This window comes from Oncorhynchus clarkii, chromosome 14, assembly GCF_045791955.1.
Source record: "Oncorhynchus clarkii lewisi isolate Uvic-CL-2024 chromosome 14, UVic_Ocla_1.0, whole genome shotgun sequence".
In the NCBI taxonomy this organism is placed as follows: Eukaryota; Metazoa; Chordata; class Actinopteri; order Salmoniformes; family Salmonidae; genus Oncorhynchus; species Oncorhynchus clarkii.
This window is the reverse complement of record NC_092160.1, coordinates 33300143-33361090: the sequence shown is the minus strand read 5'-3', so window position 1 is coordinate 33361090 and position 60948 is coordinate 33300143. Positions and strand designations below refer to the sequence as shown.

The 60948-nt window shown below is 45.4% G+C and overlaps 1 protein-coding gene across 1 annotated transcript; it reads left to right on the top strand.

Annotated features, from left to right (window-relative positions):
* The first annotated feature begins 218 nt into the window (after positions 1–218).
* Positions 219–39316, top strand: LOC139366083 (BTB/POZ domain-containing protein KCTD16-like). The gene is made up of 3 exons (XM_071103174.1): positions 219–1394; positions 38730–38948; positions 39072–39316. Exons 1-3 carry the CDS (start codon positions 548–550, stop codon positions 39314–39316), a joined length of 1311 nt encoding a protein of 436 aa, XP_070959275.1. The 5' UTR covers positions 219–547.
* The last annotated feature ends 21632 nt before the right edge of the window (positions 39317–60948 follow it).

Below are 60948 nucleotides of genomic sequence, written 5' to 3'. Positions count from 1 at the left end.
ATGTTTTTCCACGCACCGCTGGAAAAACATCATCGTAACCGTTTTCACTTCGGTGCCAGCCTGGCCGTTATTTCTGCTCTCTTCTCTGCACAGCAGTTTGGAGACGTAGAGATGGGAGCGCGCTGCACCGGCGTCCGGATTCCATCTTCACTTTCAGAAAAGAACAGCACGCGCACGGCAATTTCAGCACAGTGGACAGCGAACGTGCCATTGATTCAGGCAGATAAAGTTACACTGGACTGTTAATAAAAAACAAGGACTGGAGCTTGCCTTGCAGAATCAAAGAAGTTGGACATTTTTATCCAGAACGGACTGAAGTGCAGAGGTGATCAATTATATTTTCGATCGATTATGGAATAATGGTGATTTCACGATGATTTCACTGTAGGATTATATTAATGGACTCACAGCAATGGATGTGTGTAAAAATATGCGTGCACTGCATGTGGGGACCGATTTAATTCAACAGAAGACATGCACATTCCATTCCATGTAGAAAACTTTTTGGGAACATCTGCGCGCCACACCTTGACCGGGATTTGGTTTTATGCATGAACTAAAAATGGCACTGAGTGAGAATTGTAAAACCCAGCCGGCTAAAGAAACAGGGTCGGTGCAAAACCCGCCGTCTGATGTTATTGAATTAAACGTGGGAGGTCAGGTATACTATACTCGTCTCCATACTTTAACAAGCATCCCCAATTCCTTACTGGGACGGTTATTCTCCACCAAGAAGGTGTCCTCATCGAACGATTTGGCTCGGGACCTCAGGGGACGTTATTTTATCGACAGAGATGGTTTTCTGTTCAGATATGTCTTGGATTATTTGAGAGATAAACAGGTCGTCCTACCGGATCACTTCCCGGAGAAAGGGAGGTTAAAACGGGAAGCAGAATACTTTGAACTGCCCAAACTGGTCAAAATGTTGGCGTCCGAGGAATCTAACATTTTTCAGGACGACCCGTTTCATAGTGATTTCGACAACGCGTCGCTAAGCAGCGACCCGCGGATATATTCCTCATACTCTCTGGACGGGAGATATGGATACTTAACCGTCGGTTTCAAAGGCACGTGCGCGGCACCGGGGGGCAAAGACAGTCAGATTAACCCCAAATCCAAAAAAGTAGTACCCAGAATCTTCATCAGCGGAAGGATCGGCCTCGCCAAAGAGGTGTTTGGAAACACCCTGAATGAGAGCCTAGACGCAGACAGGGCTGCGGACAGGTACACCTCCCGGTTCTTCCTCCGGTTCTGTCACCTGGAGCGGGCCTTTGACATGCTGTCGGAGAGCGGGTTCCACATCGTTGCCTGTAACTCGTTGCTCACCGCCTCTTCCATCAGCCATTACGCACCTGAGAAAGTATGGTCCAATTTCACGCAGTACGTCTTCTACCGTAAGTCATTTATTTCCCCCACATAAAACACTCAACGCCTTATTTAATAGTGTCGTTTAGGTTAGGCCACCTGGTTGACTCCATGTCATAATAGATTGTGTAAGTGGATTATTTAGGTTAGGCCACCTGGTTGACTCCATGTCACAATAGATTGTGTAAGTGGATTATTTAGGTTAGGCCACCTGGTTGACTCCATGTCACAATAGATTGTGTAAATGGATTATTTAGGTTAGGCCACCTGGTTGACTCCATAGAACAAATTCTTATTTTCAATGACAGCCTAGGAACAGTGGGTTAACTGCCTGTTCAGGGGCAGAACGACAGATTGGTACCTTGTCAGCTTGGGGATTTGAACTTGCAACCTTCCGGTTACTAGTCCAACGCTCTAACAACTAGGCAACCCTGCCACCCCATGGCAGATGCATGTACTCCTGTGTTTTGTATTCATCAGAACAGGAAATGTTTCTCAAATTCTAAAATGTTTGTTCCTTAGCCCACTGTAAGATCATTTTCTTAAATTTTGCTGAAAGAAGTGTAGCTCTGTGAGGTCGTCGGCTGCCAAACCCCATTCATGTCAGTGTACGACGAGTTGTGCATTCTTTTATGGGTCTTTGTGCACCAATGTTGTACTGGACTGTCAGTTGACTAATTGTAGACAGTCTGCTGCTCTGCACAATTCGTGCCACCCTCCTAAGTCCTCTTTCATCAATTAACCATTTTCGACCACTGTTGGCTGGATGTCCTTTGGGTGGTGGAACATTCTGGATACACACGGGAATCTTTTGAGCGTGAAAAACCCAGCAGCGTTGCAGTTCTTGACACAAACCGGTTCGCCTGACACCGACTACCATACCAAAGGCTCGTAAATCTTTCTCCCTCTTAAATGGTACACATACCCAATCCATGTCTCAATTGTCTCAAGGCTTAAAAATCCTTCTTTAACCCGTCTCCTCCCCTTCATCTACACGGATTTAACAAGTGACATCAATAAGGATCATAGCTTTCAGCTGAATTCACCGGGTCAGCCTGTCATGTAAAGAGCAGGTGTTCTTAATGTTTTGTATACTCAGTGTACGTGCACTATGTTATACTGGGATGTAACCAATCAGAGATCAATCCCCAGCCGCCTGCATGAGGGAAGAAGACTTAGTAGCACACTGATTTAAAGCACCAGGCATCACTTCAAGTCTCAGGCAAGGTACAGACCACCCAAGCCTATTCTACAAACCTCCTCTGCCACACACACACACACACACACACACACACACACACACACACACACACACACACACACACACACACACACACACACACACACACACACACACACACACACACACACACACACACACACACACACACACACACACAATAGTAACAATAGTAACTCATCTGGCTCATCCCTCGCTTTCTCTCTCCTCATCCCTCGCTTTCTCTCTCCTCATCCCTCGCTTTCTCTCTCCTCATCCCTCGCTTTCTCTCTCCTCATCCCTCGCTTTCTCTGTGCAGAGAGAGGAGGGAGATGTTGCACCATATGGCCAATTAAAATACACCTTGTTCATAATTCCAAATGGTTCCCCTCAGATTCCTGAATGAGATTCAGTTTGCAGGTCAGGCTTGGGGGTTGGGGTGGTGGAGGGTTTGAAGGAGGTGGAGTAACAAAGGATAACACATGGTTGGCTAATGATTTCCCTATGGAGTCGTTGATATCATTTTAATATAATAGGTGGGTGGAGATTGGGCATACGGTGTGGGTGATCACTGATGTCCTCTATCCTCATTGACAGACGCTTCTCCTGGACAGAGGGAAAAGGAGAGAGAGGGAGAGAAAGAGGGAGGAAGAGAGAGAGGTAGACCGGGTCAGAAAGAGACTGGGAAGAGGGAAAGGAGACCGGCAGAGGGAGTGGGAGAGAGAGAGAGGAGGGAGAGAGAGAGGGCAGGGAGGGAGAGTACAGAGGGAGAGAAGGGAGAGAGGGAGGGAGCGCCAGAGGAAAAGGAGACTGAGAAGGAGATGGAAGAGGCAGAATGATGAAGACTAGGTCAAAAGAAGAGGAGACAGACAGGCAGAGAGAGAAAGAGAGGGTGATGGAGAGAGTGAGAAAAAACAAAGAGTCAGGGAGAGAGGCAGAGGTCAAGAGAGAGGGAGGGAGAGAGAGAGTGACTAAGTCAGACAGAGAAAGAGAGACATCGATCGAGAGGGAGAGGGGAACACTAGCGAGGGAGTGAGATGTTTCAGTCTTTGTTATAAGTCTTTCTTATAAGTACTCTGGTGAACATGATTTATAGATGAATAGGACCAGTTACTACTGAAGTTAATATAACAAAATGTGTAAACAGGCAGAACACAGCACACTGATTGGAGCTCCCAGAGTGTTCTAACTGAACACAGCACACTGATTGGAGCTCCCAGAGTGTTCTAACTGAACACAGCACACTCATTGGAGCTCCCAGAGTGTTCTAACTGAACACAGCACACTGATTGGAGCTCCCAGAGTGTTCTAACAGAACACAGCACACTGATTGGAGCTGTAAACAGGCAGAACACAGCACACTGATTGGAGCTCCCAGAGTGTTCTAACAGAACACAGCACACTGATTGGAGCTGTAAACAGGCAGAACACAGCACACTGATTGGAGCTCCCAGAGTGTTCTAACAGAACACAGCACACTGATTGGAGCAGTAAACAGGCAGAACACAGCACACTGATTGGAGCTCCCAGAGTGTTCTGACAGAACACAGCACACTGATTGGAGCTCCCAGAGTGTTCTGACAGAACACAGCACACTGATTGGAGCTCCCAGAGTGTTCTAACTGAACACAGCACACGGATTGGAGCTCCCAGAGTGTTCTAACTGAACACAGCACACTGATTGGAGCTCCCAGAGTGTCTTAACTGAACACAGCACACTAATTGGAGCACTCAGAGTGTTCTAACAGAACACAGCACACTGATTGGAGCTGTAAACAGGCAGAACACAGCACACTGATTGGAGCTCCCAGAGTGTTCTAACAGAACACAGCACACTGATTGGAGCTGTAAACAGGCAGAACACAGCACACTGATTGGAGCTCCCAGAGTGTTCTAACAGAACACAGCACACTGATTGGAGCTGTAAACAGGCAGAACACAGCACACTGATTGGAGCTCCCAGAGTGTTCTAACAGAACACAGCACACTGATTGGAGCTGTAAACAGGCAGAACACAGCACACTGATTGGAGCTCCAAGAGTGTTCTAACAGAACACAGCACACTGATTGGAGCTCCCAGAGTGTTCTGACAGAACACAGCACACTGATTGGAGCTCCCAGAGTGTTCTGATTCATGCTGTTTGTTAGTGAGACTATATTCTGAAGGTGTGTTCCACATTCACAACAGCCCTCTCTCTCTGTCTGTCTTTCTCTCTCGCTATCTCTCTCTGTCTCTTTCTCTTTGCCTCAAACTTCTCTCTCTGTTTATCTTTCCCCTGAGTCCCCTCTCCTCTTCCTCGTTTCCTCTCCTCTCCTCTCTCTGTTTATCTTTCCCCCGAGTCCCCTCTCCTCTTCCTCGTTTCCTCTCTTCTCTCTCTCTTTCAGTCTCATCTCTCTCTCCTCTCTGTTTACTTTCCTCTCTTTCTCTCCTCTCTCTGTTTATCTTTCCCCTGAGTCCCCTCTCCTCTTCCTCATTTCCTCTCTTCTCTCTCTCTTTCAGTCTCATCTCTCTCTCCTCTCTCTGTTTCCTCTCCTCTCCTTCTCTCCTCTCTCTGTTTACTTTCCTCTCCTTCTCTCCTCTCTCTGTTTACTTTCCTCTCCTTCTCTCATCTCTCTGTTTCCTTCTCTCCTTCTCTCCTCTCTCTGTTTACTTTCCTCTCCTTCTCTCCTCTCTCTGTTTCCTCTCCTCTCCTTCTCTCCTCTCTCTGTTTACTTTCCTCTCCTTCTCTCCTCTCTCTGTTTATCTTTCCCCTGAGTCCCCTCTCCTCTTCCTCGTTTCCTCTCTTCTCTCTCTCTTTCAGTCTCATCTCTCTCTCCTCTCTCTGTTTCCTCTCCTCTCCTTCTCTCCTCTCTGTTTACTTTCCTCTCCTTCTCTCCTCTCTCTGTTTATCTTTCCCCTGAGTCCCCTCTCCTCTTCCTCGTTTCCTCTCCTTCTCTCCTCTCTCTGTTTATCTTTCCCCTGAGTCCCCTCTCCTCTTCCTCGTTTCCTCTCTTCTCTCTCTCTTTCAGTCTCATCTCTCTCTCCTCTCTGTTTACTTTCCTCTCTTTCTCTCCTCTCTCTGTTTATCTTTCCCCTGAGTCCCCTCTCCTCTTCCTCTCCTTCTCTCCTCTCTCGTTTCCTCTCCTCTCCTCTCTCTGTTTCCTCTCCTCTCCTTCTCTCCTCTCTCTGTTTCCTCTCCTTCTCTCCTCTCTCTGTTTACTTTCCTCTCATTCTCTCCTCTCTCTGTTTACTTTCCTCTCCTTCTCTCCTCTCTCTGTTTACTTTCCTCTCCTTCTCTCCTTCTCTCCTCTCTCTGTTTACTTTCCTCTCCTTCTCTCCTCTCTGTTTACTTTCCTCTCCTTCTCTCCTCTCTCTGTTTACTTTCCTTTCCTTCTCTCCTTCTCTCCTCTCTCTGTTTACTTTCCTCTCCTTCTCTCCTCTCTATGTTTCCTCTCCTCTCCTTCTCTCCTCTCTCTGTTTCCTCTCCTCTCCTTCTCTCCTCTCTCTCTGTTTCCTCTCCTCTCCTTATCTCCTCTCTCTGTTTACTTTCCTCTCCTTCTCTCCTCTCTCTGTTTACTTTCCTCTCCTTCTCTCCTTCTCTCCTCTCTCTGTTTACTTTCCTCTCCTTCTCTCCTCTCTCTGTTTACTTTCCTCTCCTTCTCTCCTCTCTGTTTACTTTCCTCTCCTTCTCTCCTCTCTCTGTTTCCTCTCCTCTCTCTGGCCCTCTAACCCATGTTTTTCTCCCTCTCCCTGGCTCCAGAGTAGTTGGTTTCATTCGAGAAGGAAAATAAAGTAAGAGACAAAGACAGTGCATTGTGCAGTCCTGTGCTGCCGGTCCCTATAGTTATTTTACAGAATCCAGTGAGTCTTTGTGAGTCCTCTTAGCATCTGTGTTGGACTACAACGCCCAACAGACACCAGAGCCTACATTAGCATATGGATGGATTGACTTCATTTTCCAGCAGGCACCAGAACAGCTGTTTTACCAATTTCCTTTACTTCCTTGCCTGAGTGATTGATAATGACTCATCTGTGGTGAGTCTGACAGTCAGTAAGATTCAGTCCCTTGTTAACCCTAACCCCTTGTAACGAAAAGGCATTGTTGTTCTGTCAATGATTATCATCATGTTGTCCCAAATGGCACCCTGTTCCCTTTATAGTGCACTACTTTTGACCATGGCCCATAGGGTAGTGCACTACTTTTGACCAGGACCCATAGGGTAGTGCACTACTTTTGACCATGGCCCATAGGTTAGTGCACTACTTTTGACCATGGCCCATAGGGTAGTGCACTACTTTTGACCATGGCCCATAGGGTAGTGCACTACTTTTGACCATGGCTGATAGGGCTCTAGTGCCATTAGGCTGCAATTTGGGATGCAGGCTCAGTTTATCTTCTGTTCAGAAGATACACTGAGACATTCGGTATGGATGAGGTCTCACACTGAGACATTCGGTATGGATGAGGTCTCACACTGAGACATCCGGTATGGATGAGGTCTCACACTGAGACATTCGGAATGGATGAGGTCTCACACTGAGACATCCGGTATGGATGAGGTCTCACACTGAGACATTCGGTATGGATGAGGTCTCACACTGAGACATTCGGTATGGATGAGGTCTCACACTGAGACATCCGGTATGGATGAGGTCTCAGTCAGAGACATCCAATATGGATGAGGTCTCACACTGAGACATTCGGTATGGATGAGGTCTCACACTGAGACATTCGGTATGGATGAGGTCTCACACTGAGACATTCGGTATGGATGAGGTCTCACACTGAGGCATTCAATATGGATGAGGTCCCACACTGAGGCATTCAGTATGGATGATGTCTCACGCTGAGACATTCAGTATGGATGAGGTCTCACACTGAGACATTCAGTATGGATGAGGTCACACACACTGAGACATTCGGTATGGATGAGGTCACACAATGAGACATTCTGTATGGATGAGGTCTCACAGATATTCAGTATGGATGAGGTCACACACTGAGACATTCAGTATGGATGAGGTCTCACACAGACATTCGGTATGGATGAGGTCTCACACTGAGACATTCGGTATGGATGAGGTCTCACAAGGAGACATTCGGTATGGATGAGGTCTCACACTGAGACATTCGGTATGGATGAGGTCTCACACTGAGGCATTCAATATGGATGAGGTCCCACACTGAGGCATTCAGTATGGATGATGTCTCACGCTGAGACATTCAGTATGGATGAGGTCTCACACTGAGACATTCAGTATGGATGAGGTCACACACACTGAGACATTCGGTATGGATGAGGTCACACAATGAGACATTCTGTATGGATGAGGTCTCACAGATATTCAGTATGGATGAGGTCACACACTGAGACATTCAGTATGGATGAGGTCTCACACAGACATTCGGTATGGATGAGGTCTCACACTGAGACATTCGGTATGGATGAGGTCTCACAAGGAGACATTCGGTATGGATGAGGTCTCACACTGAGACATTCGGTATGGATGAGGTCTCACACTGAGGCATTCAATATGGATGAGGTCCCACACTGAGGCATTCAGTATGGATGATGTCTCACGCTGAGACATTCAGTATGGATGAGGTCTCACACTGAGACATTCAGTATGGATGAGGTCACACACACTGAGACATTCGGTATGGATGAGGTCACACAATGAGACATTCTGTATGGATGAGGTCACACAGATATTCAGTATGGATGAGGTCACACACTGAGAAATTCAGTATGGATGAGATCTCACAAGGAGACATTCGGTATGGATGAGGTCTCACACTGAGACATTCGGTATGGATGAGGTCACACAATGAGATTCAGTATGGTCGAGTGTCCTTGAACCTGATGATGGTTATGATTCAGTGGATGAGTTTTTATAACGGACCTGAATATGATGGAGTGGAGTTTGCACTGAGCAAACTATTGCTCTGAATGATTCAATATTCTATATACCACATTGGTGTGTGTGTGTGTAAATATGGATAGAAAAAGCTGACCTCAAGGGCTTCACTATAAAACTGCCACTTCATTGTAAGAGACATGATCTTATATACAGTACACTATGTGGACACCTGCTCGTCAAACATCTCATTCCAAAATGATGGGCATTAATATGGAGTTGGTCCACCCCTTTGCTGCTATAACAGCCTCCACTCTTCTGGGAAGGATTTCCTGTAGATGTTGGAACATTGTGGCAGTGACTTGCTTCCATTCAGTCAGAAGAGCATTAGTGAGGTTGGGCACAGATGTTGGGCAATTAGGCCTGGCTCGCAGTCAGCATTCCAATTCATCACAAATGTGTTAGATGGGGTTGAGATCAGGGCTCTGTGCAGGCCAGTCAAGTTCTTCCACACCGATCTCGACAAACCATTCACACTACCTTTCAAAAGTTTGGGGTCACTTAGAATTGTCCTTGTTTTCCATGAAAACATACATGAAATGAGTTGCAAAATGAATAGGAACTATAGTCAAGACGTTGGCAAGGTTAGAAATAATGATTTTTAATTTAAATAATAATTGTGTCCTTCAAAACTTTGCTTTCGTCAAATAATCCTCCATTTACAGCATTGCAGACCTTTGCATTCTAGTTGTCAATTTGTTGAGGTAATCTGAAGAGATTTCACCCCATGCTTCCTGAAGCACCTCCCACAAGTTGGATTGGCTTGATGGGTACTTCTTACGTACCATAAGTTCAAGCTGCTCCCACAACAGCTCAATAGGGTTGAGATCCGGTGACTGTGCTGGCCACTCCATTATAGACAGAATACCAGCTGGCTGCTTCTTCCCTAAATATTTTTTGCATAGTTTGGAGCTGTGTTTTGGGTCATTGTCCTGTTGTAGGTGGAAATTGGCTCCAAAAAAGCGCCGTCCACAGGGTATGGCATGACGTTGCAAAATGGAGTGATATTATTCCTTCTTTAAGATCCCTTTTACCCTGTACAAATCTCCCACTTTACCTCTACCAAAGCCCCCCCAGACCAACACATTGCCTCCACCATGCTTGACAGATGGTTCACTCCTCCAGCATATTTCCATTTTTATTAGTCTCACGAATGTTCTTCTTTGTGATCCGAACACCTCAAACTTAGATTCTCCTGTCCAGAACACTTTTTTCCCCCAATCTTCCTCTGTCCACTGTCTGTGTTTTTTTTCCCCCCATCTTAATCTTTTCCTTTTATTGGCCAGTCTGAGATATGTCTTTTTCTTTGCAATTCTGCCTAGAAGGCCAGCATCACGGATTCACCTATCCACTGTTGACGTTGAGACTGGTGTTTTGTGGGTACTATTTAATGAAGCTGTCATTTGAGGACTTGTGAGACGTCTGTTTCTCAAACTAGACACTCTAATGTACTTGTCCTCTTGCTCTGTTGTGCACCGGGGCCTCCCACTCCTCTTTCTATTCTGGTTAGAGCCAGTTTGCACTGTTCTGTGACGGGAGTAGTACACAGCGTTGTGATATCTTCAGATTATTGGCAATTTCTCCCATGGAATAGCCTTTATTTCTCAGAACAAGAATAGACTGACGAGTTTCAGAAGAAAGTTATTTGTTTCTGGCCATTTTGAGCCTGTAATCAAACCCACAAATGCTGATGCTCCAGATACTCAACGAGTCTAAAGAATGCCAGTTTTATTGCTTCTTTAAATCAGGACAATAGTTTTCAGCTGTGCTAACAATTGCAAATGGGTTTTCTAATGATCAATTAGCCTTTTAAAATGATGAACTTGGATTAGCTAGCACAACGTGCCATTGGAACACAGGAGTGATGGTTGCTGATAATGGGCCTCTGTACGCCTATGTAGATATTTCATAAAAAATCAGCCGTTTCCAGCTACAATAGTCATTTACAACATTAACAATGTCTACACTGTATTTCTGATCAATTTGATGTTATTTTAATGGACAAAAAATGTGGAAAAACAAGGACATTTCTAAGTGACCCCAAATTTTTGAACGGTAGTGTATGTAAGGACCTCGCTTTGTGCACTGGGGCATTGTCATGCTGAAACAGGAAATGGCCTTCCCAAGCTGTTGCCACAAATTTGGAAGCACAGAATCATCTAGAATGTCATTGTATGCTGTAGCGTTAAGATTTCCCTTCACTGGAACTACGGAGCCTAGCCCGAACCATGACAAACAGCACCCAGACCGTTATTCCTCCTCCACCACACTTTACAGTTGTCTCTATGGTAGTGTTCTCCTGGCATCCGCCAAACCCAGATTCGTTCGTCGGACTGCCAGATGGTGAAGCTTGATTCATCACTCCAGAGAACGCGTTTCCACTGCTCCAGAGTCCAATGGCGAGGAGCTTTACACCACTCCAGCCGAAGCTTGGCATTGCGCATCGTGATCTTAGGTTTGTGCGTGGCTGCTCGCCATGGAAATCCATTTCAGGAAGCTTCCGACAAACTGTTCTTGTGCTGACGTTGCTTCCGGAGACAGTTTGGAAATCAGTAGTGAGTGTTGCAACCGAGGACAGACGATTTTTTACACGCTACCTGCTTCAGGACTCAGCGGTCCCGTTCTGTGAGCTTGTGTGGCCTACCACTTCACGGCTGAGCCGTTGTTGCTCCTAGACGTGTCCACATCATAATAACAGCACTTCCAGTTGACTTGTTAGAAAGGTGGCATCCTATGACGGTGCCACAGTCCCTGAGCTCTTCAGTACAGGCCATTCTACTGCCAATGTGTCTCTATGGAGATTACATGGCTATGCGCTCGATTTTATACAGCTGTCTGCAACAGGTGTGGCTGAGATAGCCGAATCCACACATTCCAAGGGGTGTCCACATGCTTTTGCCCATGTAGTGAATGAGCATATTTGTTGAAAGTAGAGATGTAGGTTGTTAATTTTAATGGGGACTTTAGGCCTTAGATTAAGCAGACAGAGTATGTCTAATTATCTCAGGCGAAGGCTAGAATGTTTTCCAAAAGCAGAACAAAATATTACCCTGCAAATCTCGTAATGATACACTGGAAGACTTCCACATCATTATCAAGGCTTCCACATCATTATCAAGACTTCCACATCATTATCAAGGCTTCCCCATAATTATCAAGGCTTCCGCATCATTATCAAGGCTTCCGCATCATTATCAAGGCTTCCGCATCATTATCAAGGCTTCAACATCTTTATCAAGGCTTCCACATCATTATCAACGCTATTCCCTATATGGTGCACTACTTTTGACCAAAGGCCTATGGACCCTGTTCCTCCCTCCCTCCCTCCCTCCCTCCCTCCCTCCCTCCCTCACTCCCTCACTCCCTCACTCCCTCACTCCCTCTGTCCCTCCCTTGCTCCCTGTCCCTCCCTCCCTCCCTCCCTGTCCCTCCCTCGCTCCCTCCCTCCCTGTCCCTCCCTCCCTCCCCCCTCCCTCCCTCCCTGCATGTCTGTAAGTGAAGAAAAGTGTGTTAAAGCAGAAATCCATCGACCCTGAATCTCATCACCACCAATTAGCAGCTGCAGAACAGCTGACATCTTGCTCCTGGCCGTTCCCTACACTCCCAGTAATCCCTCCATCTCTCCCTCTATCCTCCCTCCATCTCTCCCTCCATCCACCCCCCCTCACTCTCTCCATCTCTCCCTCTGCCTCCCTCCATCATCACTCACTCCATCTCTCCCTCCATCCTCACCCCCTCCCTCCCCCCTCACTCTCTCCATCTCTTCCTCTGCCTGCCTCCATCCTCACTCACTCTATCTCTCCCTCCATCCTCACCCCCTCCACCCCCCCCTTACTCTCTCCATCTCTCCCTCTGCCTCCCTCCATCATCACTCACTCCATCTCTCCCTCCATCCTCACCCCCTCCACCCCCCTCACTCTCTCCATCTCTCCCTCTGCCTCCCTCCATCCTCACTCACTCCATCTCTCCCTCCATCCTCACCCCCTCCATCCCCCCTCACCCCCTCCATCCCCCCTCACTCTCTCCCTCCATCCTCACTCCCTCCATCCCCCCCTCACTCTCTCCATTGCATCATTGATCTCATCCAGGTCCCTGGTCTGAATGATGTCTTTGTTAGACAGTGATAGTAATCAGTGTGTTCTCACCTAGAGGTGGACACCTGTCCGTGTTTCTGGGGATAAATGACCAGTGAAGGTTTAAGTTTAGACCAGCGGTGTAGCGTAGTTCTGAGGATTTTATAACGCCCGTGGCTCAGGCTATATGCATTATTTAGTTGTTGTGTTTGTAGAATGGATGCATTTTGTATCTTGTTGGTAGTTAGCTATATACAGTGTGGGTTTGGTTCAAACAAAAGGACAATTTTGTAATTGAGGCCCTACAGTTTCTTTCCTTCTTTACAGTGACACTCTTGTCTTCTCCTTCTCATCTCGGTCTCGGTCTCTGTCAAGACATATACCTTGTCACAGGCCGGCTCATAGCCTGTGGCAAAAATGAGGGGACACGAACAACAGGTATAGACCAATCAAAAAGGTTGTTTATTATAAACCAAACTATGAGGGGACATGAACAACAGGTATCGGCCAATCAAAAAGGTTGTTTATTATAAACCAAACTATGAGGGGACATGAACAACAGGTATCGGCCAATCAAAAAGGTTCTTTATTATAAACCAAACTATGAGGGGACATGAACAACAGGTATCGGCCAATCAAAAAGGTTCTTTATTATAAACCAAACTATGAGGGGACATGAACAACAGGTATAGGCCAATCAAAAAGGTTCTTTATTATAAACCAAACTATGAGGGGACATGAACAACAGGTATGGACCAATCAAAAAGGTTCTTTATTATAAACCAAACTATGAGGGGACATGAACAACAGGTATCGGCCAATCAAAAAGGTTCTTTATTGTAAACCAAACTATGAGGGGACATGAACAACAGGTATAGGCCAATCAAAAAGGTTCTTTATTATAAACCAAACTATGAGGGGACATGAACAACAGGTATGGACCAATCAAAAAGGTTCTTTATTATAAACCAAACTATGAGGGGACACGAACAACAGGTATAGGCCAATCAAAAAGGTTCTTTATTATAAACCAAACTATTAACTTTAAACAAAGAAAAAGGAATGAGGTGTGAAAGTATCATCATGTGAGGTGTATGTAAAGTGCAGGGATGCGTGAATCTGTGTGTGTGAATGACTGAGTGAAAACTAAGTAAAACTACAAAGGAACAAACAAAACAGGATCATACCTGGAGGAGCAGAGAGAGAGAGAGAGACAAGAGTCAATCACTAACGACCCTCCTCTGCCTGCAGGAGGAACCGCCCCTGCACTGCAGAGGAGGGGCCGTGACAACATGATGACAAGAGCTCTTAAAACTCTCCAGACACTATCCTTCTCTCCCTGTCTCATCCCTCTCTCCCTGCCTCATCCCTCTCTTCCTGTCTCATCTCTCTCTCCCTGCCTCATCCCTCACCCTGTCTCATCCCTCTCTCCCTGTCTTATTGTCTCATCTCTCTCCCTGCCTCATCCCTCTCCCTGTCTCATCCCTCTCTCCCTGTCTGTGTCTCATCCCTCTCTCCCCTCTCCTTGTCTCATTACTCTCTCCTTGTCTCATCCCTCTCTCCGTCTCATCCCAATCTCTGTGCCTTATTCCTCTCTCCGTGTCTCATCCCTCTCTCCCTGTCTATGTCTCATCCCTCTCTCCCCTCTCCTTGTCTCATTCCTCTCTCCGTGTCTCATCCCTCTCTCCGTGTCTATTCCCTCTCTCCCTCTCTCCATGTCTCATCCCTCTCTCCGGCTCATCCCTATCTTCGTCTCATCCCTATCTCCATGTCTCATCCCTCTCTCCATGTCTCATCCCTCTCTCCCTGTCTCATCCCTCTCTCCCTGTCTCATCCCTCTCTCCCTGTCTCATCCCTCTCTCCCCGTCTCATCCCTCTCTCCCTGTCTCATCCCTCTCTCCCTGTCTCATCCCTCTCTCCCTGTCTTATCCCTCTCTACCTGTCTCATCCCTCTCATCCCTCTCTCCCTGTCTCATCCCTGCCTCATCTCACTCTATCAGCGAGGAGCTATGCTTATGGAGGAATGGAGAGATGAGGGGACGGGGGAGCTAGGACTGGGGAAGGGACATCGCCTTGCCTGTATCTTCCCGCCAGTAAGACACACAGCCAGTCATGTGTGTGCCTTCCAACTTCCGCTTGTCATTGTCAATCAGAAAGATGTAATTGTCACTTTGCCAGTGGACAGCAAGGCTGGTGATGAGTCAGACCAGCACGACTCTGCTATATAGACTGGTGGGCTTCTAACTCTGATGTATAGACTGGTGGGCTTCTAACTCTGCTATATAGACTGGTGGGCTTCTAACCATCTAACTCTGCTATATAGACTGGTGGGCTTCTAACCATCTAAATCTGTTATATAGACTGGTGGGCTTCTAACTCTGCTATATAGACTGGTGGGCTTCTAACCATCTAACTCTGTTATATAGACTGGTGGTCTTCTAACTCTGCTGTATAGACTGGTGGGCTTCTAACCATCTAACTCTGTTATATAGACTGGTGGTCTTCTAACTCTGCTATATAGACTGGTGGGCTTCTAACTCTGCTGTATAGACTGGTGGGCTTCTAACCATCTAACTCTGTTATATAGACTGGTGGGCTTCTAACTCTGCTATATAGACTGGTGGTCTTCTAACTCTGCTGTATAGACTGGTGGGCTTCTAACCATCTAACTCTGTTATATAGACTGGTGGTCTTCTAACTCTGCTATATAGACTGGTGGGCTTCTAACTCTGCTGTATAGACTGGTGGTCTTCTAACCATCTAACTCTGCTATATAGACTGGTGGGCTTCTAACTCTGCTATATAGACTGGTGGGCTTCTAACCATCTAACTCTGCTATATAGACTGGTGGGCTTCTAACCATCTAACTCTGTTATATAGACTGGTGGGCTTCTAACTCTGCTATATAGACTGGTGGGCTTCTAACCATCTAACTCTGCTATATAGACTGGTGGGCTTCTAACTCTGTTATATAGACTGGTGGGCTTCTAACTCTGTTATATAGACTGGTGGGCTTCTAACTCTGCTATATAGACTGGTGGTCTTCTAACCATCTAACTCTGTTATATAGACTGGTGGGCTTCTAACTCTGCTGTATAGACTGGTGGTCTTCTAACTCTGCTATATAGACTGGTGGTCTTCTAACTCTGCTATATAGACTGGTGGGCTTCTAACTCTGCCATATAGACTGGTGGGCTTCTAACCATCTAACTCTGTTATATACACTGGTGGGCTTCTAACTCTGCTATATAGACTGGTGGGCTTCTAACTCTGCTATATAGACTGGTGGGCTTCTAACCATCTAACTCTGCTATATAGACTGGTGGGCTTCTAACTCTGCTATATAGACTGGTGGGCTTCTAACCATCTAACTCTGTTATATAGACTGGTGGGCTTCTAACTCTGTTATATAGACTGGTGGGCTTCTAACCATCTAACTCTGTTATATAGACTGGTGGGCTTCTAACCATCTAACTCTGCTATATAGACTGGTGGGCTTCTAACTCTGCTATATAGACTGGTGGGCTTCTAACCATCTAACTCTGTTATATAGACTGGTGGGCTTCTAACTCTGTTATATAGACTGGTGGGCTTCTAACCATCTAACTCTGTTATATAGACTGGTGGGCTTCTAACCATCTAACTCTGCTATATAGACTGGTGGGCTTCTAACCATCTAAATCTGTTATATAGACTGGTGGGCTTCTAACTCTGCTATATAGACTGGTGCGCTTCTAACCATCTAACTCTGTTATATAGACTGGTGGGCTTCTAACTCTGCTATATAGACTGGTGGGCTTCTAACCATCTAACTCTGCTATATAGACTGGTGGGCTTCGAACTCTGCTGTATAGACTGGTGGTCTTCTAACTCTGCTGTATAGACTGGTGGGCTTCTAACCATCTAACTCTGTTATATAGACTGGTGGTCTTCTAACTCTGCTATATAGACTGGTGGGCTTCTAACTCTGCTGTATAGACTGGTGGTCTTCTAACCATCTAACTCTGTTATATAGACTGGTGGGCTTCTAACTCTGCTATATAGACTGGTGGGCTTCTAACCATCTAACTCTGCTATATAGACTGGTGGGCTTCTAACTCTGTTATATAGACTGGTGGGCTTCTAACTCTGTTATATAGACTGGTGGGCTTCTAACTCTGCTATATAGACTGGTGGTCTTCTAACCATCTAACTCTGCTATATAGACTGGTGGGCTTCTAACTCTGCTATATAGACTGGTGGTCTTCTAACTCTGCTATATAGACTGGTGGGCTTCTAACTCTGCCATATAGACTGGTGGGCTTCTAACCATCTAACTATGTTATATAGACTGGTGGGCTTCTAACTCTGCTATATAGACTGGTGGGCTTCTAACTCTGCTGTATAGACTGGTGGGCTTCTAACCATCTAACTCTGTTATATACACTGGTGGGCTTCTAACTCTGCTATATAGACTGGTGGGCTTCTAACTCTGCTATATAGACTGGTGGGCTTCTAACCATCTAACTCTGCTATATAGACTGGTGGGCTTCTAACTCTGCTATATAGACTGGTGGGCTTCTAACCATCTAACTCTGTTATATAGACTGGTGGGCTTCTAACTCTGTTATATAGACTGGTGGGCTTCTAACCATCTAACTCTGTTATATAGACTGCTGGGCTTCTAACTCTGCTATATAGACTGGTGGGCTTCTAACCATCTAATTCTGCTATATAGACTGGTGGGCTTCTAACTCTGCTATATAGACTGGTGGGCTTCTAACTCTGCTATATAGACTGGTGGGCTTCTAACCATCTAACTCTGCTATATAGACTGGTGGGCTTCTAACTCTGCTGTATAGACTGGTGGGCTTCTAACCATCTAACTCTGTTATATAGACTGGTGGGCTTCTAACTCTGTTATATAGACTGGTGGGCTTCTAACCATCTAACTCTGTTATATAGACTGGTGGGCTTCTAACTCTGTTATATAGACTGGTGGGCTTCTAACTCTGCTATATAGACTGGTGGGCTTCTAACTCTGTTATATAGACTGGTGGGCTTCTAACTCTGCTATATAGACTGGTGGGCTTCTAACCATCTAACTCTGCTATATAGACTGGTGGGCTTCTAACCATCTAACTCTGCTATATAGACTGGTGGGCTTCTTACTCTGCTATATAGACTGGTGGGCTTTTAACTCTGCTATATAGACTGGTGGGCTTCTAACCATCTAACTCTGCTATATAGACTGGTGGGCTTCTAACTCTGCTATATAGACTGGTGGGCTTCTAACTCTGTTATATAGACTGGTGGGCTTCTAACTCTGCTATATAGACTGGTGGGCTTCTAACCATCTAACTCTGCTATATAGACTGGTGGGCTTCTAACTCTGTTATATAGACTGGTGGGCTTCTAACTCTGTTATATAGACTGGTGGGCTTCTAACTCTGCTATATAGACTGGTGGTCTTCTAACCATCTAACTCTGTTATATAGACTGGTGGGCTTCTAACTCTGCTGTATAGACTGGTGGTCTTCTAACTCTGCTATATAGACTGGTGGTCTTCTAACTCTGCTATATAGACTGGTGGGCTTCTAACTCTGCCATATAGACTGGTGGGCTTCTAACCATCTAACTCTGTTATATACACTGGTGGGCTTCTAACTCTGCTATATAGACTGGTGGGCTTCTAACTCTGCTATATAGACTGGTGGGCTTCTAACCATCTAACTCTGCTATATAGACTGGTGGGCTTCTAACTCTGCTATATAGACTGGTGGGCTTCTAACCATCTAACTCTGTTATATAGACTGGTGGGCTTCTAACTCTGTTATATAGACTGGTGGGCTTCTAACCATCTAACTCTGTTATATAGACTGGTGGGCTTCTAACCATCTAACTCTGCTATATAGACTGGTGGGCTTCTAACTCTGCTATATAGACTGGTGGGCTTCTAACCATCTAACTCTGTTATATAGACTGGTGGGCTTCTAACTCTGTTATATAGACTGGTGGGCTTCTAACCATCTAACTCTGTTATATAGACTGGTGGGCTTCTAACCATCTAACTCTGCTATATAGACTGGTGGGCTTCTAACCATCTAAATCTGTTATATAGACTGGTGGGCTTCTAACTCTGCTATATAGACTGGTGCGCTTCTAACCATCTAACTCTGTTATATAGACTGGTGGGCTTCTAACTCTGCTATATAGACTGGTGGGCTTCTAACCATCTAACTCTGCTATATAGACTGGTGGGCTTCGAACTCTGCTGTATAGACTGGTGGTCTTCTAACTCTGCTGTATAGACTGGTGGGCTTCTAACCATCTAACTCTGTTATATAGACTGGTGGTCTTCTAACTCTGCTATATAGACTGGTGGGCTTCTAACTCTGCTGTATAGACTGGTGGTCTTCTAACCATCTAACTCTGTTATATAGACTGGTGGGCTTCTAACTCTGCTATATAGACTGGTGGGCTTCTAACCATCTAACTCTGCTATATAGACTGGTGGGCTTCTAACTCTGTTATATAGACTGGTGGGCTTCTAACTCTGTTATATAGACTGGTGGGCTTCTAACTCTGCTATATAGACTGGTGGTCTTCTAACCATCTAACTCTGCTATATAGACTGGTGGGCTTCTAACTCTGCTATATAGACTGGTGGTCTTCTAACTCTGCTATATAGACTGGTGGGCTTCTAACTCTGCCATATAGACTGGTGGGCTTCTAACCATCTAACTATGTTATATAGACTGGTGGGCTTCTAACTCTGCTATATAGACTGGTGGGCTTCTAACTCTGCTGTATAGACTGGTGGGCTTCTAACCATCTAACTCTGTTATATACACTGGTGGGCTTCTAACTCTGCTATATAGACTGGTGGGCTTCTAACTCTGCTATATAGACTGGTGGGCTTCTAACCATCTAACTCTGCTATATAGACTGGTGGGCTTCTAACTCTGCTATATAGACTGGTGGGCTTCTAACCATCTAACTCTGTTATATAGACTGGTGGGCTTCTAACTCTGTTATATAGACTGGTGGGCTTCTAACCATCTAACTCTGTTATATAGACTGCTGGGCTTCTAACTCTGCTATATAGACTGGTGGGCTTCTAACCATCTAATTCTGCTATATAGACTGGTGGGCTTCTAACTCTGCTATATAGACTGGTGGGCTTCTAACTCTGCTATATAGACTGGTGGGCTTCTAACCATCTAACTCTGCTATATAGACTGGTGGGCTTCTAACTCTGCTGTATAGACTGGTGGGCTTCTAACCATCTAACTCTGTTATATAGACTGGTGGGCTTCTAACTCTGTTATATAGACTGGTGGGCTTCTAACCATCTAACTCTGTTATATAGACTGGTGGGCTTCTAACTCTGTTATATAGACTGGTGGGCTTCTAACTCTGCTATATAGACTGGTGGGCTTCTAACTCTGTTATATAGACTGGTGGGCTTCTAACTCTGCTATATAGACTGGTGGGCTTCTAACCATCTAACTCTGCTATATAGACTGGTGGGCTTCTAACCATCTAACTCTGCTATATAGACTGGTGGGCTTCTTACTCTGCTATATAGACTGGTGGGCTTTTAACTCTGCTATATAGACTGGTGGGCTTCTAACCATCTAACTCTGCTATATAGACTGGTGGGCTTCTAACTCTGCTATATAGACTGGTGGGCTTCTAACTCTGCTATATAGACTGGTGGGCATCTAACCATCTAACTCTAAGTTATATAGACTGGTGGGCTTCTAACTCTGATATATAGACTGGTGAGCTTCGAACTCTGATATATAGACTGGTGGGCTTCTAACTCTGCTATATAGACTGGTGGGCATCTAACCATCTAACTATGTTATATAGACTGGTGGGCTTCTAACTCTGCTATATAGACTGGTGGTCTTCTAACTCTGCTATATAGACTGGTGGGCTTCTAACCATCTAACTCTGTTATATAGACTGGTGGGCTTCTAACCATCTAACTCTGTTATATAGACTGGTGGGCTTCTAACTCTGCTATATAGACTGGTGGGCTTCTAACCATCTAACTCTGCTATATAGACTGGTGGGCTTCTAACTCTGCTATATAGACTGGTGGGCTTCTAACCATCTAACTCTGTTATATAGACTGGTGGGCTTCTAACTCTGTTATATAGACTGGTGGGCTTCTAACTCTGCTATGTAGACTGGTGGGCTTCTAACCATCTAACTCTGTTATATAGACTGGTGGGCTTCTAAACTCTGCTATATAGACTGGTGGGCTTCTAACTCTGCTATATAGACTGGTGGGCTTCTAAACTCTGCTATATAGACTGGTGGTCTTCTAACTCTGATATATAGACTGGTGGGCTTCTAACCATCTAACTCTGCTATATAGACTGGTGGGCTTCTAACCATCTAACTCTGTTATATAGACTGGTGGGCTTCTAACTCTGCTATATAGACTGGTGGGCTTCTAACCATCTAACTCTGCTATATAGACTGGTGGGCTTCTAACTCTGCTATATAGACTGGTAGGCTTCTAACCATCTAACTCTGTTATATAGACTGGTGGGCTTCTAACTCTGTTATATAGACTGGTGGGCTTCTAACTCTGCTATGTAGACTGGTGGGCTTCTAACCATCTAACTCTGTTATATAGACTGGTGGGCTTCTAAACTCTGCTATATAGACTGGTGGGCTTCTAACTCTGCTATATAGACTGGTGGGCTTCTAAACTCTGCTATATAGACTGGTGGGCTTCTAACTCTGCTATATAGACTGGTGGGCTTCTAACCATCTAACTCTGTTATATAGACTGGTGGGCTTCTAACCATCTAACTTGTCCTTGGATTAGTTCAATGAGCTCCTTATTAAATGAAATCAACCTCTGGCGGTTCCCACCCCCGATCATTCCGGAACCATCTCAGTGTACCGTCAGCTCTTTCTCTCATTACTACGCATCCTGATGAGTGTGTGAGTGTTTCTCTCTCTGTGTGTGTGTGTGTGATTAAGGGTAGCTCTAGAGTGGGTGGGCTGGTCATTTAGGATTCAGTTATTTTAATCTATGCACATATTATTTCAGGCATCATTAAACCCAGTGATATAGACATAATGATGTACTCTAGCCACAGGTCTGGGAGAGGGCGGGGTGACCTCCTCAAATGAACCTTGCTCTTCCTGTGTTAGATTAATGCTGATCTAGGATGCATTTTGCCTTTAGATTATAATGACTGAGAATTACATGGACAGATGGGGACTGATCCTAGATCAGCCCTAATACACTGAGACACTATGAATACTACCCCTACTTTTTGTGGCTAGCTGTCTGAGTATTATGGGTTTCTCTCTCTCTTTCTCTCTCTCTCTGTCCCCCCCCTCTCTCTTTCTCTCTCTCTCTCTCTTCCTCCCTCTGTCTCTCTCTCTCTCTCTCCCCCTCTCTCTCCCTCTCTCTCTCTCTCCCCCCCCCTCTCTCACTCTTTGTCTCACACCACCTCCCCTTCACTTTGTCTCTCATCCCTCCCCTATCTCAATTTTGGTCTCTCTCTCTGTCTCTCACCCCCATCCCTCTCTCTCTTTCTCTCTGTCTGTCTCATTCTCCATCCTCTCTGTTTCTGTCTCTGTCTATACAAGGACATTAATCCCTGCTGTCTCTGCCAGGCTAGATAGCTTATCCCCATGCAAGGACACTCTGGCCTAATTTGTGATTTAATAAGCACGTAAACAAGGCTTGGCCTGAGGCAGTGGCAGGAACGCAGGACTGGAGTCAGATGGAGGAACTCACTGGAGACAGAGGGAGTCAGACGGAGGAACTCACTGGAGTCAGATGGAGGAACTCACTGGAGACAGGGAGTCAATCGGAGGAACTCACTGGAGACAGAGGGAGTCAATCGGAGGAACTCACTGGAGACAGAGGGAGTCAATCGGAGGAACTCACTGGAGACAGAGGGAGTCAATCGGAGGAACTCACTGGAGACAGAGGGAGTCAATCAGAGGAACTCACTGGAGACAGAGGGAGTCAGACGGAGGAACTCACTGGAGACAGAGGGAGTCAGACGGAAGAACTCACTGAAGACAGATGGAGGAACTCACTGGAGACAGGGAGTCAATCGGAGGAACTCACTGGAGACAGAGGGAGTCAATCGGAGGAACTCACTGGAGACAGAGGGAGTCAGACGGAAGAACTCACTGGAGACAGGGAGTCAATCGGAGGAACTCACTGGAGACAGAGGGAGTCAATCGGAGGAACTCACTGGAGACAGGGAGTCAATCAGAGGAACTCACTGGAGACAGAGGGAGTCAATCGGAGGAACTCACTGGAGACAGAGGGAGTCAATCGGAGGAACTCACTGGAGACAGAGGGAGTCAGACGGAGGAACTCACTGGAGACAGAGGGAGTCAGACAGAGGAACTCACTGGAGAAGAACGAGTCAGACGGAGGAACTCACTGGAGAAGAGGGAGTCAGATGGAGGAACTCACTGGAGAAGAGGGAGTCAGACGGAGGAACTCACTGGAGAAGAGGGAGTCAGACAGAGGAACTCACTGGAGAAGAGGGAGTCAGACAAAGGAACTCACTGGAGAAGAGGGAGTCAGACAGAGGAACTCACTGGAGACAGAGGGAGTCAGACAAAGGAACTCACTGGAGAAGAGGGAGTCAGACAAAGGAACTCACTGGAGACAGAGGGAGTCAGACAAAGGAACTCACTGGAGAAGAGGGAGTCAGTGTCACGTTCGTCGTATAGAGGAGACCAAGGCGCAGAGTGATGAGAATACACTCTTCTATTTAATAAACGAAGAACACTTAACAAACTATACAAAACAACAAAATGAACATGAAGCTATGAACAACGAGTGCTGACACAGGCAACTACACATAGACAATAACCCACAAAATACCCAAGGAATATGGCTACCTAAACATGGTCCCCAATCAGAGACAAACGATAAACAGCTGCCTCTGATTGAGAACCAATCTAGGCAAACATAGACATAAAACCCCATAGACTTACAAAACCCCCCTAGACAATACAACAACTAAATAAACCACCCTAACTTTGCTGGCGGCTCTGGACGCCGCCCCCCTTCTTTACATTGAGCCCTCCGCCCTTGTAGCACTGACCCGTGGATCATCGACGGAGGCTCATTACTGTGGCCCGTCGCTGGAGACCCCGGGCTGTGGCCCGTCGCTGGAGACCCCGGGCTGTGGCTCGTCGCTGGAGACCCCGGGCTGTGGCCCGTCGCTGGAGACCCCGGGCTGTGGCCCGTCGCTGGAGACCCCGGGCTGTGGCCCGTCGCTGGAGACCCCGGGCTGTGGCCCGTCGCTGGAGACCCCGGGCTGTGAACTGTCGCCGGAAGCTCTGGACTGGGTACTGTCGCCGGAAGCTCTGGACTGGGTACTGTCGCCGGAAGCTCTGGACTGGGTACTGTCGCCAGAAGCTCTGGACTGGGTACTGTCGCCGGAAGCTCTGGACTGGGTACTGTCGCCGGAAGCTCTGGACTGGGTACTGTCGCCGGAAGCTCTGGACTGGGTACTATCGCCGGAAGCTCTGGACTGGGTACTGTCGCCGGAAGCTCTGGACTGGGTACTGTCGCCGGAAGCTCTGGACTGGGTACTGTCGCCGGAAGCTCTGGACTGGGTACTGTCGCCGGAAGCTCTGGACTGGGTACTGTCGCCGGAAGCTCTGGACTGGGTACTGTGGCAGGAATCTCTGGACTGGGTACTGTCGCCGGAAGCTCTGGACTGGGTACTATCGCCGGAAGCTCTGGACTGGGTACTGTCGCCGGAAGCTCTGGACTGGGTACTGTCGCCGGAAGCTCTGGACTGGGTACTGTCGCCGGAAGCTCTGGACTGGGTACTGTCGCCGGAAGCTCTGGACTGGGTACTATCGCCGGAAGCTCTGGACTGGGTACTGTCGCCGGAAGCTCTGGACTGGGTACTGTCGCCGGAAGCTCTGGACTGGGTACTGTCGCCGGACGCTCTGGACTGGGTACTGTCGCCGGAAGCTCTGGACTGGGTACTGTCGCCGGACGCTCTGGACTGCCGAGGCGCACTGTAGGCCTGGTGCGTGGTGCCGGCACTGGTGGTACTGGGGACACGCACCTCAGGGCGAGTGCGAGGAGCAGGAACAAGACGTACTGGACCCTGGAGGCGTACTGGAGGTCTGGAGTGTAGAGCTGACACAACCCGTCCTGGCTGGATGTTTATTTTTACCCTGCAAATGCAGGGCGCTGGCACAGGACGCACTGGGCTGTGTAGACTCACCGGAGACCAGGAGCGCTGAGCCGGCACCCTCCTTCCTAGCTGGATGCCCATTCTAGAATAGAGCGCACCGGGCTAGAATAGCGTACTGGAGACACCGTGCGTTCCACCGCAATACACGGTGCCTGACCAGTAACACGCTCCCCACAGTAAGCACGAGGAGTTGGCTTAGGTCTCCGACCTGACTCATGCAATCTCCTCGTATGCCCCCCCCAAAACAATCTTGGGGCTGCCTCTCGGGCTTCCGTGCTAGCCGTGTACCTTCATATCATCGCCGTTCCTCTATTCTCCGGTATTTCTCCTTGTAGTATCGCCGTTCTGCTTTCGCTGCCTCTCTTTCCTCCTCAGAAAGGCGATACTCCCCCGGCTGCTTCCAGGGTCCTGCCCCATCCAATATTTCCTCCCAGGTCCATCTCCCCATTAAATGCTGCTCCTCCTGGTCCTTGTTTGGTGGGTTATTCTGTCACATTCGTCGTATAGAGGAGATCAAGGCGCAGCGTGATGAGAATACATTATTTTTAATAAACGAAGAAAACTTACCAAACTATACAAAACGAACGTGAAGCTATGAACAACGAGTGCAGACACAGGCAACTACCCACAAAATAACCCACAAAATACCCAATTAATATGGCTACCTAAACATGGTCCCCAATCAGAGACAACGATAAACAGCTGCCTCTGATTGAGAACCAATCCAGGCAACCATAGACATATAAACACCTAGACTTACAAAAACCACTAGACATACAAAACCCCCTAGACAATACAAAACCCTCTAGACAATACAAAACCCTCTAGACAATACAAAACCCTCTAGACAATACAAAAACCCCTAGACAATACAAAACCCCCTAGACAATACAAAACCCTCTAGACAATACAAACCCCCCTAGACAATACAAAACCCTCTAGACAATACAAAAACCACTAGACAATACAAAACCCCCTAGACAATACAAAACCCCCCTAGACAATACAAAACCCTCTAGACAATACAAAACCCTCTAGACAATACAAAAACCACTAGACAATACAAAACCCCCTAGACAATACAAAACCCCCCTAGACAATACAAAACCCTCTAGACAATACAAAACCCTCTAGACAATACAAAAACCCCTAGACAATACAAAAACTAAACAAACCTCCCTCGTCACACCCTGACCTAACCAACATAATGAAGAAAACAAAGATAACTAAGGTCAGGGCGTGACAGTCAGACTGAGGATCTCACTGGAGACAGAGGGAGTCAGACAAAGGAACTCAGACAAAGGAACTCACTGGAGACAGAGGGAGTCAGACGGAGGAACTCACTGGAGACAGAGGGAGTCAGACGGAGGAACTCACTGGAGACAGAGGGAGTCAGACGGAGGAACTCACTGGAGACAGAGGGAGCCAGACGGAGGAACTCACTGGAGACAGAGGGAGTCAGACGGAGGAACTCACTGGAGACAGAGGGAGCCAGACGGAGGAACTCACTGGAGACAGAGGGAGTCAGACAGAGGAACTCACTGGAGACAGAGGGAGTCAGACAGAGGAACTCACTGGAGACAGAGGGAGTCAGACGGAGGAACTCACTGGAGACAGAGGGAGCCAGACGGAGGAACTCACTGGAGACAGAGGGAGTCAGACGGAGGAACTCACTGGAGACAGAGGGAGCCAGACGGAGGAACTCACTGGAGACAGAGGGAGTCAGACGGAGGAACTCACTGGAGACAGAGGGAGCCAGACGGAGGAACTCACTGGAGACAGAGGGAGTCAGACAGAGGAACTCACTGGAGACAGAGGGAGTCAGACAGAGGAACTCACTGGAGACAGAGGGAGTCAGACGGAGGAACTCACTGGAGACAGAGGGAGTCAGACGGAGAATATGGAGACAGAGGGAGCCAGACGGAGAATATGGAGACAGAGGGAGCCAGACGGAGAATATGGAGACAGAGGGAGCCAGACGGAGGAACTCACTGGAGACAGAGGGAGCCAGACGGAGGAACTCACTGGAGACAGAGGGAGTCAGATGGAGGAACTCACTGGAGACAGAAGGAGCCAGACGGAGGAACTCACTGGAGACAGAGGGAGTCAGACGGAGGAACTCACTGGAGACAGAGGGAGTCAGACGGAGGAACTCACTGGAGACAGAGGGAAACAGACGGAGGAACTCACTGGAGACAGAGGGAGTCAGACGGAGGAACTCACTGGAGACAGAGGGAGACAGACGGAGAATATGGAGACAGAATATCTGATGGTTTTGTGTTGGTTTGGAGAACACTACCATTCCAAAGTTTGGGGTCACATAGAAATGTCCTTGTTTTTGAAAGAAAAAAAAAGAAAAAAATCAATTAAAATAACATCAAATTGTCATTGTAAAACGCAAAAACTTAATAAGAAGTTTCTTAAGAAAAAAAAAAGAAGTTCATAAGAGTGGAATTCCTCAACAATAGCTTAAGATTTCATGATTTTCTTACAAACTTCTCAAATATCTTGTTGCTAGTCAACCGATTTTAAACTAACTATATAGCTAGCAACAGATCACTGTTCCTCAAAACATGTTCTTGGGTTTCAAATAATCCATACTGAAACTTTTCAGATGAGTTTGTGAGTAAATTAAACATGTTGCTTTCATTGTTGCTTATTCTCTCACTGCACTGAATTTAAGACAAGGGTTTAGTTATCTTGGAATTAAGATCATTTCAGAGACCTTTCTTTTCAATAATCAAATGTCTTCTTAACTTTTTGCTTAAGGAAAAACATAGGAAATTAAGCAAAAACATTTCCAAGAACCTTCTATCTTTAAGGAATTAAATGCATTTAAGAACAAATGTCTTAAGAAGGTTTTGTGAATCTGGGCCTAGGCTGCCATTGAAAACGAAACATTGAAGAACAGGCAGGTCTGGGTGTCTGAGGCTTCAGTGTGTGTGTGTGTGTGTGTGTGTGTGTGTGTGTGTGTTTGTGTGTCTGTGTGCGGGTCTGGTTGTCTGAGGCTTCAGTGTGTGTGTGTTTGTGTCTGTGTGCAGGTCTGGTTGTCTGAGGCTTCAGTGTGTGTGTGTTTGTGTCTGTGTGCAGGTCTGGTTGTCTGAGGCTTCAGACTGATGGATCGAATTGTCTGCTGTTAGGGCCTGCAGAGTTCACACTGTGGGTGTGTCTGACTGGGTGTGTCTGACTGGGTGTGTCTGACTGTGTCAAGAGTAGAGCAGCAGATTAGTTTTTTTCTTATTTTTTTTCATAAAATAATAATAATAATAATTTTGAGCAGCAGATTACTCTCACTTACGGTATTATTATGAGCTAATGTAGTGGTCGTCTAGGAACAAGGCATGGTTGTCTAGACTTGGTCATCTAGGAACAAGGCGTGGTTGTCTAGACGTGGTCGTCTAGGAACAAGGCGTGGTCGTCTAGGAACAAGGTGCGGTCGTCTAGGAACAAGGCGTGATCGTCTAGGAACAAGGTGCGGTCGTCTAGGAACAAGGCGCGGTTGTCTAGACGTGGTCGTCTAGGAACAAGGCACGGTCGTCTAGGAACTAGGCGCGGTCGCCTAGGAACAAGGTGTATAAAATATTAAAAGATATAAAGATTTAAAACATGTATGTCAGGTTATGGATGCGGTTCCTGAAATTATTATTTTTTCTTTCTGTACTGTTAAAGTTTGTTTCCATCATGAATGTTCTGTATAGAAAACAAACCTTCAACAGTAACTGCCCTGAAATGTGTATGATGCTATTATGGGGTTTCTGGGAGAGTGAGAGATCGAGAGATAGAGGGGGTGGTGAATGCCCTTGTGAATGCCCTTAACCACCTTCCTCTGCAACTGGATCCTGTACTTTCTGACGGGCCGCCCCAGGTGGTAAGAGTAGGTAACAACACATCTGCCACGCTGATCCTCAACATTGGAGCCCCTCAGGGGTGCGTGCTCGGTCCCCTCCTGTACTCCTTGTTCACCCATGACTGCATGGACAGGCACAACTCCAACACCATCATTAAGTTTGCAGACGACACAATAGTGGTAGGCTTGATCACCGACAACAACGAGACCGCCTATTGGGAGGTCAGAGACCTGGCCGGGTGGTGCCAGAATAACAACCTATCTCTCAACGTAGCCAAGACTAAGGAGATGATTGTGGACTACGGGAAAAGGAGGACTGAGCACGCCCCCATTCTCATCAATGGGGCTGTAGTGGAGCAGGTTGAGAGCTTCAACTTCCTTGGTGTCCACCCACCAAGACAGTTGTGAAGAGGGCACGACAAAGCCTATTCTCCCTCAGGAAACTAAAAAGATTTGGCATGGGTCCTCAAAAGGTTCTACAGCTGCAGCATCGAGAGCATCCTGCCTGACTTGTTGCATCACTGCCTGGTATGGCAACTGCTCAGCCTCCGACCGCAAGGCACTACAGAGGGTAGTGCGTACGGCCCAGTACATCACTGGGGCTAAGCTGTCTGCCATCCAGGACCTCTACACCAGGCGGTGTCAGAGGAAGGCCCTAAAAATTGTCAAAGACAATTACTCTACTACCGCATGGCAAGTGGTACCGGAGAGCCAAGTCTAGGACCAATGGGCTCCTTGTCAGCTTCTACCCCCAAGCCATAAGACTCCTGAACAGTGAATTAAAAGTGAAATAATCTGTCTGTAAGAAAAATTACTTGTGGCATGCTCAAAGTTGATGTCCTAACCGACTTACCAAAATTATAGTTTGTTAACAAGAAATTTGTGGAGTGGTTGTAAAACGAGTTTTAATGACTCTAAGAGTATTTAAACCTCTGACTTCAACTGTACATATTACCTCAATTAGCCCAACCAACTAGTGCTCCCGCACATTGGCTACCCGGGCTATCTGCATTGTGTCCCTACACCCACCACCCACCACCCTTCACCCACCAACCACAACCCACCACCTTCCACCCTCCACCCGCCACCCTCCACCCGCCACCCACCACCCACCACCCACCACCCTCCACCCTCCACCCTCCACCCGCCACCCACCACCCTCCACCCGCCACCCGCCACCCGCCACCCACCACCCTCCACCCTCCACCCACCACCCACCACCCTCAAACCCCTCTTTTATGCTACTGTTACTCTCTGTTCATCATACATGCATAGTCACTTTAACCATATCTAGATACTACCTCAATCAGCCTGACTAACCGGTGTCTGTATGTAGCCTTGCTACTTTTATAGCCTCGCTACTGTATATAGCCTCTCTACTGTATATAGCCTGTCTTTTTACTGTTGTTTTATTTCTTTACTTACCTACTGTTCACCTCCTGAGTTGGGAAAATCTTGTGCAGTACACCGACCCATGTCTTGTATTCAAGATCCTAAATGGCCTGGATCCCCCTCCACTCAGTATTTTTGTTAAACAGAAAACCCAAACATATGGCAGCAGATCCACAAGGTCTGAGAGGTGACTGTATAGTTCCCTTAAGGAAAAGCACCTTTAGTAAATCCGCTTTCTCTGTGAGAGCTTCCTATGTCTGGAATACACTGCCATCAGACACACATAACTGCACCACTTATCACACTTTCACAAAATGCTTGAAGACATGGCTAAAGGTCAATCAGATTTGTGAACATGGTCCCTAGCTGTGTGTTGCCACTTTCCATGTTGTCTGTAGCTTGTGAGGTGTGGAAACACTTTGTTGCTTTTATGAATTTTGTCTTGCTGCTTTTTGTTCTATGTTGCTCTGTCTGTATGCTACGTCTTGCTTGTTCTATGTTGTTCTGTCTGTATGCTCTGTCTTGCTTGTTCTATGTTGCTCTGTCTGTATGCTACATCTTGCTTGTCCTATGTTGCTATGTCTATATGCTACGTCTTGCTTGTCCTATGTTGCTATTGTCTATATTGTAATTGTTTTTAATAACCTGCCCAGGGACTGCGGTTGAAAGTTAGCCGGCTGGCTAAAACCGTCACTTTTACTGAAACGTTGATTAATGTGCTCTGTCCCTGAAAAAATAAAAATAAACTCAAACTCAAACCTAATACCTTTTTGTTTGTTTGAAATTGCACCGTTGGTTAGAGCCTGTAAGTCAGCATTTCACTGTAAGGTCTACTACACCTGTTGTATTCAGCATTTCACTGTGAGGTCTACTACACCTGTTGTATTCAGCATTTCACTGTAAGGTCTACTACACCTGTTGTATTCAGCATTTCACTGTAAGGTCTACTACACCTGTTGTATTCAGCATTTCACTGTAAGGTCTACTACACCTGTTGTATTCAGCATTTCACTGTAAGGTCTACTACACCTGTTGTATTCAGCATTTCACTGTAAGGTCTACTACACCTGTTGTATTCAGCATTTCACTGTAAGGTCTACTGCACCTGTTGTATTCAGCATTTCACTGTAAGGTCTACCTACACCTGTTGTATTCAGCATTTCACTGTAAGGTCTACTAGATCTGTTGTATTCAGCATTTCACTGTAAGGTCTACTACACCTGTTGTATTCAGCATTTCACTGTAAGGTCTACTACACCTGTTGTATTCAGCATTTCATTGTAAGGTCTACTACACCTGTTGTATTCAGCATTTCACTGTAAGGTCTACTACACCTGTTGTATTCAGCATTTCACTGTAAGGTCTACTACACCTGTTGTATTCAGCATTTCACTGTAAGGTCTACTACACCTGTTGTATTCAGCATTTCACTGTAAGGTCTACTACACCTGTTGTATTCAGCATTTCACTGTAAGGTCTACTGCACCTGTTGTATTCAGCATTTCACTGTAAGGTCTACCTACACCTGTTGTATTCAGCATTTCACTGTAAGGTCTACTACACCTGTTGTATTCAGCATTTCACTGTAAGGTCTAACCTGTTGTATTCAGCATTTCACTGTAAGGTCTACCTACACCTGTTGTATTCAGCATTTCACTGTAAGGTCTACCTACACCTGTTGTATTCAGCATTTCACTGTAAGGTCTACTACACCTGTTGTATTCAGCATTTCACTGTAAGGTCTACTACACCAGTTGTATTCAGCATTTCACTGTAAGGTCTACTACACCTGATGTATTCAGCATTTCACTGTAAGGTCTACTACACCTGTTATATTCAGCATTTCACTGTAAGGTCTACTACACCTGTTGTATTCAGCATTTCACTGTAAGGTCTAACCTGTTGTATTCAGCATTTCACTGTAAGGTCTACCTACACCTGTTGTATTCAGCATTTCACTGTAAGGTCTACCTACACCTGTTGTATTCAGCATTTCACTGTAAGGTCTACTACACCTGTTGTATTCAGCATTTCACTGTAAGGTCTACTACATCTGTTGTATTCAGCATTTCACTGTAAGGTCTACTACACCTGTTGTATTCAGCATTTCACTGTAAGGTCTACTACACCTGTTTTATTCAGCATTTCACTGTAAGGTCTACTACACCTGTTGTATTCAGCATTTCACTGTAAGGTCTACTACACCTGTTGTATTCAGCATTTCACTGTAAGGTCTACTACACCGGTTGTATTCAGCATTTCACTGTAAGGTCTACTACACCTGTTGTATTCAGCATTTCACTGTAAGGTCTACTACACCTGTTGTATTCAGCATTTCACTGTAAGGTCTACCTACACCTGATTTATTCAGCATTTCACTGTAAGGTCTACTACACCTGATGTATTCAGCATTTCACTGTAAGGTCTACCTACACCTGATGTATTCAGCATTTCACTGTAAGGTCTACCTACACCTGTTGTATTCAGCATTTCACTGTAAGGTCTTTGATTTGATTTGACATGCCCAGCTCTGTTCTTTCTCAGTACATAGCTCCTCTCCTATGAGGAGATGCTATTATTTGGCCTTGTTCCTAGCCAACCACTATATTTTATCTATACTATATTTTATCTCTCTATGATGTTGCTGTGATGCAACAATCGTCCATTTAAAACAATTCACACTAGCATCCACTCTCCTCTCCCTCTCTGTTTCTCTCCATCCATCCCTCCCTCCCTCTCTTTCTCCCTCCATCTCTATTTCTCTCCATCCCTCCCTCTCTGTTTCTCTCCATCCATCCCTCCCTCTCTTTCTCCCTCCATCTCTATTTCTCTCCATCCCTCCCTCTCTGTTTCTCTCCATCCATCCCTCCCTCTCTTTCTCCCTCCCTCTCTTTCTCCCTCCCTCTCTGTTTCTCTCCATCCCTCCATCTTTCTCCCTCCCTCTCTCTCTTTCTCCCTGCCTCTCTGTTTCTCTCTCCTTCAACCTTTTCTCTCCCTCTCTCTGTTTCCCTCTCTCCCTTCCTCCCTCTGTTTCTCTCTCTCTCTCTCCCTGTTTCTCTCTCTCCCTCTGCTTCTCTCTCTCCCTCCCGGTTTCTCTCTCTCTCCCTCCCTGTTTCTCTCTCTCCCTCTGCTTCTCTCACTCCCTCCCTGTTTTTCTCTCTCCCTACCTCTCTGTTTGGTGGGCACAGTTCCCAATGCAGTCTGATTCTCTCTATGAGGAGACATTGATGGTCTGATTTGCCTCTTTACTCAGTTCCTGTCCCAAATGACACCATATTCCCTATTACAGTGCCCTACTTATGACCAGGACTCATAGGGCCTTGATCAAAACTAGTAGACTATATAGGGAATAGGGTGCCATTTGGGACTCAGGCATGGATTAGCCATTAAAAAGCTGTTAGCCTCTCTCTCAATTCAATTCAAGGGGCTTTATTGGCATGGGAAACTCTCTCTCTCTCTCTCTGCTATCAGACTAATGCAGTCACATCACTATGCAGAGATGAGGCTGTTATTACAGTAAAAAGCTGAGAGGCTCAAATCCCTGTTGAACTAAACTCCTTGTTTCATATCAATTGCCAAATGCACTGGGCTTGCATACCAAATGACACCCTAATCTCTATATAGTGCACTACTTTTGACCAGAGCTCTATGAGCCCTGGACAGAACTAGTGCACTGTAATAGGGAATAGGGTGTTATTTGGGACGTCTGCAGGTAATGGCCCAATGATTACTCGTATTGAGACATGTTATTGCTGTTGAGACTAAGAGCCTTGTATGGGGAAAACAACTACATGTCGGATGTTTTTGTCCATTTAGACGGTCTATGCTTGAGTAGTCGTATTATTGTTTTAGATAGTTGTATTCCTGTAAGGAGATCAGAGCGAAGTCAGCATGTCTTCCCTTCCAGGTTATAGAACTTGGAACGTTGAAATGGAATAATGTTTCTTTAGGGAAGATACAAGGTCCTCAAAGACATGCGTGAATATAAAACAAATCTGAATAAAATAAATGAATCATTGAATGCTTGTAGTCTGTAAAGGCACAAAGCCAGGGCCTGTATTCACAAAGTGTCTCAGAGTAGGAATGCTGATCTAGGATGAGGTCCCCCCGTCCATGTTTTCCTCCTAACCTTCCCAGCTGTAGTCTTCTGTTTTCCTCCTAACCTTCCCAGCTGTAGTCTTCTGTTTTCCATCTTAACCTTCCCAGTCTTAGTCTTCTGTTTTCCTCCAACCTTCCCAGCTGTAGTCTTCTGTTTTCCTCCTAACCTTCCCAGCTGTAGTCTTCTGTTTTCCTCCTAACCTTCCCAGCTGTAGTCTTCTGTTTTCCTCCTAACCTTCCCAGATGTAGTCCTCTGTTTTCCTCCTAACCTTCCCAGTCGTAGTCTTCTGTTTTCCTCCTAACCTTCCCAGTCTTAGTCTTCTGTTTTCCTCCTAACCTTCCCAGCTGTAGGTTCTGTTTTCCTCCTAACCTTCCCAGTCGTAGTCTTCTGTTTTCCTCCTAACCTTCCCAGTCTTAGTCTTCTGTTTTCCTCCTAACCTTCCCAGCTGTAGTCTTCTGTTTTCCATCTTAACCTTCCCAGCTGTAGTCTTCTGTTTTCCTCCTAACCTTCCCAGCTGTAGTCTTCTGTTTTCCTCCTAACCTTCCCAGCTATAGTCTTCTGTTTTCCATCTTAACCTTCCCAGCTGTAGTCTTCTGTTTTCCTCCTAACCTTCCCAGTCGTAGTCTTCTGTTTTCCATCTTAACCTTCCCAGTCGTAGTCTTCTGTTTTCCATCTTAACCTTCCCAGCACCTTGGCCTTCTTTCATTTGCTAGTCTGGCCTCAGGTTCCGAAGACAGTCACATTTTACCTTGGTAAGACTTCTACTGGAAAACATCCTATTCAGAGCATATCCAGAGGCTGTGTGTGTGTCTTTGTGTGATTGTGTGTGTGTCTATGTGTGAGTGTGTTTGTGCGTGTGTGTAAGGGCATATCCACAGGCAGTTGAACCACTGTCAGTTTTACTGCTCGTATCAATCCTCACTGACAGCAGGTCAAAAAACCAGTCTGACCCATACACACACACACACACACACACACACACACACACACACACACACACACACACACACACACACACACACACTTCACTCCTCCCCCATCTCAGCAACCTCATTCTGCTGCTATTGCATGTGTAACACCCAGGATTAATGATGTCTTAGGTTTCCTCCCAAATGACAACCTATTCCCTAAACATCGTCAAAAGTAGTTCACTATGTATACTCATAGAAAAAAGGGTTCCAAAAGGGTTATTTGGCTGTCCCCATAGGAAAACCCTTTTTTTTCTCTCCCTCTCCCTGTGTGTACTGTATGAAGTTGCTACAGTGATGGTTTTAATGAGAAATGTCTAGCGGGCATGTAGGACAAATTCAGACTGACTTTGGTTTCAGAGGCGAGGACGAGAAGTGGGTACGAAGGGAAGGAAGGGTGTTATGCTGTCTAGAGGAGGTCTAGAGGAGGAGGTCTAGAGGAGGAGGTCTAGAGGAGGAGGTCTAGAGGAGGAGGTCTAGTGGACGTCTAGAGGAGGAAGTCTAGAGGAGGTCTAGAGAAGATCTAGAGGAGGAGTTCTAGAAGAGGAGTTCTAGAGGAGGAGGTCTAGTGGAGGAGGTCTAGTGGAGGTCTAGAGGAGGTCTAGAGGAGGTCTAGAGGAGGAGGTCTAGTGGTGGTCTAGTGGAGGAGGTCTAGAGGAGGTCTAGAGGAGGAGGTCTAGTGGTGGTCTAGTGGAGGTCTAGAGGAGGAGGTCTAGAGGAGGAGGTCTAGTGGAGGAGGTCTAGTGGAGGTCTAGAGGAGGAGGTCTAGAGAAGATCTAGAGGAGGAGGTCTAGAGGAGGAGTTCTAGAAGAGAAGTTCTAGAGGAGGAGGTCTAGTGGAGGTCTTGAGGAGGAGGTCTAGTGGAGGAGGTCTAGTGGAGGTCTAGAGGAGGTCTAGAGGAGGAGGTCTAGAGGAGGTCTAGAGGAGGAGGTCTAGTGGTGGTCTAGTGGAGGTCTAGAGGAGGAGGTCTAGAGGAGGAGGTCTAGTGGAGGAGGTCTAGTGAAATCTAGAGGAGGAGGTCTAGAGAAGATCTAGAGGAGGAGGTCTAGAGGAGGAGTTCTAGAAGAGAAGTTCTAGAGGAGGAGGTCTAGTGGAGGTCTTGAGGAGGAGGTCTAGTGGAGGTCTAGTGGAGGAGGTCTAGTGGAGGTCTAGAGGAGGTATAGAGGAGGAGGTTTTGAGGTCTAGAGGAGGAGTTCTAGAAGAGAAGTTCTAGAGGAGGAGGTCTAGTGGAGGTCTTGAGGAGGAGGTCTAGTGGAGGTCTAGTGGAGGAGGTCTAGTGGAGGTCTAGAGGAGGTCTAGAGGAGGAGGTCTTGTGGAGGAGGTCTAGTGGAGGTCTAGATGAGGAGGTCTAGAGGAGGAGGTCTAGTGGAGGAGGTCTAGAGGAGGAGGTATAGTGGAGGAGGTCTAGTGGAGGTCTAGAGGAGGTCTAGAGGAGGAGGTCTAGTGGAGTTCTAGAGGAGGAGGTCTAGTGGATGTCTAGAGGATGTCTAGTGGAGGTCTAGAGTAGGAGGTCTAGTGGAGAACTAGTGGAGCAGGTCTAGAGGAGGAGGTCTAGTGGAGGTCTAGAGGATATATAGTGGAGGTCTAGAGGAGGAGGTCTAGTGGAGAAGGTCTAGTGGAGAAGGTCTAGTGGAGGAGGTCTAGAGGAGGAGGTCTAGTGGAGGAGGTCTAGTGGAGGTCTAGAGGAGGTTTAGAGGAGGAGGTCTAGTGGAGTTCTAGAGGAGGAGGTCTAGTGGATGTCTAGAGGATGTCTAGTGGAGGTCTAGAGTAGGACGTCTAGTGGAGAACTAGTGGAGCAGGTCTAGAGGAGGAGGTCTAGTGGAGGTCTAGAGGATATATAGTGGAGGTCTAGAGGAGGAGGTCTAGTGGAGAAGGTCTAGAAGAGGAGGTCTAGAGGAGGATGTCTAGAGGAGGAGGTCTAGTGGAGGCCTAGAGGAGGAGGTCTAGTAGAGGTCTAGAGGACGCGGTCTAGTGGAGGTCTAGAGGAGGAGGTCTAGAGGAGGAGTTCTAGTGAAGGTCTAGAGGAGGAGGTCTAGAGGAGGTCTAGAGGAGGAGGTCTAGAGTAGGTCTAGAGGAGGTCTAGTGGAGGTCTAGAGGAGGAGGTCTAGAGGAGGAGGTCTAGAGGAGGATGTCTAGTGGAGGTCTAGAGGAGGAGGTCTAGTGGAGGAGGTGTAATGGAGGTCTAGAGGAGGAGGTCTAGAGGAGGAGGTCTAGTGGAGGTCTAGAGGAGGAGGTCTAGAGGAGGAGGTCTAGAGGAAGAGGTCTAGAGGAAGAGGTCTAGAGGAGGAGGTCTAGAGGAAGAGGTCTAGAGGAAGAGGTCTAGAGGAGGAGGTCTAGAGGAGGAGGTCTAGAGGAGGAGGTCTAGAGGAGGTCTAGAGGAAGTCAGAGCTGTATCTTTCTTTATCTGAAAGAGAAATGTTTAAATCCCCTCACCCCTACACACACACACAATTTATCCAACACACCTCTACACACACACACACTTTATCCAACACACGCACGCACGCACGCACGCACGCACGCACGCACGCACACACACACACACACACACACACACACACACACACACACACACACACACACACACACACGCACACACGCACACACGCACACACGCACACACGCACACACGCACACACGCACACACGCACACACTTTATCCAACACACACACGCACACACTTTATCCATCACACACACACACACACTTTATCCATTACACACACACACACTTTATCCATCACACACACACACACACACACACACACTATATCCATCACACACGCACGCACTCAAAGACTCAGTAATGAAAGGTAAGTGATGCTGCCACTCTCCCTACATCCTGCGGAAGATGTCTTGATGACATTCCATTACACATCTGTCAGGGTTTGTCTGTTCAGTTACCGGTCTGTTTGATTACACATCTGTCAGTGTTTGTCTGTTCAGTTACCGGTCTGTTTGATTACACATCTGTCAGGGTTTGTCTGTTCAGTTACCGGTCTGTTTGATTACACATCTGTCAGTGTTTGTCTGTTCAGTTACCGGTCTGTTTGATTACACATCTGTCAGTGTTTGTCTGTTCAGTTACAGGTCTGTTTGATTACACATCTGTCAGGGTTTGTCTGTTCAGTTACCGGTCTGTTTGATTACACATCTGTCAGTGTTTGTCTGTTCAGTTACCGGTCTGTTTGATTACACATCTGTCAGGGTTTGTCTGTTCAGTTACCGGTCTGTTTGATTACACATCTGTCAGTGTTTGTCTGTTCAGTTACCGGTCTGTTTGATTACACATCTGTCAGGGTTTGTCTGTTCAGTTACCGGTCTGTTTGATTACACATCTGTCAGGGTTTGTCTGTTCAGTTACCGGTCTGTTTGATTACACATCTGTCACTGTAGGCTGAGAGACCGTTAGCTAATAATAATGTATATTGTGAGGATTCTATTGTCACAACAATTTATTCACGTCTATGATAACTGATGAATTCAATATGTGAGTCATTTGTGAACTGAAGCCTGCAGTCTCTGTCTACTTCTGTCACTTCGGTTATGGAAATCAGGTGTTAGGAGAATTTTACTCATTCAAGATGAAACTCAATGTTGTGTGTGTGTGTGTGTGTGTGTGTGTGTGTGTGTGTGTGTGTCTACACACGTGTCTTCTCCAGGTGGCCCATCCAGGTGGTCTTCGTCCCACTGCGACTGCTGCTGCAAGAGCCACAAGAGTGAGCGCGAGGGAGAGAGTGGCACATCTTTGAACGAGCTCTCTACTTCCTGCTCCGAGACCCAATCAGAAGCCAGTTCCCCTCAGGGCACTGTCATCTGTGGTTCCGTCAGCCGTCAGCCTCACCCCGTCGCCCAGACCCTGGACCGGCCACTGAAGAAAGGTGTGGGTGTTCCTCCTTTTCTGTACCTCTCCGCTGTATCCCTTCGGGGACTTTGGGTGTTTTGAAAAGGTGTCTGTTTAATAAAACGTCTTCTTCTCTCTCCTTCCTCCTCCTCCCCTAAAGGGCCCGTTCAGCTGCTCCAGCCGTCGGAGGTGAGGAGGAAGACGGACCTGCTCCGTGTGAGGACCATGGGGATCAGGGAGCACCGGGACGCTGCAGCCAAGAGGAAAGCCAACAAGGAGAAGTTAACACCGGAGCAGGAGCTGGAGAGATGCATCCAGGACTTCCACAGGATCAGGATTCCTGAACGCTTCCCGGAGAGGAAGTACATGTGGCAACAAGAACTGCTGAGGAAGTACCGTCTCTAAGGAGAGGGAGGGAGGGAGGGAGGGAGGGAGGGAGGGAGCAATACAAATCAAAGGAGAGGGAGGGAGGGAGGGAGGGAGGGAGGGAGGGAGGGAGGGAGGGAGGGAGCAATACAAATCAAAGAAAGAGGGAGGGAGGGAGGGAGGGAGGGAGGGAGGGAGGGAGGGAGGGAGGGAGGGAGGGAGGGAGGGAGGGAGGGAGGGAGGGAGGGAGGGAGGGAGGGTGGGAGGGAGGGAGGGAGGGAGGGAGGGAGGGAGCAATACAAATCAAATCAAAGGAGAGGGAGGGAGGGAGGGAGGGAGGGAGGGAGGGAGGGAGGGAGGGAGGGAGGGAGGGAGGGAGGGAGGGAGGGGCGAGGGGGGGAGAGCGAGCAATTGTATTGGTCACGTACGCCGAATACAACAGGTGTAGACTTTACAGTGAAGTGCTTATTTACGAGCCCATTAACAACAATGCAGAATTAAAAAGTAAGACAAATATTTGGAAAAAATGTATATAAGGAAATAGTAACACATTTACTACAATTACACAAACCGAGTCAATGTGCAGGGGTACCAGGTAGTTATGAGGCTATATATAAGGAGTACCAGAACTGAGTCGATGTGCAGGGGTACCAGGTAGTTGAGGTATTACAGTATTACATGTGGGTAGGTATCAAAGTGACAAGGCAATCAGGAAATAGGAACACAGGAAATAGGAACACAGGAAATAGGAACACAGGAAATAGGAACACAAATAAAAACAATAGCGAGGCTAAATACAAGGGACAGGAAGAGAGAGAGAAAGAGGGATGGAGGGCTCCATTTCTTTGCAGGGTATTAGCTAAAGACTAATAGACTCCAGCACTCTCAACGACAATCATGTACTGTATTAAAGAAAATGAAGAAGGACACTGTATTGCCAGCATGTATAGCAGAGCACGGTGAATCTAGCACAAAACGAGGCCACATTTGTCAAGGGTTTGTGATGTGTGCACAGTGTCTTTTTGTGATATGCACGTGTGTTAACCAGGTTGGGGTTCAAATCCCAGTCACGACAGGGGACACTTTAGCCCCACCCCATGTGGCTAACCATGTGAAGTCATGGTTAGCCTGTCAAGCTAAAGGCTACATCACCTGTTCAAGCAACAAACCAACCTCAGGGTCAATGGGATACACCGCAATCAGCTCACCAAGCTCCATCACGATCACAAGCTCCATCAACAAAGGTGCAGTTACAGCTAGCTAATGCTTGTTGTGGAACGAATTAGTAGCCACGACGTCAGTGATTTTCTATTGGTGTATCAGTATGTACAGAAGGAAAAGACTATCGCTGCGTCTCCGGTTCACAGTTAGTCACAGTGTGTCGATGGAAAGTGTCAGAATGGGTTTGTGGTTCTGTCAGGCAGAATCAGCACAGAAGACAGGGGACTCTGGAACTCTCACAGAGGTCACATCTGTTTATTGTACTACAACAACAGCCCTGCATGTCATTTCATGGTATGGGACTCATATCAGTAGATTATGTCAGTAATATGGTATGAGACTCATATCAGAAGATTATAGTGCCAGTAATATGGTATGAGACTCATATCAATAGATTATGTCAGTAATATGGTATGAGACTCATATCAGTAGATTATAGTGTCAGTAATATGGTATGAGAATCATATCAGTAGATTATGTCAGTAATATGGTATGAGACTCATATCAGTAGATTATAGTGTCAGTAATATGGTATGAGACACATATCAGTAGATTATGTCAGTAATATGGTATGAGACTCATATCAATAGATTATAGTGTCAGTAATATGGTATGAGACTCATATCAGTAGATTATGTCAGTAATATGGTATGAGAATCATATCAGTAGATTATGTCAGTAATATGGTATGAGACTCATATCAGTAGATTATGTCAGTAATATGGTATGAGAATCATATCAGTAGATTATGTCAGTAATATGGTATGAGACTCATATCAGTAGATTATGTCAGTAATATGGTATGAGAATCATATCAGTAGATTATGTCAGTAATATGGTATGAGACTCATATCAGTAGATTATAGTGTCAGTAATATGGTATGAGACTCATATCAGTAGATTATAGTGTCAGTAATATGGTATGAGACTCATATCAGTAGATTATGTCAGTAATATGGTATGAGACTCATATCAGTAGATTATAGTGTCAGTAATATGGTATGAGAATCATATTTAATAGGTGCCGTTTATTTGTTATGTGGTGGATAAATCCAAGGGTGCCTCCGAAGTTGCATTCTATTCCCTATACAGTGCACTACAGAGGGAATAGGGTGCCATTTTTGGACGCTACCCTAATACTGTATGTCATGGTGACTGAGTGAGGCCAACTTCATTGATGAGAGCACTGCCTGATTGTCTGTTTGCTATTGTAAACATTCTTGTCTGAATTTGTCGACAAGTCATGTATGTGTACCATAGGAAAACATGTAGGTAGACTACAGTAGTAATGCTGAAGGGTATTCTAAGATCCTCCCCCTGATGGGTGTTCTAAGATCCTCCCCCTGATGGGTGTTCTAAGATCCTCACCCTGATGGGTGTTCTAAGATCCTCCCCCTGATGGGTGTTCTAAGATCCTCCCCCTGATGGGTGTTCTAAGATCCTCCCCCTGATGGGTGTTCTAAGATCCTCCCCCTGATGGGTGTTCTAAGATCCTCCCCCTGATGGGTGTTCTAAGATCCTCCCCCTGATGGGTGTTCTAAGATCCTCCCCCTGATGGGTGTTCTAAGATTCCCTGATTGTAAGTGTGCAAAAAATCTATTAAATTAGTTGAAAATGCAATGACTTGTGTGACTCTACTGACTCTTTGCCAGCGTAGCTGACTGAACTAAACAGGTGACTGTGCAGTTGTGTTTCTAGGATCAAACAATGAAATAAGTACAGGGTTAGGTCTCAAATTCCCTCTGTAGGGCACTATGGCACCCTATTCCCTCTGTAGGGCACTATGGCACCCTATTCCCTCTGTAGGGCAGTATGGCACCCTGTTCCCTCTGTAGGGCACTATGGCACCCTATTCCCTCTGTAGGGCACTATGGCACCCTATTCCCTCTGTAGGGCAGTATGGCACCCTGTTCCCTCTATAGGGCATTATGGCACCATATTTCCTCTGTAGGGCACTATGGCACCCTATTCCCTCTATAGGGCACTATGGCACCCTATTCCCTCTGTAGGGCACTATGGCACCCTATTCCCTCTGTAGGGCACTATGGCACCCTATTCCCTCTATAGGGCACTACAGTTGACTGCTCTTGTCTAAAGTATTGCGGAATAGGGTGTCTTTTCACACCACAGGCCTAATTTATTTCAGAAGTTATCTTCAGTTATATTCCCTCTGATCCTCATGCTACCCCTCTCACTCGGTTGAGTTGACAGAATTAAATATTAGCTGGGATGATACAAAATTATCCAAAGAGGATTCAGTAGCCTTCTTCCCTGACAATGAGGCAGAGTTTGGAAAGTTTCTGCCTAATTTCTCTGGATAAGTCGCTCCGTTGGATTCCTGTCAAAAATCCTCCCCCTCTAGTCTGCGTTTTTAAATGGCACCACTACTTTGGTCCTCCCACACTCCCTAGTCTGCACTCCCTCCAATTTGTTTTGGTTGAGTTTAGAAGAAGTGAAAAGAGTCCTGACGTCTTAATGTATTGATCTTGTCCTGTTGAGAGGTTCTCACAGAAATGTGAAGAAGAAGAAACGTAGGCTTGCATCCCAAATGACACCCAATACCCTATATAGTGCACTACTTTTATCCAGAGCGAAGGTATTGCACTGTATACAGTACAGTTGAAGTCGGAAGTTTACATACACTTAGGTTGGAGTCATTAAAACTAGTTTTTCAACCACTCCACAAATTTCTTGTTAACAAACTATAGTTTTGGCAAGTCGGTTAGGACATCTACTTTGTGCATGACACAAGTCATTTTTCCAACAGTTGTTTACAGACAGATTATTTCACTTATAATTCACTGTATCACAAATTCAGTGGGTCAGAAGTTTACATACACTAAGTTGACTGTGCCTTTAAAAAGCATGGACAATTCCACAAAATGATGTCATGGCTTTAGAAGCTTCTGATAGGCTAATTGACATAATTTGAGTCAATTGGACGTGTACCTGTGGATGTTTTCCAAGGCCTACCTTCGAACTCAGTGCCTCTCTGCATGACATCATGGGAAAAGAAAAGAAATCAGCCAAGACCTCAGAAAGAGAATTGTAGACCTCCACAAGTCTGGTTCATCCTTGGGAGCAATTTCCAAACGCCTGAAGGTACCACGTTCATCTGTACAAACAATAGTCCGCAAGTATAAACATCATGGGACCACGTCATACCGCTCAGGAAGGAGACGCGTTCTGTCTCCTAGAGATGAACGCACTTTGCTGCGAAAAGTGCAAATCAATCCCAGAACAACAGCAAAGGACCTTGTGAAGATGCTGGAGGAAACAGGTCCAACAGTATCTATATCCAGAGCAAAACAAGTCCTATATCGACATAACCTGAAAGGGCGCTCAGCAAGGAAGAAGCCACTGCTCCAAAACCTCCATAAAAAAGCCAGACGATTGGTTTGCAACTGCACATGGGGACAAAGATCGTACTTTTTGGAGAAATGTTCTCTGGTCTGATGAAACAAAAATAGAACTGTTTGGCCATAATGACCATCGTTATGTTTGGAGGAAAAAGGGGAGGCTTGCAAGCCGAAGAACACCATCCCAACCGGAGCTGGCAGCATCATGTTGTGGGGGTGCTATGCTGCAGGAGAGACTGGTGCACTTCACAAAATAGATGGCATCATGAGGCAGGAAAATTATGTGGATATTTTGAAGCAACATCTCAAGACATCAGTCAGGAAGTTAAAGCTTGGTCGCAAATGGATCTTCCAAATGGACAATGACCCCAAGCATACTTTTTAAGTTGTGGCAAAATGGCTTAAGGACAACAAAGTCAAGATATTGGAGTGGCCATCACAAAGCCCTGACCTCAATCCTATAGAAAATTTGTGGGCAGAACTGAAGAAGCGTGTGCGAGCAAGGAGGCCTACAAACCTGCCTCAGTTACACCAGCTCTGCCAGGAGGAATGGGCCAAAATTCACCCAACTTATTGTGGGAAGCTTGTGGAAGGCTACCCGAAACATTTGACCCAAGTTAAACAATTTAAAAGGCAATACTACCAAATACTAATTGAATGTATGTAAACTTCTGAACCACTGGGAATGTGATGAAAGAAATAATAGCTGAAAGAAATCATTCTCTTGACTATTATTCTGACATTTCACATTCTTAAAATGTGATCCAAACTGACCAAAATAGGTCATGTTTACTAGGATTAAATGTCAGGAATTGTGAAAAACTGAGTTTAAATGCATTTGGCTAAGGTGTATGTAAACGTCTGACTTCAACTGTAGGTAATAGGGTACCATTTGGGACCTAGTCGTAGCTATGCACCACTCTTCTGGATCGGTGTCCCCCCCCGCGGGACGGTTGAGCTAATGCAGGCTAATGTTATTAGCAATATGTCAGTAACAAAAAAAAATCCCAGGACATAGACATATATGACATGGGCAGAAAGCTGCAATTCTTGTTAATCTAACTGCACTGTCCAATTTACAGTAGCTATTACAGTGAAAGAATACCATGCTATTGTTTGAGGTGAGTGCACAATTATGAACTTGAAAATGTATTAATAAACCAAATTGGACACATTTGGGCAGTCTTTATACAACATTTTGAACAGATATGCAACGGTTCATTGGATCAGTCTAAAACTTTGCACACACACTGCTGCCATCTTGTTGCCAAAAACCTAAATTGCACCTGGGCTGGAATAATACAATATGGCCTTTATATTGCATTTCAAAGATGATGATTACATTTTTTTTAACTAATGTTTTTCTTTGTTGTATCTTTACCATATCTAATGTGTTTTATTCTGCTACATTATTGCCCTTTCCCACAAACAAAAGTGTTTCCTGACCTTCCGGCGCCAACAGAGATGGCCACCTCGCTTTGCGTTCCTAGGAACTATGCAGTATTTAGTTTTTTTTATACGTGTTATTTATTACATTGGTACCCCAGGTAACTTAGGTTTCATTACATACAGACGGGAGGAACTACTGGATATAAGAGCAACATCAACTCACCATCAATACGACTTTTCCGAAGCGGATCCTGTGTTTTTCCCACCACCCGGGACAATGGATCGGATCCCAGCCGGCGAACCAATACAACGACGCCGTAAAAGGGGCAGACGAAGCGGTCTTCTGGTCAGGCTCCGGAGACGGGCACATCGCGCACCACTCCCTAGCATACTACTCGCCAATGCCCAGGACTGTAATGTCAGCTGGTTTCTGGTTTCTTCACGCATCGCGCCGACAGAAACAAGCATCTTTCTGGTAAGAAGAGGGGTGGGGGGGTATGCCTTATGATTAACAAGACGTGGTGTGATCACAACAACATACAGGAACTCAAGTACTTCTGTTCACCTGACTTAGAATCCCTCACAATCAAATGTCGACCGCATTATCTACCAAGAGAATTCTCTTAGATTATAATCACAGCCACATATATCCCCCCCCCCCAAGCAGACACATCGATGGCCCTGAACAAACTTTATTTGACTCTATGTAAACTGGAAACCACATATCCTGAGGCTGCATTCATTGTAGCTGGGGATTTTAACAAGGCTAATCTGAAAACAAGACTCCCTAAATTCTATCAGCATATTGATTGTGCTACCAGGGCTGGTAAAACACTGGATCATTGTTATTCTAACTTCCGCAACGCATATAAGGCCCTCCCCCGCTGACCACGACTTCATTTAGTTGCTTCCAGCCTATAGACAGAAACTAAAACAGGAAGCTCCCGCTCTCAGGTCTGTTCAACGCTGGTCCGACCAATGTGATTCCACACTTCAAGATTGCTTCGATCACGTGGATTGGGATATGTTCCGCATTGCGTCAAACAACAGCATTGAAGAACACGCTGATTCGGTGAGCGAGTTCACTAGCAAGTGCATTGGCGATGTCGTACCCACAGCAACTATTAAAACATTCCCCAACCAGAAAACGGTGATTGATGGCAGCATTCGCGTAAAACTGAAAGCGCAAACCACTGCTTTTAACCAGGGCAAGGTGACCGGAAACATGACTGAATACAAACAGTGTAGCTATTCCCTCCGCAAGGCAATCAAACAAGCTAAGCGTCAGTATAGAGACAAAGTAGAGTCGCAATTCAACGGCTCAGACACAAGAGGTATGTGGCAGGGTCTACAGTCAATCACAGATAACAAAATGAAAACCAGCCCCGTCGCGGACCAGGATGTCTTGCTTCCAGACAGACTAAACAACTTCTTTGCTCGCTTTGAGGACAAAACAGTGCCTCTGACATGGCCCACTACCAAAACCTGCAGACTCTCCTTCACTGCAGCCGACGTGAGTAAACCATTTAAGTGTGTTATCCCTCGCAAGGCTGCAGGCCCAGACGGCATCCCCAGCCTTGTCCTCAGAGCATGCGCAGACCAACTGGCTGGTGTGTTTATGGACATATTCAATCAATCCTTATCCCAGTCTGCTGTTCCCACATGCTTCAAGAGGGCCACCATTGTTCCTGTTCCCAAGAAAGCTAAGGTAACTGAGCTAAGCTAACTGAGCTAAACTAAGCTAACTGAGCTAAACGACTACCTCACTTCCTTCATCATGAAGTGCTTTGAGAGACAAGTCAAGGACCATATCACCTCCACCCTACCTGACACCCTAGACCCACTCCAAATTGCTTACCGCCCCAATAGGTCCACAGATGATGCAATCGTAACCACACTGCACACTGCCCTATCCGATCTGGACAAGAGGAATACCTATGTGAGAATGCTCTTCATCGACTACATCTCAGCATTTAACACCATAGTACCCTCCAAACTCGTCATCAAGCTCGAGACCCTGGGTCTCGACCCCGCCCTGTGCAACTGGGTACTGGACTTCCTGACGGGCCGCCCCCAGGTGGTGAGGGTAGGTAACAACATCTTCACCCCGCTAATCCTCAACACTGGGGCCCCACAAGGGTGCGTTCTGAGCCATCTCCTGTATTCCCTGTTCACCCAAGACGTAGTGGCCACGCACGCCTCCAACTCAATCATCAAGTTTGTAGACGACACTACAGTGGTAGGCTTGATTACCAACAACGACGAGGCGGCCTACAGGGAGGAGGTGAGGGCCCTCGGAGTGTGGTGTCAGGAAAATAACCTCACGCTCAACGTCAACAAAACAAAGGAGATGATCATGGACTTCAGGAAACAGCAGAGGAAGCACCCCCCAATCCACATCGACGGGACAGTAGTGGAGAGGGTAGAAAGTTTTAAGTTCCTCGGCATACACATCACAGACAAACTGAATTGGTCCACTCACACAGACAGCGTGGTGAAGAAGGCACAGCAGTCGAAGCTATTCGGCTTGTCACCAAAAGCACTCACAAACTTTTACAGATGCACAATCGAGAGAATCCTGTCGGGCTGTATCACCGCCTGGTACGGCAACTGCTCCGCCCACAACTGTAAGGCTCTCCAGAGGGTAGTGAGGTCTGCACAACGCATCACCGGTGGCAAACTACCTGCCCTCCAGGACACCTACACCCCCCGATGTCACAGGAAGGCCATAAAGATCATCAAGGACAACAACCACCCGAGCCACTGCCTGTTCACCCCGCTATCATCCAGAAGGCGAGGTCAGTACAGGTGCATCAAAGCAGGGACCCGAGAGACTGAAAAACAGCTTCTATCTCAAGGCCATCAAACTGTTAAACAGCCACCACTAACATTGAGTGGCTGCTGCCATACATGTAAAAAATGTATCACTAGCGCCTTTAAACAATGACACTTAATATAATGTTTACATACCCTACATTACTCATCTCATATGTATATACTCTCCTCTATACCACCTACTGCATCTTGCCATCTTTATGTAATACATGTATCACTAGCCACTTTAAACAATGCCACTTAATATAATGTTTACATACCCTACATTACTCATCTCATATGTATATACTCTCCTCTATACCACCTACTGCATCTTGCCATCTTTATGTAATACATGTATCACTAGCCACTTTAAACAATGACACTTACAGTAATATAATGTTTACATACCCTACATTACTCATCTCATATGTATATACTGTACTCGATACCATCTACTGCATCTTGCCTATGCCGTTCTGTACGATCACTCATTCATATATCTTTATGTACATATTCTTTATCCCTTTACACTTGTGTGAATATGGTAGCTGTTGTGAAATTGTTAGGTTAGATTACTCGTTGGTTATTACTGCATTGTCGGAACTAGAAGCACAAGCATTTCGCTACACTCGCATTAACATCTGCTAACCATGTGTATGTGACAAATAAAATGTGATTTGATTTCAAATGGTATCAAGAATATGCATATCCTTGCTTCAGGTCCTGAGCTACAGGCAGTTAGATTCGGGTATGTCATTTTAGGTGAAAATTGAAAAAAGGGTCAGATCCTTATGAGGATATTATAGGAAACAAGTATTTTTAGCTGGTAATAGAATCTGCAGTGTCGCCGCATTACATCCGCTTAGGAAGAGGCTCGGGGACCACAGATCCACAACCCCAAAATCCGAGTGTGTGTGATGGATGAAGCGAGTGTGTGTGTGTGTGTGTGTGTGTGTGTCTCTGTGTGTGTGTGTGTGTCTGTGTGTGTGTGTGTGTGTGTGTGTGTGTGTGTGTGTGTGTGTGTGTGTGTGTGTGTGTGTGATGGACGAAGCGTGTGTGTGTGTGTGTGTGTGTCTGATGGATGGATGAATGAAGAACTGTCTCTCTCTAGGGGGAACGATGACGATGTTTGTCCTCCAACAAAAGTTCACTCGAAAAAGCTTTTTGTTTTGTAGCTACTAAAGGACACACTACTGGGTAAAGTATAGGCCAACAGTACAGAATAACAGTGTTTCCATTACCGGGTAATGTATAGGCCAACAGTACAGAATAACAGTGTTTCCATTACCGGGTAATGTATAGGCCAACAGTACAGAATAACAGTGTTTCCATTACCGGGTAAAGTATAGGCCAACAGTACAGAATAACAGTGTTTCCATTACCGGGTAATGTATAGGCCAACAGTACAGAATAATAGTGTTTCCATTACTTGGTAATGTATAGGCCAACAGTACAGAATAACAGTGTTTCCATTACCGGGTAATGTATAGGCCAACAGTACAGAATAACAGTGTTTCCATTACCGGGTAATGTATAGGCCAACAATACAGAATAATAGTGTTTCCATTACCGGGTAATGTATAGGCCAACAGTACAGAATAATAGTGTTTCCATTACCGGGTAATGTATAGGCCAACAGTACAGAATAACAGTGTTTCCAATACTTGGTAATGTATAGGCCAACAGTACAGAATAACAGTGTTTCCAATACTTGGTAATGTATAGGCCAACAGTACAGAATAACAGTGTTTCCAATACTTGGTAATGTATAGGCCAACAGTACAGAATAATAGTGTTTCCATTACCGGGTAATGTATAGGCCAACAGTACAGAATAACAGTGTTTCCAATACTTGGTAATGTATAGGCCAACAGTACAGAATTATAGTGTTTCCATTACCGGGTAATGTATAGGCCAACAGTACAGAATAATAGTGTTTCCAATACTTGGTAATGTATAGGCCAACAGTACAGAATAACAGTGTTTCTATTACCGGGTAATGTATAGGCCAACAGTACAGAATAACAGTGTTTCCAATACTTGGTAATGTATAGGCCAACAGTACAGAATAATAGTGTTTCCATTACCGGGTAATGTATAGGCCAACAGTACAGAATAACAGTGTTTCCAATACCGGGTAATGTATAGGCCAACAGTACAGAATAATAGTGTTTCCATAGTCTTATAAACTGAAGGTATACTGCTGGGTCTTGATAGTTCAATGGAAAAAATATTGTTTTGTAGCTAGTCTACTAAAGGGCATACAAGCTAGACTGTGTAGTATACAAGCTAGACTGTGTAGAATACAAGCTAGACTGTGGTATACAAGCTAGACTGTGTAGTATACAAGCTAGACTGTGTAGAATACAAGCTAGACTGTGTAGAATACAAGCTAGACTGTGTAGAATACAAGCTAGACTGTGTAGAATACAAGCTAGACTGTGTAGAATACAAGCTAGACTGTGTAGTATACAAGCTAGACTGTGTAGTATACAAGCTAGACTGTGGTATACAAGCTAGACTGTGTAGTATACAAGCTAGACTGTGTAGAATACAAGCTAGACTGTGTAGAATACAAGCTAGACTGTGTAGTATACAAGCTAGACTGTGGTATACAAGCTAGACTGTGTAGTATACAAGCTAGACTGTGGTATACAAGCTAGACTGTGTAGTATACAAGCTAGACTGTGTAGAATACAAGCTAGACTGTGTAGTATACAAGCTAGACTGTATAGTATACAAGCTAGACTGTGTAGAATACAAGCTAGACTGTGTAGAATACAAGCTAGACTGTGTAGTATACAAGCTAGACTGTGTAGTATACAGCAGCGAATAAGAGTTTTTCTATAGTCTTATAAACTAAGCTTAGGGCTGAGTCACTTTTGAACAGGTATGAATAGAATGAGACACATAAGCCAGGTCACTAAAGACCAAGGATTCACATCCATGTATGTTATTAAATGCAGCGACAGCATCAAAAGAAAATACATGTGAAAATCATCTCCCATATTCTCAGGATTTAATTCTCCTAGTTGAGCTTTGTGAACTTGTATTGAAATAGAGATTTGAATGAAACAAAACTAGATATAAGAAGCCAAAATACAGGGAGAGTAACGGCAGATCTCCTCTTCGTCTGAAGAGGAGTAAGGATCGGACCAAGATGCAGCATGGTAAGTGTCCATAATGTTTTTAATACAGAAAAATGAACACTCGAACAAAAACAATAAACGATAACGTGAAATCTACAACAACCGAAACAGTACCGTGTGGCGACAAACACACACACGGAAACAAACACCCACAAACCAACAGTGAAACCCAGGCTACCTAAGTATGATTCTCAATCAGAGACAACTAACAACACCTGCCTCTGATTGAGAACCACACTAGGCCGAAACAGAAACCAAACATAGAAAAACAAACATAGACTGCCCACCCTAACTCACGACCTGACCATACTAAATAAAGACAAAACAAAGGAAATAAAGGTCAGAACGTGACAGGGAGAGGTTATTGTGTCCTCCAGTGGAAGAAAACAAGTCTAAAAACAAGTCTAAAGACGACTTTAATGTATTCAACTGGGTTTAAAAAAAAATAATACTGTATATTGAATGTTATTCTCCTGGTCTCTATCTCTTCACCCTCCCCACCTCTCTCTATTCAATAGAATCAAACCTCAGTAACGAAACCCAACACTTCTTTCTCTCATCTTTGAAACCAGATTTCCATCCAATCATCACATGGCATTTTAACCCCGCTCTAAGCATGATCCCAACCTTCTAATACCGTGATGACAAATCGATGCTTCTGATGTTGCATATCAAATATATCCCGGCTCCCAGCATCAAAGACATGGCCTTTGGTCGCACCATTTCCCTGGATGATGATAATGGTCCCTGATGGCCCCTGACGGGCCCACTGGCCTATCGCACAAACCCCCTGGCCTCCTCTCCTCTCCTCTCCACTCCTCCCCTCCTCTCCTCTCCTACCCTCTCCTCCACTCCCCTCCACTCCCCTCCCCTCCTCTCCTCTCCTCTCCTCTCCTCTCCTCTCCTCTCCTCTCCTCTCCTCTCCTACAGGGTCTATTACCAGTATAGATCAATACAGTGGAACTCTGGACCTAACTCTTTTAGAGTAGTGCACTAAATAGGTAATAGAATGCCATTTGGGGCCTAACCCTGGTCTATAGACTGGACGCCTGCCTGGAGCTCCTGGCAGCCTCCTCAAGGCTCCTCAAGGATGCAAAGGTACATTAAAGGCTCAATCACAAAGACGTGTTGGATTGTTATGCCACTACGATGGCTGGTATCTATTACCTACTGGGTCTGGGGGGGTCATACTGGCCTGGTATCTATTATCTACTGGGTCTGGGTGGGTCATACTGGCCTGGTATCTATTACCTACTGGGTGTGGGGGGGTCATACTGGCCTGGTGTCTATTACCTACTGGGTCTGGGGGGGTCATACTGGCCTGGTATCTATCATCTACTGGGTGTGGGGGGGTCATACTGGCCTGGTATCTACTATATACTGGGGGGTCATACTGGCCTGGTATCTATTATCTACTGGGTCTGGGGGGGTCATACTGGCCTGGTATCTATCATCTACTGGGTCTGGGGGGGGGTCATACCGGCCTGGTATCTATTATCTACTGGGTCTGGGGGGGTCATACTGGCCTGGTATCTATTATCTACTGGGTCTGGGGGGTCATACTGGCCTGGTATCTATTATCTACTGGGTGTGTGGGGGTCATACTGGCCTGGTATCTATCATCTACTGGGTCTGGGGGGGGGGGGGGGGGGGGGGGGGGTCATACTGGCCTGGTATCTATTATCTACTGGGTCTGGGGGGGGTCATACTGTTCTGGTATCTATTATCTACTGGGTCTGGGGGGGTCATACTGGCCTGGTATCTATTATCTACTGGGTCTGGGGGGGTCATACTGGCCTGGTATCTATTATCTACTGGGTCTGGGGGGGTCATACTGGCCTGGTATCTATTATCTACTGGGTCTGGTGGGGTCATACTGGCCTTGTATCTATCATCTACTGGGTCTGGGGGGGTCATACTGGCCTGGTATCTACTATCTACTGGGTCTGAGTGGTCAAAAATCCTCGAGGCTTTGTATGAAACTGAACGACAGACTGTTACAATTTGGTGACATTTTAGACCAAAAGTCACCGAAAAGGTGGAACGACCCAACACAACTGTTGACTACTCACTACAGACTCTACGGGTGGATCAAATGAGGAGTTATGTACAGTAAGTACTTGGTCTGTAAAAAAAATCCTTGACTGCAAGGTGAGGAGCAGCCCTGTAGCCTGCAGCAGATGGACAGAAATAGAACAAGGGCTGCTTCCCAAATGGAACACTATCCCCTATGGGCTCTTGTCAAAAGTAGTGCACTATATAGGGAATAGGGTGCCATTTGGGATTGACATGTTTAGGTGCTCAATCATCAAATTGTAGATGACTGATGTGTGTATACGGTGTGTATGTCTTTACAGTGTGTGTGTGTGTGTGTGTGTGTGTGTGTGTGTATATGTTGTTTATGTGTTCCATCATTTAATCTGAGATGGTTCCAGGGTCTATAGGGTGGTGCATCACACACAGAAAATAAATATTTCACACAGAGGATGACTTTCCTTGAGTCTCAAATGGCTCCCTATTCCCTACATAGTGTGCTACCCTAAAAGGGCCCATGGCCAATAGTAGCAATAGGGGGCAGGGAGCCATTTGGGACACAAACCACTCCTCTGCCTCAGAAACATTTTCCTGTTAATATCACTTTATTAGTTTTGACAGAAAAAGTCCCAATTAAAATGAGCAGTGATGATGGGACTGACAGATGGGATACGGAGGATCTTTTCTCCTCTAGGGAGGAAGCTGTGGGGAGATAGTTAGCTATATGAACACTAGGGCTCCTTATATAGTGCACTACTTTAGACCAATAAGGTACCATATGTGAAGCTGGCAGAGAGATACACAGATTAAATCAACAGCCCAGGGGGCCTTTCTAAAAATGTTGTATGCACAAAAGATACCCCAAAACATGCGTAGTAGTGTAGTAGTAGTCTAGTAGTAGTCTAGATTTAGTAGCCTAGTAGTAGTCTAGTAGTAGTCTTTATAAACGTTTTGTATGCACAAAAGATACCCCAAAACATGCGTAGTAGTCTAGTAGTAGTCTAGTAGTAGTCTAGATGTAGTAGCCTAGTAGTAGTCTTTATAAACGTTTTGTATGCACAAAAGATACCCCAAAACATGCGTAGTAGTCTAGTAGTAGTCTAGTAGTAGCCTAGTAGTAGCAAGGGGGTAGTCTAGTAATAGTCTATTAATAGCCTAGTAGTAGTCTAGTAGTAGTCTAGAAGTAGTCTAGAAGTAGTCTAGTAGTAGTCTAGAAGCAGCCTAGTAGTAGCCTAGTAGTAGTCTAGTAGTAGTCTTTATAAATGTTTTGTATGCACAAAAGATACCCCAAAACATGCGTAGTAGTCTAGTAGTAGTCTAGAAGTAGTCTAGTAGTAGTCCAGTAGTAGTCTAGTTGTAGTCTATTAGTAGTTTAATAGTAGTCTAGAAGTAGTCTAGTAGTAGCCTAGTAGTAGCAAGGTGGTAGTCTAGTAATAGTCTAGTGATAGCCTAGTAGTAGTCTAGTAGTAGTCTACTAGTAGCCTGGTAGTAGCCTAGTAGTAGTCTAGTAGTAGCCGAGTAGTAGCAAGGTGGTAGTCTAGTAGTATCCTAGTAGTAGTTTAGTAGTAGTCTAGATGTAGTAGCCTAGTAGTAGTCTAGTAGTAGTCTAGTAGTAGCCCAGTAGTAGCCTAGTAGTAGCCTAGTAGTAGTCTAGTAGTAGCCTAGTAGTAGTCTAGTAGTATCCTAGTAGTAGTCTAGAAGTAGTCTAGATGTAGTAGCCTGGTAGTAGTCTAGTAGTAGTCTTTATTAACATTTTGTATGCACAAAAGATACCCCAAAACATGCATAGTAGTCTAGTAGTACTCTAGAAGAAGTCTAGTAGTAGTCTAGTAGTAGTCCAGTAGTAGCCCAGTAGTAGCAAGGTGGTAGCCTAGTAGTATCCTAGTAGTTGTCTAGTAGTAGTCTAGTAGTAGTCTAGATGTAGTATCCTAGTAGTAGTCTAGTAGTAGTCTAGATGTAGTCCAGATGTAGTATCCTAGTAGTAGTCTAGTAGTAGTCTAGATGTAGTATCCTAGTAATAGTCTAGTAGTAGACTAGATGTAGTAGCCTAGTAGTAGTCTAGTAGTAGCCAAGTAGTAGCCAAGTAGTAGACAAGCGGTCTAGTAGTAGTCTAGTAGTAAGTTAACATTATGTTTCCCGAATGACTTCACCAAGAGGTAAAATATATAGTGAAAACAATAGTGGTCCAAGAACGGAACCTTGAGGAACACCGAAATTTACAGTTGATTTGTCGGACCATCCAAACCACAAACCATCCACAGAGACAGAAACTGAAATCATTCCGACAGATAAGATCTAAACCAGGCCAGAGCTTGTCCGTGTAGACCAATTTGGGTTTCCAATCTCTCCAAAACAATGTGGTGATCGATGGTATCAAAAGCAGCATTAAGGTCTAGGAGCACGAGAACAGATGCAGAGCCTCGGTCTGACGCCATTAAAAGGTCATTTACCAGCTTCACAAGTGCAGTCTCAGTGCTATGATGGGGTCTAAAACCAGACTGAAGCGCTTTGTATACATTGTTTATCATCAGGAAGGCAGTGAGTTGCTACGCAACAGCCTTTTCATTTTTTTTTGAGAGGAATGGGAGATTCGATATAGGCCGATAGTTTTTTATACAGTGCCTTGCGAAAGTATTCGACCCCTTGAACTTTGCGACCTTTTGCCACATTTCAGGCTTCAAACATAAAGATATAAAACTGTATTTTTTTGTGAAGAATCAACAACAAGTGGGACACAATCATGAAGTGGAACAACATTTATTGGATATTTCAAACTTTTTTAACAAATCAAAAACTGAAAAATTGGGCGTGCAAAATTATTCAGCCCCCTTAAGTTAATACTTTGTAGCGCCACCTTTTGCTGTGATTACAGCTGTAAGTCGCTTGGGGTATGTCTCTATCAGTTTTGCACATCGAGAGACTGAATTTTTTTCCCATTCCTCCTTGCAAAACAGCTCGAGCTCAGTGAGGTTGGATGGAGAGCATTTGTGAACAGCAGTTTTCAGTTCTTTCCACAGATTCTCGATTGGATTCAGGTCTGGACTTTGACTTGGCCATTCTAACACCTGGATATGTTTATTTTTGAACCATTCCATTGTAGATTTTGCTTTATGTTTTGGATCATTGTCTTGTTGGAAGACAAATCTCCATCCCAGTCTCAGGTCTTTTGCAGACTCCATCAGGTTTTCTTCCAGAATGGTCCTGTATTTGGCTCCATCCATCTTCCCATCAATTTTAACCATCTTCCCTGTCCCTGCTGAAGAAAAGCAGGCCCAAACCATGATGCTGCCACCACCATGTTTGACAGTGGGGATGGTGTGTTCAGCTGTGTTGCTTTTACGCCAAACATAACGTTTTGCATTGTTGCCAAAAAGTTCAATTTAGGTTTCATCTGACCAGAGCACCTTCTTCCACATGTTTGGTGTGTCTCCCAGGTGGCTTGTGGCAAACTTTAAACGACACTTTTTATGGATATCTTTAAGAAATGGCTTTCTTCTTGCCACTCTTCCATAAAGGCCAGATTTGTGCAATATACGACTGATTGTTGTCCTATGGACAGAGTCTCCCACCTCAGCTGTAGATCTCTGCAGTTCATCCAGAGTGATCATGGGCCTCTTGGCTGCATCTCTGATCAGTCTTCTCCTTGTATGAGCTGAAAGTTTAGAGGGACGGCCAGGTCTTGGTAGATTTGCAGTGGTCTGATACTCCTTCCATTTCAATATTATAGCTTGCACAGTGCTCCTTGGGATGTTTAAAGCTTGGGAAATCTTTTTGTATCCAAATCCGGCTTTAAACTTCTTCACAACAGTATCTCGGACCTGCCTGGTGTGTTCCTTGTTCTTCATGATGCTCTCTGCGCTTTTAACGGACCTCTGAGACTATCACAGTGCAGGTGCATTTATACGGAGACTTGATTACACACAGGTGGATTGTATTTATCATCATTAGTCATTTAGGTCAACATTGGATCATTCAGAGATCCTCACTGAACTTCTGGAGAGAGTTTGCTGCACTGAAAGTAAAGGGGCTGAATAATTTTGCACGCACAATTTTTCAGTTTTTGATTTGTTAAAAAAGTTTGAAATATCCAATAAATGTCGTTCCACTTCATGATTGTGTCCCACTTGTTGTTGATTCTTCACAAAAAAATACAGTTTTATATCTTTATGTTTGAAGCCTGAAATGTGGCAAAAGGTCGCAAAGTTCAAGGGGGCCGAATACTTTCGCAAGGCACTGTATTTTCTGGTCAAGGTTTGGCTTTTTCAAGAGAGGCTTTATTACTGCCACTTTTAGTGAGTTTGGTACACATCCGGTGGATAGAGAGCTGTTTATTATGCTCAACATAGGAGGGCCAAGCACAGGAAACAGCTTATTCAGTAATTTAGTTGGAATAGGGTCCAGTATGCAGCTTGAAGGTTTAGAGGCCATGATGATTTGCATCATTGTGTCAAGAGATATAGTACTAAAAAACTTGAGTGTCTCCCTTGATCCTAGATCCTGGCAGAGTTGTGCAGACTCAGGACAACTGAGCTTTGGAGGAATTCGCAGATTTAAGGAGGAGTCCGTAATTTGCTTTATAATGATCATGATCTTTTCATCAAAGTTCATGAATTTATCACTGCTGAAGTGAAAGCCATCATCTCTTGGGGAATAGTGCTTTTTAGTTAGCTTTGCGACAGTATCAAAAAAAATGTAGGATGTTCTTATTTTCCTCAATTAAATTGGAAAAATAGGATGTTCGAGCAGCAGTGAGGGCTCTTCAATACTGCACGGTACTGTCTTTCCAAGCTAGTCGGAAGACTTCCAGTTTGGTGTGGCGCCATTTCCGTTCCAATCGTCTGGAAGTTTGCTTCAGAGCTCAGGTATTTTCTGTAGACCAGGGAGCTAGTTTCTTCTGACAAATGTTTTTTGTTTTTAGGGGTGCGACTGCATCTGGGGTATTGCGCGAGGTTATATTAAGTTCCTCAGTTAGGTGGTTAACTGATTTTTGAACTCCGACGTCCTTGGGTAGGCGGAGGGAGTCTGGAAGGGCATCTAGGAATCTTTGGGTTGTCCAAGAATTTATAGCACAACTTTTGATGATCCTTGGCTGGGGTCTGAGCAGATAATTTCTTGCGATTGCAAACGTAATAAAATGGTGGTCTGATAGTTCAGGATTATGAGGGAAAACATTAAGATCCACAACATTTATTCCAAGGGACAAAACTAGGTCCAGAGTATGACTGTGGCAGTGAGTAGGTCCGGAGACATGTTGAACAAAACGCACTGAATCGATGATGGCTCCGAAAGACTTTTGGAGTGGGTCTGTGGACTTTTCCATGTGAATATTAAAGTTACAATTTGAATATTATCTGTCATGACTACAAGGTCCAATAGGAATTCAGGGAACTGAGTGAGGAACGCTGTATATGGCCCAGGAGGACTGTAAACAGTAGCTATACAAAGTGATTGAGTAGGTTGCATAGATTTCATGAATAGAAGCTCAAAACCAAAACTTCGGGGTTTTTTGTAAATTGAAATTTGCTATCGTAAATGTTAGCAACACCTCAGCCTTTGCGGGATGCGTGGGGGATATGGTCACTAGTGTAACCAGGAGGTGAGCCCTCCTTTAACACAGTAAATGCATCAGGCTTAAGCCATGTTTCAGTCAGGCCAATCACATCAAGATATGATCAGTGATTAGTTAATTGACTATAACTGCGTTGGAAGTGAGGGATCTAACATTAAGTAGCCCTATTTTGAGATGTGAGGTATAACAATCTCTTTCAATAATGGCAGGAATGGAGGAGGTCTTTATTCCAGTGAGATTGCTAAATCGAATACTGCCATGTTTAGTTTTGCCCAACCTTGGTCGAGGCACAGACACGGTCTCAATGGGGATAGCTTAGCTGACTACACTGACTGTGCTAGTGCCAGACTCCACTGAGCTATCAGGCTGGCTAACAGCCTGCTGCCTGGCCTGCACCCTATCTTATTGTGGAGCTAGGGGAGTTAGAGCCCTGTCTATGATCGTAGATAAGATTAAATCACCCCTCCTGCTAGGATGGAGTCCGTCACTCCTCAACAGGCCAGGCTTGGTTCTGTTTGTGGGTGAGTCCCAGAAAGAGGACCAATTATCTACAAATTCTATCTTTTGGGAGGGGCAGAAAACAGTTTTCAACCAGCGATTGAGTTGTGAAACTCTGCTGTAGAGCTCATCACTCCCCCTAACTGGCAGGGGTCCAGAGACAATTACTCGATGCCGACACATCTTTCTAGCTGATTTACACGCTGAAGCTATGTTGGGCATGGTAACCTCTGACTGTTTCATCCTAACATCATTGGTGACGACGTGGATAACAATATCACTATACTCTCTACACTCGGCAGTTTTAGCTTTAGCCAGCACCATCTTTAGATTAACCTTAACGACGGTAGCCCTGCCCCCCGGTAAACAGTGTATGATCGCTGGATGATTCGTTTTAAGTCTAATACTGCGGCTAATGGAGTCGCCAATGACTAGGGTTTTGTCACGATCGTTACAATGAGTGGACCAAGATGCAGTGTGGTATGGTTTCATCCTCTTTATTTTGAAGTGAAACTCAAAGAAAACAATAAATGCAAAACTAAACGTGAAGCTGCTGTAGTGCTTATAGGCAACTACACAGTCAAAATCCCACAAAGCACAAAGGGGAAATGGCTGCCTAAATATGATCCCCAATCAGAGACAACGATAAACAGCTGCCTCTGATTAGGAACCATACTAGGCCAACATAGAAATATAATCACCTAGATGTCCCACCCTAGTGGGACCGAAGCCTCCCACCATTAGCTCTGACAAATATGTTTTCAATTTGTCAGAGCTAATGGTGGGAGGCTTCGGCGTCTCAGACATCGTAACGGGAGGAGTAGAGACCAGAGAAGGCTAGGCCTCTGACTCCGACTCGCTGCTTAATGGGGAAAACCGGTTGAAAGTTTCCGTCAGCTGATTGAGAGACACCTGTTGAGCGTTCCTACAGCATTTCCTTCCAGAAGCCATGAGAAAATTGTACGGTTGCGGGGACTGTGCGAGGGGATTTATACTACTATCTGTACTTACTGGTGGCACAGACGCAGTTTCATCCTTTCCTACACTGAAATTACCCTTGCCTAATGATTGTGTCTGAAGCTGGGCTTGTAGCACAGCTATCCTCGCCATAAGGCGATCGTTCTCCTGTATATTATGAGTACAGCGACTGCAATTAGAAGGCATCATGTTAATGTTACTACTTAGTTTCGGCTGGTGGGGGTCCTGACGAACCACGTCCAGATAAAGCGTCCGGGGTGAAAAAAATTGAATGAAAAAAGTAGAGCGAGGGAAAAAATAAAAATATAAATGGTAATAAAAAAATACAAAATGTAAAGTTGGCAGGTAGAAAAGTAAGGTTAGCAACAAACTGCACAGCAGCACATAAACAAGTCTATAAATTGTAACCGGCAGTAGTCTAGTAGTAGTCCAGTAGTAGTCTAGTGGTAGTCTAGTGGTAGTCTAGTGGTCTAGTAGTACTATAGTACTAGTCAAGTACTAGTCTAGTAGTAGTCCAGTAGTAGTCTAGTGGTAGTCTAGTAGTAGTCTAGTGGTAGTCTAGTGGTCTAGTAGTACTATAGTAGTAGTCTAGTACTAGTCTAGAAGTAGTCTAGTACTAGTCAAGTACTAGTCTAGTAGTAGTCCATTAGTAGTCTA

Excerpts from the sequence above, each read along its gene's own strand:
- LOC139366083 (XM_071103174.1), top strand. The coding sequence starts at position 548 with ATGCATGAACTAAAAATGGCACTGAGTGAGAATTGTAAAACCCAGCCG. Across the intron at positions 1,395-38,729 it reads CACGCAGTACGTCTTCTACC|GTGGCCCATCCAGGTGGTCT; the intron begins GTAAGTCATTTA and ends TGTCTTCTCCAG. Across the intron at positions 38,949-39,071 it reads GGACCGGCCACTGAAGAAAG|GGCCCGTTCAGCTGCTCCAG; the intron begins GTGTGGGTGTTC and ends CCTCCCCTAAAG.